This window comes from Mytilus galloprovincialis, chromosome 12 (genome assembly GCF_965363235.1).
Source record: "Mytilus galloprovincialis chromosome 12, xbMytGall1.hap1.1, whole genome shotgun sequence".
Classification (NCBI taxonomy): domain Eukaryota; kingdom Metazoa; phylum Mollusca; class Bivalvia; order Mytilida; family Mytilidae; genus Mytilus; species Mytilus galloprovincialis.
Window position 1 is genome coordinate 43,395,362 of NC_134849.1, and position 72,089 is coordinate 43,467,450.

General features: G+C 32.2%; 1 long non-coding RNA gene across 1 annotated transcript; it reads right to left on the reverse strand.

Annotated features, from left to right (window-relative positions):
* Nucleotides 1–29,842: 29,842 nt before the first annotated feature.
* Nucleotides 29,843–56,381, reverse strand: LOC143053831 (uncharacterized). Its single transcript, XR_012971469.1, has 8 exons — nucleotides 56,256–56,381; nucleotides 50,511–50,623; nucleotides 49,600–49,631; nucleotides 48,606–48,899; nucleotides 42,173–42,493; nucleotides 39,980–40,021; nucleotides 32,545–32,595; nucleotides 29,843–31,683 (listed from the first exon to the last, which is right to left on the reverse strand). It is a non-coding gene; the product is annotated as an uncharacterized LOC143053831 (long non-coding RNA).
* Nucleotides 56,382–72,089: the final 15,708 nt, after the last annotated feature.

Consider the following 72,089-nt stretch of genomic DNA (forward strand, 5'->3'; position numbering starts at 1 on the left):
GAAATTCATGGTGAACACTCACCAAAAACTTAAAGAGGATACAATTTAGAGAAAGGACTGGACAGATGAATGCACAAACACTATAAAAACAGAGCATAAAACTTACCGAAAACAAGATGTTTTACATTTATCCTTCAGAAGCAGGAAAAATGAAAAGTTTTTTTTTCTTTCTCTGCCTTCCATGATATAAACTTTAAATTTATTCATGCAAAATATGAACATCTGCAAAAGGTAGGACCTTGAACCTCAGCTTATCCACATTTTGACTTTTGAACTGCATGTTTGTTCTTTTCATCTTGCTGACAACCTAAACATTAACAAATGATAAAACATAATTAACTTTGTGTTTTTATTTTTGTTGGTACAAACAATTTTTTCCCCAACTTAAAACGAAAACATCATCAAAAAAAAGGAGGTGATACTAACCTCCTAAATATTTAAACAAACCAAAATTATTACAAATGTACATGATTAAGATCTTGTCATAAATTTATAGCATGGATACTCTTATTTTTGAAGACCATATATCTATTGAGTTTATTTGCATACTTATATTCCTTTGTACAAGAGTATACATATTAAGATTGATTCCGAGGACTTTAATGTTAAATTAGCATGATTAATTTTACAGTTTCTCAGCTCCATGTGTACGTTTTGAGAGAATCTTGCAATACTGTATAATCGGATATTCAAAACATATTGTGAGGTTTTTATTAATGCAACTGAGAGCTGTATCTCTTTCTCAGTTCTGATACATGTACATATTTATGAGCTGAAGACCAGTGCCAAAATTTTCTCACTGCATTGAAGACCCATATTCATTTGATTTGTTTTATTGTCTCATACAAGAATATATATGGTTTAGGGGTGGGGATCTTGACCGTTTACAAGTTTTCAAATAAGAGGGGGTGGGGTGACCCCCTTAGGACTTCCCTTTTATTTCATTTTATTTCATTTATTTCATTGTCCCCTACAAGAATATATATGGTTAAGGGGTAGGGATCTGGATCGTTCACTAGATAATAACCCCCCCCCCCCCCCTTCCCCCCTTTTTCCTCATTTCAATCACCCTAATATAAATTTAGTTTTATCACTTACAATAGGAAAGGTTTAAATTCCCCAATAATTCTAGTCGGTCAAATATATGAATAAATTGATTTAACCTTTATACCATTAATATCATGAATATCAACATATTTCATTTTTGATAAAAGAAGGGCAAAAGTTTCCTATGGGTAGAAATCGATTCAATTCAATTCAATATTTTATTGGAAAGAGCACAATAGAGGCGTGATCCAAATACAGACATTTATATTTTTAATATTTAGTATTAAAACAACATACAAATGAAATAAAGATGCATGTAACAACAAGTGAGGGTGGTAAAGAGTTATTTTCGTGCAAAGTGTTTTGCCATTTTTATTTCACGTGCAGCCGTGAAGAAGGTTCGTTTATCACTGTGTTTCGTGAAATCGGTAAAAAGATCAACGTGCAAGGCATTTTTAATTGTTCGTTCATCGTGAAATGGCAATTTCATTTCGCGTTCTTCCCTGCAGATACCCCCCCCCCTTTACGCCCCTCAACAAGTCATAAGCCAATTATATGTATACCATTACATTATAAACTGATATTGATACCATGTATTTTATTTCGTTTGAAATGGTGTTTTTCCCATTTGCTAATTGTAGTAATTATTTATAGATGGGAACTAGTATTTATATATAGGCTCTGATCCTGTTCATAACGTTAAAGTATGTATTAGTTTTCTGTTTTGCTTTTTCCAATCATATTGTGTTGTAAAATGATGCCCTTTATGGGTTCTTGATTAGATTAATAAAATTCTTATCTTATCTTATCTTATCTTATATATAACTAGTTTGGATACTTGTTTTGTAACAGTATGTACTATTTATAAATTTGATGTTAGGTGCATAAGGCACGAGGAAAGTTTTGGCGGTTTTTACGGGTGGGGTTTAATGGTACTATATAAAGTTTGGCATTTAAATTGAAGTTGGTCACATTGGTATATGCAGTTGCTGCTATGTTTATTGTACGTACAGGCTTTGGGGGTATTAGTCGAGGAAAAAAAAACGATGCGAAAGAGGAACTATGTTAAATTTCATGTAATTATATGTTGTTTCAATAGAAGAAATATGTACAATAAAGTAAAATAAAATATTGTATCGCAAGAGAAAACTAGAGGCTCTAAAGAGCCTGTGTCGCTCACCTTGGTCTATGTGAATACTAAACAAAGGACACAGATGGATTCAAGACAAAATTGTGGTTTGGTGATGGTGATGTGTTTGTAGATCTTACTTTACTGAACATTCTTGCTGCTTACAATTATCTCTATCTATAATGAACTTGACCCAGTAGTTACAGTGAAAAATGTTAGTAAAATTTTACAAATTTTGTGAAAATTGTTAAAAAAAATGACTATATAAAGGGCAATAACTCCTTAGGGGTCAATTGACCATTTTGGTCATGTTGACTTCTTTTTAGGTCTTACTTTGCTGTACATTATTGCTGTTTACAGTTTATCTCTATCTATAATAATATTCAAGATAATAACCAAAAACAGCAAAATTTCCTTAAAATTACCATTTCAGGGGCAGCAACCCAACAACAGGTTGTCTGATTCATTTGAAAATTTCAGGGCAGATAGATCTTGACCCGATAAATTTTTTAACCCATGTCAGATTTGCTCTAAATGCTTTGATTTTAGAGTTATAAGCCAAAAACTGCATTTTACCCCTATGTTCTATTTTTAGGCGTGGCGGCCATCTTGGTTAGTTGGCCGGGTCATCGGACACATTTTTTAAACTAGATACCCCAATGATGATTGTGGCCAAGTCTGGATTAATTTGGCCCCGTAATTTCAGAGGAGAAGATTTTTGTAAAAGATAACTAAAAATTTACGAAAAATGGTTAAAAATTGACTATAAAGGGCAATAACTCCTAAAGGGGTCAACTGACCATGTCGGTCATGGTGACTTATTTGTAAATCTTACTTTGCTGAACATTATTGCTGTTCACAGTTTATCTCTATCTATAATAATATTCAAGATAATAACCAAAAACAGTAAAATTTCCTTAAAATTACCAATTCAGGGGCAGCAACCCAACAGCAGGTTGTCCGATTCATCTGCAAATTTCAGGGCAGATAGATCTTGACCTGATGAACAATTTTACCCCATGTCAGATTTGCTCTAAATGCTTTGGTTTTTGAGTTATAAGCCAAAAACTGCATTCTACCCCCATGTTCTATTTTTAGCCATGGCGGCCATCTTGGTTGGTTGACCGGGTCACCGGACACATTTTTTAAACTAGATACCCCAATGATGATTGTGGCCAAGTTTGGTTAAATTTGGCCCAGTAGTTTCAGAGGAGAAGATTTTTGTAAAAGTTAACGCAGGACGACGACGACGGACGCCGGACGCCAAGTGATGAGAAAAGCTCACTTGGCCTTTCGGCCAGGTGAGCTAATAAGATCTTACTGTAAGCAACTAATCCTATATCTTTGTTTGTCTTGTTTATAGCCTATTGAATTAAGAGATAAAATACTTTAAATTCGGACGAGCAGGGCAAGGGAGAATTTAAATAAACTTAAACATCAGTAAAATTCTAAATTTTCATAAATTTACTTAAACTTTAAAACACACAATCACCTATATGTGTATATGCACGAACTACTGTAAAAGATTATTATCTGATGAAACGGTATGGTGGTCTTGCAAATCAAGAGCTTCTTCAATATACCGGTACATACAAATATATTTAAATTCTTTTTCAGACATAGGATTTAACATTGTGGTAAAATTTTCATCCAAATTATTTGAATTAATTTTATATTTAGATCTAATTTTGTTATATTGAGGACATTCAATCAAGAAATGTATCTCATTTTTAATTTTACTCCTGTGCAAAATTTACAAAATCTCTCACTAGAGGGTATTCTTGGTCTTGCATACCTACCAGTTTCCATTGCTAATGAGTGTGCACTTATTCTTAATTTAGTGAGTTTTTTTCTCAGTTATTTAGGAACATTAAAGTTCAAATATTCCTGTTGTTTAAATTTAGTATAAATTTTACTAAAAAATAAAAGTTTCCCACAGTTTCCATCTTTTATCTTAGATAGTTCAAATATACATGATTTTATTTTTGTAGAAATCTTCTAGTTTCTGTTTGAAATTACTATTACAATGCTTGTTTAAGGGTATCCCAATATATTTCATTAATTCAGATAGTTTATTAGACAATGAATTTTCTCTATTTGTGAGAGTTTTGTCCACTTCAAAAGCAGCCTTGAGAATTTCATGTGGACCACCAGACCGTTCACCTATATCACTGAGACGCACATAGTATTTATACATAATATAAAAAAGAAGATGTGGTATGATTGCCAATGAGACAACTATCCACAAAAGACCAAAACGACACAGACATTAACAACTATAGGTCACCGTACGGCCTTCAACAATGAGCAAAGCCCATACCACATAGTCAGCTATAATAGGCCGCGATAAGACAATGTAAAACAATTCAAACGAGAAAATTAACGGCCTTATTTATGTAAAAAAATGAACGAAAAACAAATATGTAACACATAAACAAACGACATCCACAGTTTTACAGGCTCCTGACTTGGGACAGGCACATACATAAATAATGTGACGGGGTTAAACATGTTAGTTGATAACATAAGTTGATAACATGTAATGCTAATGGGTAATGTGCCAAATTCACACTGCACTGCTAGATTGGAAGACTTTCCATGAACCCCAAGTATGTTTTTAAATATGGTTTTTGTGTTTTTTCTAATTTACTTTTGTCTAATGCTTCAAAATTTGGTTAGAATTCTGATATATCCATACTTGAATACTTCTGATCCACGCTTCATACAAAATGTACTTCAAGCAACGCTTTTACACCCCAATGAAATTACCAAAAGAAGTTTTCAATTCTTAATTGTTTTTAAAATAAAGACATGATCTACAGTTCTGTAATTTTTTCTAAAACCACCTTGATTTGAAGATAATAAATTATGTGTTTCAAGAAAATCACTAAGTTGTTTTTGTAAAATGGAGTTTAAGACTTTACCAAGAACAGCTTGTTATGCAGGGTCGGATCCAGCCATTTTGAGAAGGGGGGGGTCCCCAACCCAGAGTAAAAGGGGGGTGAGAGTAAAAAGGGGGGGGGGGGTCCAGCTATATGCTCCCATTCCAAATTCAAATGCATTCAGAGTTTTGATCGTCCAAAAAGTGGGGTTCCAACCCCCGGAATCCCTCCCCCCCCCCCCCGAAATCCGCCAATTGATGTCAATAGACATGATAGAGAAAGGTTCCAAATTTTGGGAATTTTTTTAGTCAAGTATCTTATTAAAAAGTTTTGTCAGAAGTAAAATTAGAGTGTTTGACCCCACCTTGTCGATAGTTACAAATTTGGGAAGCTTTCAAATTCACAACTAGTCCAAATAATTATGACGTCTTGAAAGGCTATTATAATTTTTTTCTTTGACGCCTTACATCGACGTCAAAGAAAAAAATTATAATAGACTTTCAAGACGTCATAATTATTTGGACTAATTCACAAAATGCCGGTGGCTGTGTTCCAAGTGCTGGGTTTTTCATCCCCCTCGTTGTTTGCGGACTGACGATTTAGGCCTGTGGTGGATAATAGTGTGCGTGCATTAATTTTTTATACCTTCTTAATCAATATTTTAAAATACTGACGGCAACTTGCCAAGTGTTGTAATGTATCAATATCTTATTTGAAACCAACGTGCAATTTACATGTGCGCTCGAGAATGCAGGGGAAGGAAACTTGTCAATTATGTTTATTTTGAAGCCTGGGTAATCCTCAAATTGACGCAAGAGGCTTTGTGGCGTGCTTTGTGGTACGGGCTTACTACTACTAGTAATACATGTCTGTGTCTCAAAATAACTCGGAAGCGTCAAATAACACATGGGATCGTCTCGGGAGGGGGGGGGGTCTTCTTTTTCTGTCTTTTTTTTTAAACTATATTTTTAATAGCGTACACTTTTTTTCATTATTCTCTTTCTTTCACTATTCTTTATTCCTTTTTTTCTTTGACCCTTATTTTCTATTCTGTTAATTCAAATCCATACCTTCTTATGTGGACTTTCGGTGGTTTATTTTTTAGTTCAGGTATTATGTGATAAGTCAATTTCATGCAGTTTCATAAAATAATGGTTTTATGCATTTCAGCCAAGATTGTGCATGAAATTTTAATAAACAATTCAACACTACACGTTATGTGAATTTGACAGCTCGTGCCCCTTTAACAGGTAAAATTCAATTTATAAATTCTGATTTACTGTCATTCAACACCAAATTACTAATTTGCTGTATATTGATACATGTGATTGTATATTGTCAATACCTCAACATCGTGAATACGCCATGTGAGGTGTTGGCTATATTTGATCATGTTTGATACGGGGTCACCAGTTGCGACTTCGAAACAGAGAAAAAAAATCTAGGTAAAAAAGTGTAGAATTTTGTTGTTTAAAATTTATAAAAGTTGTACATTCCTAAAAAAAAAAGTAGTTAATTCCGTTCAACTGCTAGCATGTTGGTTCGATACGAAAATAGGAGAAAAATCATCCGGAAAAATTGTGATCAGTAATTATCATTCGAATATATATGAAGAGCAATGGGTATAAAAAAAACCTTTTTTTTTTTACTTTTGACAGCATAAACCCCAGTTATTAGCAAACACAAATTAAGAAACAAAATCGTTTACAATTAAATTTAATTGAAGGAAAAAAGGGGGGGGGGGTATTAACAAATTTTACTATACGCTCACATTCTTCTTAAAAGATTACCATATGTAAGCTGTCTATAGAAACAAAATATGTATTATATATGAATTGTTATTTTCTCTGTAGCTATGTACTAGTTTATGAGAATAAAATCATTCATTCATTCATTCGATAATGTTATAATTATTTCAGGAGTTTTTTTATATAGATTTGGTACTTCAGTTTCGACTCAAAATTACTTTTTGAACTGTTAGATGGCAAACTATTTAGGAGAAGATTCGTAAATCTTCAACTTTAATACCAATTTAACTTAATACATATTTTTTGAAATATTGTTACAACAACAAAATATTAAGAATAATAAATGACGTTTTTTATCATTAATATCATATAAAAACTATTTAAAAATTCACATACATGTATTATATCTATGCATTTTAATAGTCTCTTATAATTCTGTATAGAATGGCTCTCATTTTATCTAGTGTTATTTTACAATGTATAAAGATTGATTGTACTTGTTGAGAGATGAGACTTTAATAAAACATTGAATTGATTGAATTTAATTGAGCTATCACATAGCCCGGATATATAAAGTCGGTCCCAAACCGATACCGGTGATAACACCAAATCGTCCATCATAAAAATCGCAATTATTATTATACTGCACTCAGGATATGTACCAAAGGTTAAATATGCACCAAGATCATTAATCAAGATAAATTCTTATTTTAAAAAAATATGTTAAAAGTTGGTTCGATGATATAAAGAGATTTAAAAGTTATTAACATTTTTAACGTGACACGCGCACTACTTGTGTAATGTCTAATCACCTTGTTAATTGATCCAATCAATTCTGAGGGATTATCTTTTAACTAGTAAATTATTTTCTTTGTTCCTAATTAGAAATGATAAAAGGGCTGTTGATTTTTCTTTGATGCCTTGTTAGAAAAAAAATATTTTGAAAAAGTGTTTATTTGCGCTTTTCGAAATAAAAGATTTGCGGAAATAATAGTAAAAACAATAGAAATTGGCTTTTACTCAAAGCGGACTATATTGTAGTCTATTTCTTTCTTTTTATTCTTCCCCTTTTACTGTTTCAATTACTTTCACGAATAGATACAAATTATAATACAGACTTATTTCAAATATAAGAGTTAAAATGCGGCGTCCTTGGGGTTCAGTGCAACCCATTTTCAACAAGTATGACAGACCGCTTGAAATTCTGATAGAGCTAATTATTATTAAATTTATATTTCATATAAATAGATAGTTATGGTATGATTACCAATGAGACAACTATCCACCACTGTCACGAGATGGAATGACGAAGATAAAAGCAAATAAAGGTCGCGTAATACCACGGGGGGGGGGGGTAACTTCCTATTATTGGGTATACGGGGATGTGCCAAAAATATGGGTCATAATTTTGCGAGATTTTATATAAAAATGACCCTCCTTTTTAACGACATCCTATATTAAAATGCATTTACGTTTGATAACTGTATATTGATTTGGGGTATGATCTACATATCATATATAAATATGCTATTGATATGCACCAAACGATGTCAATTCATATATAAAAACTTAAGGGTAGCTGGTATATTTATGAATTATGAGTGATGATGAGTTATATATATAGTGCTTATATAAGCATGGGTCATATTTTAAATATTGTGTATAAGTATAGGTCATTCTTTCTTAAATATTTATATAACTATCGGTACTGAATTTCAGTGAATGTTATATTAAAATGGGTACGTTTTTGAGGCAAAAATGGCACACCCCTACCAAAAAAATATCGAAGTTACCCCCCGTGCGTAATACAACCTTAAACGATGAGAAAACGCAAACCGTTAAGTCAACTTTATTTTTCAGATTTAGCCAAAAAGTTTAAATCAAAATTAAATAGTAGAAGAAATAGTTTTTTATATGCTTGATTAATAGTTATGTTTTTACAGAACTGAAATATTTAAGGTTATGTAGTTATATGGTTGTACAGAACGGAAATGTTTTAGAGACATGATAAATATATATAGTAATAATTTAGTTTAATTTCTACAGTCTCTCATAATTCTTTGTAGGATGGCACTTGTATTTTAATTTATAAAATTGCTGTTTTATTCAATGTTTATATTATAATGATTATATTACAAGTGGAGAGACTTTAATAAAATATTTATGTGTATCTTTTAAAGAGATATTGTCATAAAATGCTCTAGGTAATTTCTGTATATGTAGGTATAGTTAAAACATCATTGTTTGACACCACCGTCTCGTTCTGTCGTATAATAAAAGACAGCTTAAAAACTGGACAGATGTGATGTCACACGATTTCCCCCATTCGGTACTTCTTACTTGGACAGTGCACAATACTTATTTAAAAGTCAAAATAACCTATCAAAAAATACACACAAAAACAGAAAGAAATACAAAGTCTTGTTTTAAATCCTACAAAAACAAAATGCACGCATAAACAAAATATATAACACGATAAACAAATAGGTGTAATATAAGCCGTGTAATTGTTATGTTTCTTTATTTCTTCATGGATCAGTGATTTTAATACCTGGTTAATTACTGGCACGTGCCGTCGGACAAAACCTTTGATGACAGAAAAAATCAAATTACGACGTAACTACAATTTTTAATGACTAAAAAATTCAGATACATTATCTTCACGAAAAACTACGTCCGATGGTATGTTTTATTCATTCATAGCACCATCCAATCATGCGCTTAGTGCAGTTTCATGAGCTTTGGGCACCAAGGCGGCCTAGGTGGTGTTTAGACGCTCCCGTTTTAATGATATTACTTGAATTGAAAATTTTCCAACTATGGGAAGATTTTTTATATTTCAAAACGTCTTCATTTATTACATACGAAAGAGAATTTTTTTTTAACATATTCATATATTTTTATAATTTTTTCATGAAGCATGACTGGAAGGGGTCCCCACTTATGAAAATTCTGGATCAACCACTGCTTAGTTATAGTTATCTAAGGTCCTAGTGTGAAATAAAGCAAATGGGAATTGGTCTTTTCAAACACATCTACATACATGTATACGTTTTCTCATGGGTTGGTTCGTACCCGTAGCCAGGGTGGGTTCGGACGAACCGAAACCCCTTGAAAACAAATAAGCACTGTTAAAGTCAACGTTCTGTTCGAATTGTGACTGTTAAAGTCGAGTTCGTGAGTCCAAATAACACCCCCCTCCCTTGAAAATTTCTGGGTACGGGCCTGTGGTTCATGCAATATTGAAATTATGTTTACTCAATGTGCAGTTACTGAAGTTTATCTTTGCCACTATTCTTTTTTATTTCATATAAATGATATTTTATTTTTTTCTTCGAAAAATTTGTGGTGTTGAAATAGGGAATGGACACAGATACCAAGGATTTGTATAGTAAATCTACTATACATATCCTTGCAGATACCTAAGCAATTTAACAAAAGAAATTTTGTGTAATGTCATCAATCTGTATTACACGTAGACAGGATGTTCTCTAGAAAACTATACGTTATACACACCCGAGAATACACGCACTGTCGTAATGGAAAATTACTGTAAGTTATATAATTACCTGTAATCAGCTTTGCAACAAATCAGTTGACCGACCATGTCATTAGAGTTCAAACAGATTTTCCTCAAATTAAAATGGAATGTTGATTTTATCTTTAAAATTTTAAACTTTAAAAAGTACACTTTGACAAAATTATGAAATAGAAATGAAATCGTATTTTAACAAAGATTAAGATATAATTTTACAACGATCCTAACAAACGTCGAATCAAAGTCATCAAACAATATGAACCTACGCAGTTTTATATTATAAGACTGGCATACGCCAGTTTGCTAACTCAGTGTGCTGGGCCAGGGTGTGGGTGAGGTGCTGGAACTTGATATGTACATGTATCATTAAGTTACAGTTCTGTTAGGATTTGATTGCATTTTTACAGGGACTTTCTATTCTTACTGTGAATAGTTAGTATAGACTGTTCCTGGCTTAGAATGGTTCTCTGCTCAGCAACTGGCGCGTATTTAGCATTTGATTCAAATATCTTGTAGTGCTAGTAAAAAAAAAACACAAATTAATGTACCTAGCAGCTTTATTCAGGAGCACAGTCTGTATTAATCGCCCGGGATTAATCGTTAATAACTCCACGATTTATGTGTAAGTTTACTCTGCTAATCGATTTTCAAGTATTTCAGATATATATTTATTCGTGAGGCCCTCTTTATTTATATTCACTCAAAGCACAGTCGACTGAAGATTTAATAATTATAGCGAAAAATATAGCGACAAATGGGGGAAATAAAATTATTAGTATTATTATGATTAAATCTACAGGAGACTGTGGTCAAATTAAGAGGTTCTCTGTTTCTTGAAAATCTTATCTGATTCAGGATCAATTCATCGGTTACACTCCCCTATCACGAGTGATTCTTTGTTTTGCTGACATTCTAAAAAAGGTATGGTGTAAGTGTTGACTCTCAATTTTCATGATTAATAACAGATATCGACTCGTTACCCGGACTACTGCAAAAACAATAATTCATTTCACTGATTTAGATGGAAGGTAAACGGACAGAAAGTCACAGGACAAAAAGTCACAGGACATAAAGTCACAAATTTGATAGGTCTAGCTAGGACAAAAAGTCACAGGACAAAAAGTCAGAAACAATTTTTGACAATTGTTTGAATATAAATGAAAAAGATTTTGAAATATTTTCTTTTAACTACATATATTCTTTTTTAATTTAAGGAATTATTGCTCATAAACTTTGATAAATGAAAATGTATAAGATTTTAATGAATGCAAAGGATATATTTATTGGCAAATTGAAGCCATTTAAGTACCTCTTTGACATTTTGTTTTCAAAACAATTATTTGATCGATATTGATATTTATTGAATACATTTTAATTACAAAGTTGCTTCATGTAAAAAACTTCAAGAAAACTACAAAAAAAAAGAGTGTTTTCTTGTTCAAAGAAAAATAATCCCAAAACTGAATTGTGACTTTTGGTCTTTAACTTTTTGACTGTGACTTTTTGTCCTGTGACTTTCTGTCCTACATTCAGATTGAATAGGGGTTTGGTTGCCCAGTCTCCCGAGACTAGTATCTGAGACTACTATCTCAGTGATGAGCTTTATGTATTATGTATTGTGCTTGTCATATATGTATGTCGGATAAAAGCTCTACAGAGCTTATGTTGTATTGTTATATATGAATAACTGACTTTAAATAAATCTATTTTGCTAGCCCCTAACACATAACAAGTATGAATTGGGTTACTTATTTTTGTAATACAAACAATTATGACGTCTTGCATGGCTTTTTTTTACCATGACAGCGTCCCAGAAAAAAGTTGAAATAGCCATGCAAGACGTCATTATCATTTGGACTAATATTATGGCACATATTGTCATACCACAGGGATTTGTGTCAATTTATCTGGTTTTCTATCCTCACGAACCCCAAAAAACTAGTGATAAAGTGTTAATTTACTTCTTAATTAAAGCCTGATATTTAGAAGGCAGAACTGACCTGGACCATTCATACTTTTAATATATATATACATGCCTTAAGTTATGAAGTTTACATCTGTTATAAGTTCATTGACCTTGAGTGGACTCATTTCATGGCTAAGTGATAGCATCGAAAAAAAAGTTAAGGTTTTTTAGTATCCTTAATTTCTATTATCAGTGGCGGATCCAAAGGGGGGGGGGGTCCAGGGGTTGGAACCAGCCTTTTTTTGGGACTATCAATGCATTTGAATGGGGACATGTGGTTGGAACCCCCCCCCTTTTTAAAATGGCTGGATCCACCCCTGATTGTCATGATTATAATGCATGGTAATAGGATTCCTCAGAGACTATAAACAATTTGTCTACTATATTTACTTTTAATTATTGTATGGAATGATTGTAAGTTATGCATGTCCAACTGGCAAGTTTTATTTGACCTTGACCTCATTTTCATGGTTCAGTGGTTATTATTAAGTTTTTGTGTTTTGGTCGGGTTTTCTAATATATTGTATGCAACATGTCAAGTATATTTGTAGTATACAAATTATTAGGGATGTACATGTTAGTCTGGCATGTTTTAGTCAATCGTGACCTCATTTTTATGGTTCATTGCTTAATGTTACCTTTTTGTTATTTTGGCCAGTTTTTCTATTTTCTTATTTTCAAATTAACAAAAGGTCAACTAGGTGCATAAGTCTGACTGAGAAGTTTCATCTTATTTTATTTTCATAGTACATTGGACAATATAAAAAAAGAAGATGGGGTATGATTCGACAACTCTCCACAAGAGACCAAATGAAACAGAAATTAACAACTCAAGGTCACCGTACAGCCTTCAACAATGAACAAGGCTATACTGCATAGTCAGCTATAAAAAGTTCAGAAATGACAATGTGAAACAATTCAAACGAGAAAACTAACAACCTAATTTATGTAAAAAAAATATGGAAAAACATATATGTTACATATAAACAAACGACAATCACTGAATTATAGGCTCCTGACTTGGTACATATATATATTTATACATAACGAATGTGGCAGGGTATAAGGAACTATGAAAATGTTTAGTTTTTGTGGTTTGGTATATTTCCCGGATACTGTACGTAGTAAGGCCCCTTTATTTAGTGAATGGAATGATTGTAAAATGTACAAATTGTACATGTCTCTCTGCCATATTTTATATGACCTTGACCTCATTTTCATGGTTCATTTTTATGAAACACTGCATTGTTTTGTCAGTTTATCATATGCTTAAAGTTACAGGTAGATTATATTTGGTAGATATGTAACAATTGTAAGGTGTACATGTCTGTCTGGCAGATTCATATAACCATGACCCCATTTTATGGTTCTTTGTTCAATGCTAAGTTTTCTTGGTTTTGTCATTTTATCAGATATTATTAAGCATAGGTCTACTTGTTGTTGTACGAAATAATTGCAAGGTGTCATATATAAATAAGAAGATGTCTGTCTGCCAAGGTTAATTTTACTGTGACCTCATTTTCATAGAATAATGATAATATTAAACAGCAAGAATGATGAGCAAGTCGACGTTATACAAATTAAGCAAAATTTTCAGTTACCCACTAATTATGTAATAGTAGTTATTTTTGTCATTAAATGATAATGTTTACCCTTTTATGTGTAGGGCAAGAATATTAAAGATAAAGGGAAACTATCAACAGAAGAAATTATCAACAAAAATAGATTTATAGAGGTCAACAAAACCTAAATGGTAAGTCTACTGTTATAAAAAGTTTTTGCCCTTGAATACTATTAAATATTTATTAAAATAAGATGTGGTATGATAAATGAGAAAACTATCCATCTGAGTTCAATTCAGTGGATGTAAGAATTGTAATTACTTATTAGAGGCCAATATAAATGACCTGTAAGTAATGAGAAAACCCATACCCTATACATGATATAGTAATCTATAAAAGACAACACTAACAAAATTTGAAACAAAGCATCAATTCAAACTTCAAATATACCAGACTAATTTATAAAAACAAAAAAATATGAAAAACAAAAATGACGGATATGAACCAACATAAACCACTGAACTATGTACAAGCTCCTGATATTGGACAGGCATAATATGGCTGGGTTGATATAAAAATAAGAAGCAGTCTGATTTCCAATCAGACTTTTCTCCAATAGAGATGAAATGACATTTAGGGGGGCTTAAGGGTATAAAAATTTCAAAAAAATATTACATATTTTTGTTTTTCATAACTAATTTAATTTATAACTTCATTAGTTGTTACTTTATCATATGGTACAAAAATCATTCAAAACAATCAATTTGTTTTGGCCAAGATGACTTTAAAAATGTATGTATCATTGAAAAAGCTCCAAATTATCTCCCTTTGGTGCAAAAATGCCATTTTTTGGCATTAGAATTGTTATATCTTTTTTAACTCATCAGTGATCTATATTTTTTATTATCATTTTCAAATAAGCTGTACTTATTATTAAACTATTGTAAAATTTAAGCGATTTCTGTAATTAAGTTCTTTTTTTATTTCAATATTACATCTATTTCTCCTATTAGCATGATTAGTTCAACAGAAAAAAGGTACCTTTACAAAAATGTATGCTTCTTTTGAAAGCGGATTGTGAGCATAAATGAATGGTGACCCCATTTTTTAAATTTTATTTTTCTATTAAGTATAAGATAAAGTTCATTTATAGAAAAATATAGTGAAATCCTATATTAAGAAAAAATTTTGATTTAGACCTGTGAGCCCCTTTAATTTAACAAAAATGGTTCACTGTACAGCCTTTGACAATGAACAAACCCTTTTCCCGAAAGTGGTTTAAATAACAGCACAACATTTGAACGAATTGTAAACATTTGTTGCAATAGGCTTAACTCAAAAGACTGCAACAAGGAACCAAACATCAACCGGTAATATGTAAATCATAGACACAAAGCACTGAAATAAGAGTACTAACAATGAATATTCAAATGAAAGTTTATCAAAATGTTCATAAACATGATAAAATAGCCATTTTATTGCTGTATTTCTTTTCATTGATAATTTTTGAGTTTTGTGTATTTGTAGGTCAGACATCTCAGTTTTCAAGGTCATCATTCAACAGATCAATAATGAACAGAAAACTTAAAGTTGATATTTTTCTCCATAGTGCGACTTTTTTTTATTAATTTGAAATGGAATGTGTTTTTTCCTACAGTTATTAGAAAAAGGAAATTTCAACATAACGACTATAAACAAAAAGGCGTCATATCATCACGATCATCGATGCACAAGAACTTGATCATGTAAATGCAACAATGTAATTATCAATTGAAAGGAGGAACGATGAAAAAATTATTAGTATGTTGTTGTCCAAATAAAATTGCTTTGTCTTCTCATTTGAATAGTTCCATCCAATAAAGATGTACAGAGGAAGATCTTTGGAGAACAGATTAAAAAAATGTTTTGTCTAAGATTGCAGGAATATTCTAGTGGATGAAATAATTTATTGACTTGACTCTTATATAGTGGACTGAATAGTTGTATATAGCAAGCAGTGAAAAAAGAAAACTAAAACTTTAACAGAAAAAGTGTTTATATTATTAATTTACAAATATAAGCATAATATTATGTACACCACAAAGGTATATAATTCAAATTGTTTGCATATTCATGAATTGCAATGAAACTATAACAAAGAAAACCTTACCTCATGAAAAGAGTAAACTATTCAGTCAGAATATGAAATATATTTTTCAGTTCTATTTTCATAATAAAATAAACCAAACAAAGATTTCAAAACAATATTTTTTCTTTTATTTAGACATGTCATCACTTTGTTTCAGTTAAGGACTTTACTCTTTGACCGTAAATATTATTATACATTCCAAAATAAGAATAACCTTTATTATCATATAAACAAAATGAATAAAAAACATGTTTGTGACAAATGAAATAAAAAATTAAATTTATATATAAATATATATAAAAAATATAAAAAACTTGTATACATTTAAAACTTTTTACTACCAAACAGCATTCATTGTAACATACACATAACTGTATATTTATATCTATATATTTATAATTTGAATCCCATAGGATTTTATTTTGTCCCATGGGATATTAAAAATCCCATGGGATAATTATAGTCCCATGGGATTTTTTCTGTCCCATGGGACAACAAATATCCCATGGGACTACAATTATCCCATGGGACCAAAAAAAATCCCATGGGATTTAACCAAAATCCCATGGGATAATGGTCAATCCCATGGGATTTTGCCCTGTCCCATGGGATATTGAAAATCCCATGTTTTTATAAATCAAATAGCAAAATAAATATAATAGTCACAGTAGAAAACCAATGAAATTATTGAATCCCATGTAATTCCGCACATTTTGGTTATATACATGACTCTGTAGCTCTTATTTGAGGCGGCGGCGGATTTGCAAATGAGTGTTTTGCAAATTTAAAGTATCCAGTGTTATAAGCATGATTAGTGGCATAGAAGAAAGGTTCTGGTCACTGGTGACCTTTAAGACTATAGGACTTATCATTATTTGTATTGCTAGATTGCTGTCTCAGAGACGCATACTCCACATCTCCTTTTATTCATATTAAGAGAACGGTTGGTACAATGGAAAAGGTTGTTATCTACAAATGATACTTTGCATGATATTTGCCAATATCCAAGCGTACATTCTCATAGTGCATTACTCTTTAATTACTGCAACACATATTGCTAAAATACGTGTTGATTTGGCTACAAATGGTAAAAAACTTAAATAAGACACACACTTCAATTGTCAACAAAGCAAGTTGCAGTGCTATTTGTTTAACCGTCTTTCGATATCCATAACTACATGTATAAAAGACATTTATTTACATTGATCAACACTCGATTTTTTGTGAAAAATATTTGATTAACTTTTTTTAAATTATTCATTTATAATGTGAGACTGATAGTCGTATCTGAATCATAAAGGAATATTTTACGAAGTAAAGAAAAAATGAAAACTTGTCAACATTCCGTAAAGTGCCACTGCCTGGGGGTAGAAATATGATCATTTTGGTCTTCTTCCGACCGGCAGTAGAACCCCTGCCAAAGTTAGGCATCATTCTGGCTGTGAAGGATGCATAAGTACACAGCCACGTCCGGTCAGAATGGAGTCGGGCAATCCCATGACCTGTGTAGAAAGAGTGTCTCGCTCTCTGCACTTTACGATTCATAACATCACCCCTTGAAAGACCCCTATATAATATAGTCTATTATAATACCCTCATTTTCTGGTGGAATTCAAAATCTCTGATTTTCATCCCAGACGGATAAAAAAAATGTTCTCAAACAACAAAATAAAAGCTTTTAACAGAAAAGAAAACACATGTAACATTGCATTTGACTACTTTTTCTGTAAAATATTTGACTTATTTTAATTTTTCTTATTTTTTAAGACAGGTAGGTTGTTGCTGATGGAATTAGATCTTCGTGTATGCCGGGTAATTCCAATCGATTATGTCAAATAGCGCTTTGCTCATTGTTACGCGTGTTTTTATTTCACAATTTGATTATTAGGACTTCATATTGAGAGTCATTAATGGGATAGGCAATGCATCTAGATCTCGCTGTTAGGTTCATATCTTGATTTGATTATTTATGTTAATAAATAGTATTTGTATATATTAATTTTGTTCATGCATTGACTTGTAGACTGACTGACAGAGTTCACAGTATGACGGTACTTTGGTTTTCTATTCACTAAGGTATTTACATCCTGGGCTTTCTATTTCTTTATTTCGATTGATTACTCTGTGAACTCCTTTGATATTGAGGCACACTTTTCAAATTCTACACAGAGATATAGAACACTGAGACTTTATTGTGATTTATATGATTTATAATTCTTCTTATTCTGGAAACCATTCTTTATATTAAGGTCAGTGATATTCTTTACATTAGTATTTTGTGCATGTATTTCTATATCTTTATCTTGGTATGAAAGATATGAATGTGTTATAAAAATGTGTATGAAAGTCCATTTTGATTCCCATGAGTATGAAAGATTTCATATTTTTAATTTAAGTTAGTATTTACACAAATGTTGCAAGACAGAAAGAACAGTTATTATATTATTTTTCATATTTTACTGCTATTAGATTCCAGCATAGAATATTGTCTTGCATTAAGTTTCACTAGATTATACTTGTCACTGAGACTTATGAAGTCATATTTCTTTATATTCAGACCCAGTATGCAAGTATAAGAGTAACGCATATATACACGATAAGCTGTGTCTGTGTTTACATGTTTATTTATTAACGTGTTGTCTATTTGTACTTATGTGTTCTAACTAATGCGAGTCTTTTCTGTGTTTGTAATGTGTTTTTGTTTAGTTTACGAGTATCTCCGAATCATGTGAGAATAGTGTATTAGAGTTTTTTTTTACTTTTAATGATGATCGTTGACACAAGGTGTTATTGATATATGTAGTATTGCATATTGAACAGTAACCGGAAATAGACTTCGGTACGAATGCTTATGATTTGTAATCCATGGTATAATAAAGTATGGTATATTTCGAACTAAAGTTAACTACTTGGATAGACTGGATAATTTATATTTGATTTTATTGATATGGAGATAATTAGAGTTATCGTTCTTTGAACGTGAGTATTGTGTCTTATTGTGTGTTTTGTATGTTACAGGGTGTTTATTTGAGATTGCCTATAATAAACCACCAGAACCCTACTCAGAGTTATTTACGCCCAAATTGATGAGTCTACATCAACATGTATATGCATATGAATGCAGCTGTGTCTTCTTTGTATTTGGTAATGATTGCCGCCGGGTACCAGTGTAATATTATATTTGTAATTTTAGCATTTTTTCTCTTAACACTGCTTTTAACGTACAAACTTTTGTGATACTTTAAATTATAGTTCTGCTAATCGGACTAACCTCAATTTTAAGCAAGGATCTCAAAGGATGAAAATTTAACGATGGATGATTTTTCACCAGGACAAACCCCGTGTGTTGTGATTAAAAGTATCCATTCCATCATTTTTGTGTAAGGAATAGTGAACAGACCGGCAGTAGAACCCCTGCCAAAGTTAGGCATCATTCTGGCTGTGAAGGATGCATAAGTACACAGCCACGTCCGGTCAGAATGGAGTCGGGCAATGCCATGACCTGTGTAGAAAGAGTGTCTCGCTCTCTGCACTTTACGAATCATAACATCACCCCTTGAAAGACCCCTATATAATATAGTCTGTTATAATACCCTCATTTTCTGGTGGAATTCAAAATCTCTGATTTTCATCCCAGACGGATAAAAAAAATGTTCTCAAACAACAAAATAAAAGCTTTTAACAGAAAAGAAAACACATGTAACATTGCATTTGACTACTTTTTCTGTAAAATATTTGACTTATTTTAATTTTTCTTATTTTTTAAGACAGGTAGGTTGTTGCTGATGGAATTAGATCTTCGTGTATGCCGGGTAATTCCAATCGATTATGTCAAATAGCGCTTTGCTCATTGTTACGCGTGTTTTTATTTCACAATTTGATTATTAGGACTTCATATTGAGAGTCATTAATGGGATAGGCAATGCATCTAGATCTCGCTGTTAGGTTTATATCTTGATTTGATTATTTATGTTAATAAATAGTACTTGTATATATTTGTTCATGCATTGACTTGTAGACTGACTGACAGAGTTCACAGTATGACGGTACTTTGGTTTTCTATTCACTAAGGTATTTACATCCTGGGTTTTCTATTTCTTTATTTCGATTGATTACTCTGTGAACTCCTTTGATATTGAGGCACACTTTTCAAATTCTACACAGAGATATAGAACACTGAGACTTTATTGTGATTTATATGATTTATAATTCTTCTTATTCTGGAAACCATTCTTTATATTAAGGTCAGTGATATTCTTTACATTAGTATTTGGTGCATGTATTTCTATATCTGCATGATATTCTATATGAATGTGTTATAAAAATGTGTATGAAAGTCCACTTTGATTCCCATGAGTATGAAAGATTTCATATTTTTAATTTAAGTTAGTATTTACACAAATGTTGCAAGACAGAAAGAACAGTTATTATATTATTTTTCATATTTTACTGCTATTAGATTCCAGCATAGAATATTGTCTTGCATTAAGTTTCACTAGATTATACTTGTCATTGAGACTTATGAAGTCATATTTCTTTATATTCAGACCCAGTATGCAAGTATAAGAGTAACGCATATATACACGATAAGCTGTGTCTGTGTTTACATGTTTATTTATTAACGTGTTGTCTATTTGTACTTATGTGTTCTAATTAATGCGAGTCTTTTCTGTGTTTGTAATGTGTTTTTGTTTAGTTTACGAGTATCTCCGAATCATGTGAGAATAGTGTATTAGAGTTTTTTTTACTTTTAATGATGATCGTTGACACAAGGTGTTATTGATATATGTAGTATTGCATATTGAACAGTAACCGGAAATAGACTTCGGTACGAATGCTTATGATTTGTAATCCATGGTATAATAAAGTATGGTATATTTCGAACTAAAGTTAACTACTTGGATAGACTGGATAATTTATATTTGATTTTATTGATATGGAGATAATTAGAGTTATCGTTCTTTGAACGTGAGTATTGTGTCTTATTGTGTGTTTTGTATGTTACAGGGTGTTTATTTGAGATTGCCTATAATAAACCACCAGAACCCTACTCAGAGTTATTTACGCCCAAATTGATGAGTCTGCATCCACATGTATATGCATATGAATGCAGCTGTGTCTTCTTTGTATTTGGTAATGATTGCCGCCGGGTACCAGTGTAATATTATATTTGTAATTTTAGCATTTTTTCTCTTAACACTGCTTTTAACGTACAAACTTTTGTGATACTTTAAATTATAGTTCTGCTAATCGGACTAACCTCAATTTTAAGCAAGGATCTCAAAGGATGAAAATTTAACGATGGATGATTTTTCACCAGGACAAACCCCGTGTGTTGTGATTAAAAGTATCCATTCCATCATTTTTGTGTAAGGAATAGTGAACAGACCTGTAGAAAGAACCCCTGCCAAAGTAAGGTGTCATTCTGACTGTGAGGGATGCATAAGTACACAGCCACGTCAGGTCAGAATGGAGACGGGCAATCCCATGAACTGTGTAGAAAGAGTGTCACGCTCTCTGCACTTTACGAATCATTATATCAACTCCTTAAAAGATCCTTATCTAATATAGTCTATTGTACTCTCATTTTCTAATGGAATTCAAAATTCTCCGACCTTCATCCCAGACGGAATTTTGGATAAATGTCAACAAAAAAGCTGACAACAAAATAATACTATTCTACAGAAAAGTATGGTCCGACCGTACGCGTATGGTCGGACCATATGAGTATGATACTCGTTTGGTTATTAACGGGCCCGACCATATGAGTATTTGGACCATACAGGTATTTGTTTTTCAATAATATGCATTAGCAAACTTTATATAAAACAATGATTTCTACATGCAATTGTATTATTTACAATTCAAATAGCATTAAATAGTTATGCCAAAGCTGCTTTTCATCGCTAATGGTATTCTTGCTTGTATGCGTAGGGTGACATTTACTTCCATACGGTACCATAGCTTTCCTTGGGTCCTTGGTCATTCCAATTTGTCTACGATGTTTTTTAAAAAGCTCTAGATCTTCAATATATAACAAGGCTTAAGTGCATCATATCACCAGACAACTTAGAAAATTAAACTCGGGTCCTTGCCGGTTACATCATTCATTTTTAACAACCAAGCACGTATTAGTATAAAAATTCGGAATATTGCACTGCTAAATACATGCTAATTATATAAAGTTTCAAAAATAAGCAAATTATTAGACTCTTTATCCTGTCGACTTTTTTGTCAGTTTATAGTAAAACAATTGATTTCTTGTGTATCAGAGTTCATTAAGATATTTTTGGAAGTCATCTTCCCAGGTTGACGTTTTGCCATTCACTCGTAATAACATATCGAAAAATGGAAAAAAAAATGTTTTTACTGTAGTTTTGACTAGTGATGAAATTTACTGTGTGAAACTGCTTATTTCATTTTGTTAATCTTGTTATATTTTATTTTTTTATAGATCTATAATAAAGTTACCTTTGGTAGTGTCTTTTTAATGACGCGACAACTAGAAGTAAACCTGTTAATTACCCCGACCATACGCGTACGGTTGGACCATATGAGTATATACCCATATGGTCATGACCATACGCGTATGGTCCGGAACATATACATTTCCCATATAGGGTCCTATGTTAAACTGAGTCCCCCCACTGGCGGCCATCTTGGATGTTGAATCAGCTACAAAGTAACAACACTTTGTCAGCACCTCATAAGAAACATTCATGCTATGTTTGATTTCATTCCATTCAGTGGTTCTCTAAAAGAAGACATTTGTATGTATTTCCCATAGGGTCCTATGTTGAACTAAGTCCCCCTCCCCCACTGGCGGCCATCTTGGATGATAGACCGGCTACAAAGTAACAACACTTGGTCAGCACCTCAAAAGGGACATTCATGCTATGTTTGGTTTCATTCCATTCAGTAGTTCTCTAAAAGAAGTCATTTGTGTGCATTTCCCATAGAGTCCTGTTAAACTAAGTCCCCCGATGGCGGCCATTTTGGATGATGGATCGGCTACAAAGTAACAACACTTGGTCAACACCTCATAAGAAATCATTTGTATGCATTTCCCATAGGGTTCTATGCTAAACTAAGTCCCCCGCTGGCAGACATCTTGGATGATGGATCGGCTACAAAGTAACAACACTTGGTCAGCACCTTATAAGGAACATTCATGTCATGTATGGTTTCATTCCATTCAGTGGTTCTCTAGAAGAAGTTCAAAATGTAAAATGTTAACGACGACGACGGACGACGGACGACAGACGACGGACACCAAGTGATGAGAAAATCTCACTTGGCCCTTCGGGCCAGGTGAGCTAAAAATAAGAAAAATTAAAATAGGTCAAATATTTTATCAGAAAAGTGGTCAAATGCAATGTCTCGTTATGGTCCAAATACTCATATGGTCCGGAACATATACAAATGACTTCTTTTAGAGAACCACTGAATGGAATGAAACCAAACATAGCATGAATGTTCCTTATGAGATGCTGACCAAGTGGTGTTTCTTTGTGGCCAATCCAACATCCAAGATGGGGGTCAGTTGGGGGACTTAGTTCAACATAGGACCCTACGGGAAATTCATACAAATTTCTTCTTTTAGAGAACCACTGAATGGAATGAAACCAAGCATAGCATGAATGTTCCTTATGAGATGCTGACCAAGTGTTGTTACTTTGTAGCTGATCTATCATCCAAGATGGCCGACAGCGGGGGGCTTAGTTTAATATAGGACCCTATTGGAAATGCATACAAAAGTCTTATTCTAGAGAACAACTCAATTGAATGAAACCAAACATAGTATGAAAGTTCCTTTCCTTTATGATGTGCTGGCCAAGTGTTGTTACTTTGTAGCCAAATTTTATCTTTATTTATATGATTTCAAAAACCCAAACAGAGTCAGGTGAGCGATACAGGCTCTTGAGAGCCTCTAGTTTATATGTTGCTGGTGAAATTAGTCCTTCTTGCATGCCGGGTAATTCCAATCGATTATGTCAAATAGCGCTTTGCTCATTGTTTCACGTGTTTTTATTCCAAATTTTATTAGGACTTCATATTTTAGTGTCATTAATGGGATAGGCGATACAGATATTTCGCTAGTTTAACATCGACATGTATGCGCAGATATATGAATGCAGTTGTGTCTTTCTTGTATATGGAAATGCTTGTCTCGGGTACCAATGCACTCCAGGCCCGTAGCCAGGAATTTCCTAGGGGGGGGGGGTTCGTTGGACTAACAAACTCGACTTTAACAGTCACAATTCGAATAGAACATTGACTGTTACAGTGCTTATTTGTTTTCAAGGGGGTTCGTCCGAACCCCCCGACCCCCCTGGCTACGGGTATGCACTCTGTTACAGTCTTTTTTCCTTTAATATTGCTTTAACGTTCTACTAGGTACTTTTGTGATTCTTCAATACTCCCGCTAATTGGACTAATCTCAATGTTAAGCAGGGATCTCCAAGGGTGAAAATTGAACTATGGAGGAATTTTCACCAGGACAATCCTGTGTGTTGTGATTATAAGTATATCATTCAATCGTTGTATTGTTAGGAAAAATGAATAGACTGATATATTGTTTATTACATTTATTTCATTATTGAATAACCAATATTTTCATTTATAAATTACCTTAGTCGTATTGGCACAACTTCTTGAAATTTTGGGTCCTTAATGCTCTCCAACTTTGTACTTGTTTGGCTTTATAATTATTTTGATCGGAGCGTCACTTATGAGTCTTATGTAGACGAAATTCGCGTCTGGCGTATTAAATTATAATCCTGGTACCTTTGATAACTTTTTATAGACACTTGTAATAATTCCTACATTGTAAGTCAAGCCTGTCTTCGTTTAGTCAATGATTTTCACAGTTCACTGTGCTGTTTATTTCAAGACCTATTCCTGTCAATAACGTGGGTTAATTTCACGTGAAATGTTAACGTGAAATTCACGTGAGCAAAATTTGGCTGTGTAAAAGTGCAAATGTCAAAGTAATTGACCATGCAACATGCATCTTTCGATTTTGAATGTAAGTCAGATGTAAAGATTATGATAAATTTGTAAACTTCAAAATATTTTCATATCTTCAGATCATCAAGTTACAGTATAATGGTGTATTTACTTTAAAATTACACTTTTAATTACTTAATGCGATCAAAGTTGGTTATACTCGTATAATTTGTCATCTGTTTTACGACTAAGAGCCTAATCTTGTACTCGTGCTGTTTATTTTGGTTGTTGGTTGCTTTATATAAAAAAGAAGATGTGGTATGATTGCAAATGAGACAACTATCCACAAAAGAACAACATGACACAGACATTAACAACTTATGCATGTATAGTGGCAAATACTTCATGCATGTTCAGAGCATAGATTTAACGAATTCTCCTCAGTTGTTGATAATGTTTGGATTTAGCATTACACTAATTTGAAATAGATGTGAACGCAGAATGTTTTTGAATGTGAATTGCATGGTAGGTGATATTTGCATAGCAGGATATGCTTACCCTATCAACTCACTCGGTCTAGTTCCTACTAGAATGAATGCGAATTCCCCGTGTTTTATGTGTTACTTTGGTTAGTCTCCCCTAATTAGATTTACGTGATATCAACATCTGTTAATTAATGCCATGTCGCCTTGATTTATTTCATTTATTATCTAGTTTTAAATACAATGTTCAGTGAAAGTATATATATATCCCGCAAAACAGACGTCTTTCGTAAGACCAAACATGTGTTTCGCTGACACATTGGTGAAGTTACTAAATTCATATATCGCATCCGATTGCAATAATTTTTTTATGTGTCTGTAACACCAATTGCGTGTTAATGGTTTTATTTTTCATCCGCTGAAAAGCTCCCTTATTCGTTAATACACGTTCGTTATTTCCATGTCATTATGATTATCAATGTTGTCTATAATTCGGTTTCGAGATACATACCGCTATTGGAAAAAATATTACTTTAGAACATCCTTAAAATTAATTTGTGTTCAATATTGTCTACCCATGCTTTGTAGGGTTGTGTATAGGTAGGTAGGTAGGCATTGTATTGTTTTGGCCGACAACATAAGTTACATGTTTTCGACAAGAAATCGACGTGAGAGTAGAAAAAAAAACGACGTAAAGCAAGCATCGACCTACGAACCAATGTATATTTTTTGTTATGCCCCATTTATTGGCATTATGTTTTCTGGTCTGTGCGTCTGTTTGACCGTCCGTCTGTTCGTCCGTCTGTCCCGCTTCATGTTTAAGTTTTTGGTCCAGGCAGTTTTGGATGAAGTTGAAGTTCTATCAATTTGAAACATAATACACATATTCCTTATGATATGATCTTTCTACTCTAATGCCAAATTATAGTTTTGATCCCAAATTGTACGGTCCACTGAACATATAAAATGATAGTGCGATTAGGGGATCCGTGTACTATAGACACATTCTTGTATAAATTAAAAAAAAAGATCTTTAATAACAATATTTAGGTGAAAGTTGTTTTTGAATCATGTTCCCTGCACCCGAATGACCCTGGTCATTTCAACATAGCAATACCACGACTTTGTTAATGTATTCATTGTTGATTGGTTTATTCTCGCTTGCTTAAAATTCAGTGGCAAATATTCAAGACATTTTCCACGCTAGAACAACTTGTTTAATTCCAGTTATGTCGATCCGGATAAAGAGCTGGAAATTTGAAAATAAAGCTAAAAAAAGGTATATCGAATAGAGGTAACATATTACATGTAGGTTGTTCTGGAAAGGGAGCTTGCCATTGACCGAGCAGAACTCTTGATTGTAGGTCCTCATTCCTAATTGTGTATTTAAAAAAACGTATCTATACATCACGCACACCCACACAGTTGCCACATGTCAACAAGGATACATGTACCTGCTGTCTAGCTCAATACAAACACAAATTCGGAATGTTTTACATATTCTACAAGTGAGTGTAGTGTTTGTTGACTAATTTCCCAACCGTATTACCCTTTTCGTCGATTATGTTATCACATACAGTTGAATAATTGACTGATTTGGTTACTTAATGTCCAGTGGCAAGCATTTCATGCATATTCTGGACATTATATTTAATACGTTATTTTCATTATTGATTTGTTTAACTCCTTGATTTACCCAGTATTCCTTGTTTTACCATGTTTGGCTTAGGAGTCACAATAAAATAAAAGAAAATGAAATGAGAGCATGTTTTTGCATCGACTGATGTATGAACAGCAAAATGTGCTTACCATTTCATCTCATCCGGCCGCGTTTCCATTGGAGTTAATGCGATTCCCTCGTGTTTAATCTATAAACTTGAATAGACCCCTAATTAGATTTACGAGAAATAAACATCGGTAAACGAATGTCGCCTTAATTCACTTCAATCATCATTTGTTTGACTATATTTGGCTAAAGAGTAACATTAAAATGAAATCCAATAGCGCAGACTTTATATAGATATAGGAAGATGTGGTATGAGTGCCAATGGAACAACTCTTCATCCAAGTCACAATTTATAAAAGTAAACCATTATAGGTCAAGGTACGGTCTTCAACACGGAACCTATAGGACTCACACCGAACAACACTATCGTACAAAGGGTCCAAAAATTACAAGTGTAAGCCATTCAAACGGGAAAACCAAAAGTCTTATCTATAAGACAAAAATGAGAAACACTTATGAACCACTTAAACAGACGACAACCCTTGAACATCAGATTCTTCACTTAGTACAGGTGCAAACAATTGCAGCGGGATTAAACGTTTTAATGGTACCAAAACTTCTTCCTTTTTCTGTACGTTTTCGCTTGATCGTACTGTGCATTTTGAAAATCAATTTCTTCTCATAGGGCATCGGATATTTAGTTCTATAGGATATTGCTGCGTATACATACACCACGCACGGCAAAACTGACGTCTTTCATTAGACTAAGCATGGATTTTGCTGACGGATTGGTGATTCCAGGGTACCACATTTACAACCAATTGCAGATTTATTTGTGTGTGTCTGTTATATTTTTTGTATGTTCTATTTTCATATTTTTCTTAATCAGGCGAAATACTCTGTAAGGCTAATAGACAGGTTCATAATATCTTATCATACTGACGTTTGACCTCAATTTGGTGTCAAAATACCCCTCTGCTACTTGAAAACGTATTATGTTATAAAGACAGCATACCTTTCAATTGAATCTGATGATAAATTTGTTTCCAAATTTGAAAGAAAAAAGTAAAATCACAAAAATACTGAACTCCGAGAAAAATGCAATCCGAAAGTCCATAATCACATGGCAAAATCAAATGACAAAACACATCAAAACACACAGATATTAATAGAACAACAACACAAGAAATGAATACAAAATCCCACGTATGTGTTTGCATTTTATTTACTTCATATTTCAATATATAAACTATCATCCGTTATTTCTCGAATGAATTGTTTTACATTTGTCATTCAGGGTCTTACAAGGTTGGCTATGCGGTATGGGTGTGTTCATTGTTGGGGGCCGTGTGGTGACATGTAGGTATTAATGAAGTAAACGAAAACACAAGATATATAAATTAAAAACCATACGAACAAACAAAGTAAAAAGACAAAAAAAAAAAAAAAACAACATAAATAAGCAAATCAGGAAAAAAGCCAAAACAAAAGAATGAAAATAAACTAAACCCCTTTTTTCCTAAATGAGTACACAGGAAAATTCGTTTGAAATAAGAACATTATCTCTCAAAAGAAACAAAAACATCGGGTACTGTGAGAGTACTTTTATTCATGGGTACGAAATTTCGTCGTTTGACCCAAAAAATCCATGTTCGTTGGTTCTTAAACTCGGAGATTTTGCCTTTCTGAAAAAATAGATAAAATAATTTGAAACGAAGACTATCGTAACTATGTTGTTTTATGCTGGTTTGTTTTTCTTTCATTTTTTTACATAAATAAGGCCGTTAGTTTTCTCGTTTGAATTGTTTTACATTGTCTAACGGGGCCTTTAATAGCTGATTATGCAGTATGGGCTTTGCTCATTGTTCAAGGCCGTACAGTGACCTATAGTTGTTAATGTCTATGTCATTTTGGTCTTTTGTGGATAGTTCTTTCTTTGGCAATCATACCACATCTTCTTTTTTATATTGTAACTTTTGGGATTAATTACACCATTCATCCAATTTTTAATAAAACAATAGCTTCTTAGTAGAAATAAAAGATTTGTCTATGGTAACAGAGGTTCTCTATTGAAAAAAATTACAAAATAAGATTTCTGTTGTTCCTCGCGTGTAATAAGAAGTGCTGACACTCATATTAACAAAAAACGAATGGTCAACAGGTTAACGATTATTGTTTTATAAGGCCACATGTCACGTACAGAAAACGGTTACTTTAGAAAATGCGATAAACATACTTCTAATTGTAGAAGTAATTCACATTGTTAGTTTCTGCTTACATCCATCTTCCCAAAAATGGCGTTTGATCATTGCATTCATGCTTCTTTAAAACACTCACTACGTCTGAATGATTGTTTCTTTCAGCAATTTCCATTGGTGTAACGTTGTTATTCATGCATAAATTGACATCTGCATTGCTCTCTAACAACTTAGAAACTATATCTAGATGACCGTTTTGACAAGCTTTGAAAAGAGCTGTTTTCCCGTCCGAGTCTGATGTATTTAATTGAGCCCCCCATTCGATAAGTTTACAAACAACATCGAAATGGCCGTTTTGTGACGCTAGATAAAGAGGCGATATGCCATCATTGCCTCTGCACTTATTTTTCAATAGTTTCTCAACGATTTTCAAATCGCCATTTTGGCTAGCAATGGAAAGTGGCGATGCACCATTTGTACGATGTAAATTTGGGTCTGCATCTGAGTTTAAGAGTAAACATACAGTATCATAATGTCTATTTTGGCAGGCTATATAAAGAGGTGAGACCCCATCGTGGAAGCATAAATTAACATCTGCTTTAAATTCTATCAATTTTTCGGACATATTCGTGTTACCGTTTTCGCATGTCATACTGAGAGGTGGCCTTCCATAATCGACTTCGGCATTGTGTTTTAGTAGTATTTCCATAACTTCAAAATGGGGTTTCGGGCACTGACATGCTGCATACAAAGGCGAAATATTTCTCTTATCGAGTACGTTAACAGATGTGCTGTCGTTCTCCAATAACAAACGCACAACTTCTAGGTGGTTTTTGTAGCATGCTGCATGTAAGGGCACTTGACCAGCAGTGTTTTTCAAATTAGTATCAGCTCCATTTTTTAAAAGCATTTTCACAAGTTCAAGATGACCATTTTCGCAAGCAATGTATAGTGAGGTTGTACCATTTTTTCTTTTCAAATTTATTTTTGGATGAATATGCTTTTTATTCCTGGCAGACATTTTCGTGTTCTCTAGCACCCATTCCGCGAGTGAAACATTTCCAATAAAACTACTAAGCAACAACGGACTATCATGGCTTTCAATGTCTGTTTTTAGCGCCAGTGTTTGTTTTTTACCGGGTGTATCTTCTTTGTTTAAGCATTTTATTAAATTGTCAACAAATTTAAGGTTTTTCATATTGATATTGCCAAAAACACTGGCAATTAAACCGTCAGACCAATCTTGTATCAACCGATCTATATATATCTCAAGATGCTCGTTTGACAATGTAATTGAGAGATTTGTGTCATTTTGAGAGGTATTAGCCTGTTTCCAAATGAATCGTTCACGTATAAAGTCGCTACTACAATATCTAATACATAAATATATATTTTTACGTACAATAATTTGGGCAAGAAAATCAAAGAGTTTGTCGTGAATTGTTCTGAACATTCCATCTACTTTTGTAAGTAATGTATCTTCAAGAGTTTGAAATGATTCCGTCAAACATTCAACTGATGTGCCTTTGTTTAATTTACACTCAATGAAAGTTTTTTCAATACGTTCCTGCATTGGGGGAATTTTCAGTTCATTTTCATCGATTCTGTTATTGAATAACACACACAGTACAAGGCAACAATATTTAAGCTTGCCCCCTTCTCCTTCTATTTGCAAGCGTTCAATTTCTTTTTTGTAAAATTTGAAAGGGTTTTGAAAAAAATGAGTTATATCATCACACTTGCTGATCTGATATAACTTGCATAATAAGGGGAAAAAGTCAAACTGATCAGAAAGACCTTTTACTTCATCAGCATGGTCTTTGAAGTACATAACGGCTAATCTGGATCGTTCCTCTTTTGTGAGCTTCATCGTCTCCGAATTAAGATTACATTCGCTTGAATTAAAAAGGGACAGGGTTTTGAATTTTGGATCTTTAAACACCTGCAATCTACACGTAGCAATGATCTTGCAGGGATTTTGTTCCAGAAACGGTTGTATATGCGTTAATATTTCTTCCCACCTATCTACCTGATGGTCTTTCAGAGTAAAATGGCCACATAAGTCATCAATAACAAAAAGTGTCTTGACTTCTGTTTGTGAAAAACTTCTTAAATCTTCTGGATTACTTGTAGGAATAATACGATATCCTTCATTCTTCAACAACAGAGCTACGTGTCTCATAGTAGCTGTCTTACCTACGCCTGAATTACCGGATACGATAACGCTGATACTTTTCCTAATACGTTTCAAAACTTCGTCCGCTGCTCTTGTTGAAACAAATGTCTCGTCATCATTTCTCCACTGATCTATAAGGATGTTGTGTTGGTCTGAAAGATTAAATAAATGAAATATTATGCACGGTTATTCACAAAATGTTATCCTGATCATGAGCTTACCCCTATTCTGTATTATTTCGGTTTATTCAATGTAAGCCACTATTTTAAGTTTTTTTTAACTACATGTATAATTACACATTTGTTTTTGCTATATACAGTAACTGACAAGAGGGGTTACATGTATACATTCGAATTTTGAAAATTGCTTTTAGAAGAATAAGTCCAAAACAGATATGTTACGATGTGAAAAATAAAATATTGTTAACATGTTAAAATCTATTTTTTTATGATGGCAAACAGATTTCTACATTATGTATGTTCCTGACCAAAGTCAACAGACATGTGGTGCAATGGTTGTCGTCGGTTCATGTCTGTTTTTCATACTTGTTTTTTTTTTTGGTAAATTGTTTAATGACAAATTGTATTGTTAGTTTTCTCATTTGAAATAAGTTTTCTCATTTGAAATTATTTTTCACATTTGAAATGTTTCGTTTTTTCTATATCAGGGACTTAAGTAGCCGAATGTAAGGTTTATTTGGTGTCTCATTGTTGAAGACCATATGGTATCTTCTTTTGACTACATCCACTATATTTGTACTGTAGTGAATAGTTACCTTATTGGCACTCATACTACATTTCTTTTTTAGCATATAGACTCAATGTCTCAATTGTAACACAAACTTAGACCACAGTTGTACAGTAAGATCAATATAATGTGACCATTGTCTCTACTCAGGAACAATTTATGTTTTATTATGTAATACATTATAACGAAAGATATATCAACACTATTCACAACCATAACATGTAAAAGTTAAGTTTGATCAAATAAACAATAATGTTATTGAATACCTTGTATGTGACTTGGAATTATATTTTCAGTTTGCTCGCATTTCTGTTTTTCTACAAATGAAACAAATAGGTCTTTTAGAAACAAATGTCTTCAGGAAAATGATATGTACAATCCCCTAGTAATGCATCAATAGTTTGTATATCGTATCCAATAATGAATCATGATACACAATATAATTAAATAATAATTGCCCAAGTAGTCTAGTGTTTCCTAGACTTATTAGAAGTCCATATACACATATACTTGTAAACACTTTGAATCTCAGTTGAGAGGTTTTCTTTATGGTGCAACAGTAGTTTCACCTGTGGATGATAATTATTGTATTGACATCTTATCATAAATCTCCATAGACGAAAATGCAATAGTACGAAAGGAAATGAACATCTTGGCCATCAACATACATCTCAAAGAAGATAATTGATTTTATTTTACCTCCTATACATTTTTAGGAATATGGTTGGTTAAAAGTGTCCGCCGTTTATTTCATATTAGGTTAGTAGGGATTTTATATATTTTTTATATTTTATATTATAAGAACAGAATCAAGAACATAACACTAACATATTTACATATTCTAAACAACATCAAAGTATATAAACATCAATAAAAAAAGTCTATAGGTAGTTACATAATTACATATGAAATAGAGTCGAAAACAAAACGTCTATAATTCACCAATATCATACAAGAACAACATTAGTTAAGATCAAATATGTGACTATAAAGATCATAATTGAAGACCTGATATAGTTTATACATATAATCTGCTATGTGGCACATCAAGAGGCTCCATACATCAGCATTTATAGTTTGCATGGTATGATTCATACTTCCAAGTAACGACTCGACAATTTCGTCATCATCTTGATTAAAGAAACGAACGGAATCTTCTACGTCAAGAATATCAACAATTTTGTAGAACATTTCTGTCCGCATTTGTTAAAGAGATGTACAGCAAAGTATATAATGCATAAGTATATCCGTATTATATAAGTTACACAAGGAGCATTTGCCTGTTTGTATAGCTATGGATCCTAATTTCACAAGCGTCATAAATTTTGAATTAAGAGATGGATAAGTTACCGCTAGTCGTAACAAACGATGCTCCGTCAAACATGTATGTATTTTATGGTACCGCTTAAGTTCTGGTCGCCGTTCAACTGAGTGTTTCCATTTGTTTTCTTCGTATATGTCTAAAGTCTGTTTTACAATTTTGCTCCACAGTAGCTTGTCTGGAAAAAAAATTTCAGCCACAAAGTTTTCAACAAAAACATCAAATTCATATTTCATCAAAATTTTGATATAATCGTAAGTCAATGATATTTGACTGGTCTCACCGGTTATTATTTGTCCCATACGAAAATTAAACATCTGTTTATGTATTGTTGTCGATTTTGCACGACACAGTCTCCCAAAAAACAAAAGTTTCATTTTATCAATATATCCTTCGACAGACCACAAACCAACATTACTAATACAAGAGTCAGTCGGACTACGTTTATCATTCATAAGAATAAATCTGACGAAATATCTTTGAGTTATTTCCAACATTTCAGTTTCACGGTAGGGTAGCTGACCCCAAGTTTCACATCCATAAAGTGCAGTTGTAAGGATAACTCTTTTCCATATCAAGTTATTAGTTAAGGCACTCATCCCTCGCGGATTAACACCAACAGTATATAGTGAGTGAAGTTTCTGTTTTAACTTTTTACTGGATTTATCTGATCTATCGAAAGTTTTTCCATCTGAGTTAATAAGTGTTCCAGCGTAAGTACATGTACGTTTTCTTTCGAGTACAATATTACCTAGGTTAAGACATGCTGCAGAGTCATAATTGTTGCGAGTCTTTTTTGGTGGTGTAAAAGTCAAAACACTACTTTTCGATGCATTATATTTTAACCACCATTTGAGCGCATAGCTGTTAACAACGTTTAATAATGTCTGAGCACCATTTACAGTTGCGCTTAATAAAGTTGTGTCATCAGCTAACAAGATTGTTGGTATGCTTATCGAGCCTACTAGTAGTCCACAATGTGTCGATAAGAGTTCACAAATCAAGTCATTGATAAATACGGAATAATAACCAGGCAGACAACACACGGCCTTGACCTACTCCTTGTTCAATCCGAAACACTTGACTTGTTAGTCCACTATGCTGCACATGTGCTGTTGCAGTTTTATACGACATATATATCAGATTCCACAATTTACCTTGAATTCCAATTTGGTTCAGTTTGTAAAGTAGGCCATCTTGCCATACTCGGTCAAAGTCCTTTTCGTTGTCAAGAAAAATGGCATAAACAATCGAATTACGTTCAAGATAATAATGAATTGCTTCTTTCAAGGTGTAAATAGCTGGTATCGCACCATGTTCTTTTACAAATCCAAACTGGAGTGGATGCGGCATCACACTATTGATATCAACAAGGAGTTTATGAATACGATTCAAAATTATTTTATCAAACAGTTTTCCTAATGAAGAAGTTGAAGTAACTGCACGATAACTATTTGGATTAGTTTTGTCTTTATTATTTCCTTTATAAAGAGGTATAATTATTCCATGTCTAAATGATAACGGTAAGTATTCTTGTTCGAGAATTAAATTGTATAATACACTCAGATGTTTTAATAATTTTTCACCACCATATAGTATGTGTTCATTTGATATATAATCTTGTCCGGGCGATTTACCGGCTTTCAATGTTCGTACCTGATCCTTGATTTCATTTACAGTAATCGGTTTGTCGAGAGTATTAATATAACCTTTGTATTTATTGTTGAAAAGATCATGGACTTTTTTGGAAATTTCCCCGTAAAATTGTTTGTCAAAGCAGTTCTCTTCTTTTATAGAGTATAATTTTTCAAAATATTTCCCCCATAACATACATATATCTCCAGGTGTCTTTGCTTCGGTATCGTCATAAACAAGTTTACCTGTTGTCGGTCCCTGTTTCCTCATTTTACGCGCAGTTCTGAAGAATTCTCCGATGTCAACTTCTGCCGCATTTTTAATGTCCTCATACTTTTCTTTTCGCCATAGTTTTTCGGCCTGACGTTTACGTTTCCTAAAAATTCTTTTTTATCTTTATATTCTTTGTAAAGGCGGTTAGATTTGTTACGAGGCTTGTTGTCATTTTTCCATTCACGACGTGTTTTGCGCTGTTCGTAATGAACTGTATTCAAATCATTAGATTTCCAGTATGGTTTGAGGTAGTGACAAAACTTTCCACACGGAATATATGCATTCGCCGACATGTGTAGTGCATTAGTTAAAACTGTATTATAATGTTCCAGATCATTAATGGTACAATTATCGATTTTAGGTTTGATAATGTCCAAAATTTTATCAATTTCTGTTTGATACATCTTTATTTCAAATTCATCAGCTTTCGTCCATTTTAAAACATGACGGCCTAATTTGGAGCTACCTGACGACCCACATAGCAGATCAATGTTCAGAGACATATATATAGGGTAATGATCAGAATAATCATATGGACAGTCATCTTTTACCCCTAAGTTTGAAACATCATGTTCTAAAATTTCTGGTATACATATATAGTCTATTAACGATTTTTGACTTTTATCTTTATTTCTGAAAGTATAATTAGGCCCAGTTACTGCATTCAACAAGTGGGGAACTTTGATATTACGACTATCAAAAAAACATTTCAAAGCATTACTTTTTGTGCTATCATTTTCACAAGATATGTCAACATTAAAATCACCACCTATAATTGTAATATAGTCTTCACTCATTCTATCATAATAACACGATAAAACATCTAATTAATCTAGATATACATCTTGAGAATAATTAGTAGACGGTAATAGAGTGCAAATTACACATATATCTTGAAAACCATCGATTGTCAATATCGCACCACATATTCTGTCATTTTGAATTTCTACGGGCTTAATTTTAAAACCTGATGATTTTCTAATCAATATTGCTGTCCCACCCGAGCCCCTTGAACTATTCATACAAGAGCTACTAATAATATAAACAACATTAAATTCGTCAGCAATATTATGAAGAAAACATACATTAGTTTCATTCAACCAATGTTCAGTAAAAAAACATATATCTGATTGCTTAAGTAAAGTTTGAAAGTACGGCACACCGTACATTGCACCCCTCATGTTCCAACATAATAACCTTATCATGACAAAAAAATATAAAATATACTAAATATAATATAGGTTTTACTTCCATGATTGTTCTGTTTGGTTTTTATTGTTAAAGTTATTATTGTAGGGTACGTATTCTCTCCAGTATACACCAGCTGGCCAGAAGTTTTCGTTTAACTCTACGATCTCAAAGTCACTCTCAACAATGTTTACACGCATTATATATGTAGAATATCCTCTTCCTTCACGCTTCTTAAGTAGTTTTGAAAAAGTTATTTGACACCTTTTTTTTTCCGCAAACGATTTTACGGCTCCATTTACAAGTTCATATGGTTTGTCAGCTCGAACATTATAAAGTACAATACGTTTAGTCCTTTTTCGAACTACTCCCCTAAATACTGAAGTATCGCTGTCTGAAACTAATGGTTCAATTGGCTGTCCTTTGTTCCCTTTTGGTATTTGGTCATTACCTGATAATACAACTAGGTTTGACAGTACGTGATTAGGTTTTAGAGTTTGATTAAAACGGTCGTTTGTGATTTCAATATCATTATCCGTGTACGTTGGGTAATGTCGTTGTTCAGGAGTCACCATGCTCACGCTTTCAATTTGTGCTTCATTTTCAAGCTGGTTTGTATCATTTTCTCGTGTTATAAATTCGATATTAGGTTTTGATAATTTTGAATCTTTAACAACGTCAGAAAATTGTTTTTTCGACACCATAGACATCTGTTTACATTTTCCATCGATTGCTTCTAAACGATTAAAAATCTTTAAATTTGTTTCTTTTTGTTCTTCGTTTTGTCTATTTTCATCTTCTGATTGAATTGTTGTGATTTCAGTTTTAATTCAGACTGTAACTTCGTATTTTTATCACGTAATTCAGCTAGTTGCGATTTTTGGTTTATAAGTTCAATGTCTTTTACGTCAATTTTATTTCGTAAATTCTTAATTTCTGCGTCAAACTTCGTTACCATTTTGTCCATTTTCCCTTCCGTAGTTTTTACATGTTCATCGAAACTTTGTTTGAGTTCTAAAATCAACGCTATAATATTAACTGCGTTATCTGTTTGTTTAGTTTTTGTTCTGTTTGTTAGTTTTACACATAACTGTAATTTTCGAGTCACTATCATCGCCTCCCGTAGTCATACGTCGCGGACTTTTAGATATACATTGCTTTAATTCTGAAATATTATTAGCTCCTTCGAGAAACTGGAAAATAATATAAATGTCATCTGCAAGTTTTTCACTGATATTGTCTCGCTTTCAACAAGCTTTGCATCTTTCAAAGTCAGTTCTCTCTTACGTAAAAGGTCGAAAAGGGAGTTTCGAATGGGTCGCATATCTTGTGTAGTTGTATGTTTTATTAACTCATCTTTAAATGTTTTTCTATCAAGTTGCCCGAAATTAGACTGCATCAAGTGATACATATCTTCATCATTGAATTGACTATCAGATATTTCTTCTTGGGAATTACTTTGTGTTTCTTCACTGTTATTGTTGTCGGTAAACGGATCAAAATCATTATCATCATACACATATTCACTATTTACCGTTACGTTATGACAATGTTCATTAGTTGTGTCACCCATAGTGTGTTGAAAATAGCTCACACGATAGCAAAACAAATGTATAACGACAATGTAAATGTATATATAAGTTTCACATTTTCAGTTTTTCTGGATGAATCACAAATATAGTTAGTTTTTAAATACTTGAATGCAAAAAATAATCATCTAATACTGCGATTTAAGGAGATATTCGCATATAACTTACTCTGGCATTTTCACCAACTTCTTATTTCGAGCATGCGCAATATAGTCGGTAAGATAAATTCGTTACATAGTGTGCTAGTGACGTAATACGGTATATGGGGCCAGTAAATTCCATATGGGGATTCGAGCTTCGCTCTCACCGCATATGGAATTTACTGACATCATTCATACCGCATTAGGTCACTAGCACGTTATCCAACTAATAACATCATCTTGAGTAAAGGTTTTAGAAATTGAATTGTATATTGAAAGTTTTTCTCTGATTATGTGCAATATCAATACCGAAACCAATTGATTGGTAAGAAGGGAGTCGTAAAAAAAACAGAAATTGAAAATGATCACCCTAAATCCAAAGGCTTTCTATAGCTTGGTCTTGTCAAGGACATGTTGTCAGTATTTGTTTAATTGGGGTAATATTAATGAGATTATACACTATCAAATGTATTAGTAAAACTTTTCAGACTTTTTGCGTTATCAAACATTTTTTTAAATTTCCCTCTAGGTGGTAACACGAACACAGTATTTGTAATCTTTGGCGTTACTTTTTTAGCTATCAGTCAGCATTCATTAAACCGTCAACCATTTGACATGTTTGTCAAACTTATAATTTTGGATTCTCTGATTTGTGTGATTTGACTGATGTGACTGTTTGACTGATTTGACTGATTTGACTGATTTAACGGATTGGACAGTTACGACAGTTGACCTCTGTACTGAATCGTAGTTTTGTTTCATTCAAAATTTTCTTTTCTGCCAATTGGTAAAAATAGGGTTAAAATAAGCAAATAAAACACATTTTATAAAAAAATATTGATGCAATTCTTTTGCTTAACCAAATGTGAGTAAAAAGGAAAACAATACAAAAACGGTACCGCAAAATCTAAGGTAATTTAGACACCTACATCCTCTTGAAACGCAAATGTACCAAAGGAAGAGATCAACCATACTTTGTATAAAATTGGATTTGCAAAATAAATAATAAACTTCTAAGATGTCTGTTGTTTTTGACTAACTTAATTCCTCTGAATATGTTATGCAAGAGTTTAAATACTTGGCGTTTCGTCATAAGCAGTATACCAATTGTAGGCGCCCGAGCTTACAACGAACCTCAGCATAATTTCTAAAAGTACAAATCAGCCATACGATACATTAATCAATGTACATAACATCATTGGAAACATTTAAAATGCATCATATATTGCTAAACATGCCAGATGCTCCAGTGAAAAGTACAATAACAAAGATATCTAGAAATTTAAAATGGAAAGCTCCTGATCAAATGGCAAAAGCAAAAGCAAAAGCTCAAACATATAAAAAAAACAAGTGTCATTTTCCTGACTTGGTATAGTCATTTCTTTATGTAGAAAATGTTTATGAAACCTAAAATTCATCGTTTGCGTGACCTCTCTCTTGTAAACATAAGACAGTTGTATGTATAATATATGTCGCTTTTCCGGATATCTCTTATAAACAAATCCTTCTAAAGCAACCGTGAACTAATTTAATTTCTTGTTAAGTAAACTATTACCTCTTGTATATTTTTCTTTTTTTTCTTTTGCGGCTGTTCTCCCTGTAAATACATAATGAATGAACTTTTGTGTTACATAGTAATACATTTGGATTTGTTTTTATGGTTGAGACTATTACATCAAGTTGCTCTGAACAAAACATATTATTAAATATTAAATGTAGTGCTTGTGTTTGTACTTTTCTTGCTAATGGTGTATACCTTAACATTAGACAGTGATGGTGTTTAACTAAAAATTGAAGTCATCTTTTTATACAATTGATTGATATATATATAATTTCATTATATAACAGGTTAATGTTGGCGTATACTATTTCATCCCTATTATGGCTTTACCACAAAAAATATATTATGTTTTCTATACTGGCCGTTTGTTTTTATATTTATTCTTTTTTACGTTGTACTCATTTATAATTACAGTTTTCATTAAAGTTCTTCGATTAAATATTGTTTAAAACAAGTCGTAGTTCTAAATCTGTTTTACCTTTTAGATCGATTGTAATATGTTGAAACGTGAAGGTGTCACACTACCAATTACTCCCTCAAATTTAGAACGTATGTGAAAGTAGGCCTACTCGGACAAAAATAGTGCATTTGATGTCATTGTTTACCTAAACTAACCAACAAATTGGCAGAAATGAAACTTTTGGTGAAAGAGAAATATATTAAGATCATTTTGAGCTAAAATTTACTTGTTTATGAGTTTGCATTCAAAATTGAGGATTTATGCACTCCATGGTATACTAATTTAAGATTTCCAGAAAACCAGTTATTTTTAGTGGTACCTCTATTTGGAAGACCTTTTCTTTTTTTATATGCCTTTAAACATCTGTTGAAAATTAGTATGTAGTAAGCTGATACATGTATGATTCAGGATATACCTGGTTTCTATGAAGTTAAACTTAAGGTAAACTATTTAGAAAGCTGTGAAAATGGCAAAATTTGGTTGAACAGATAGGGACTTTTAATTGGTGGTATGACACCTGAAGGCTACAAAAACGTCTTCTCTTATCAAATATTAACATGCTTGACCACTAGTTTACACATTTGTTTCAAAGGACAAAACCATTGAGAACAAACCATGAAAATCTCTGAAAAACTTTGCGAGCTGTCTTTGATTGATCGAGGCCAAAAAGACTTTTATATAACATTGTTTTAATGAAACACTTTATGATTTCGTATCTATAGTGGTAGACTGCAATTGTTATACACACTTTGTCAAATATCAATTTATACATTACTTAATATTTTCACCAGGAGCTATACAATTGTATTTGTTCAGTCCACCATATAAATGTACACCTTTTTAATAACCATAAAATGTTTCCATATCTTAGTCAACCTGATTATCATAAAATATTTTTTTCATATCACATAGTATTTAAGAGTCACTAATAACCCTATTTCTACAACTCGAAACATATTAAAAGTAGTCGCAAAGCGAATTGTACTTGCATCTGCATACAATGCAGCCAAATGTGTGAAGTACAATGACGTAGAAACTAAATAGAAGTTCTTTTTGCAGATAAACTTCTAGATCATTTAACTATTTATAGTACTTACTAAGTGATAACTTATTTACTTTTGTAAAAAGGCATATGATTTTCAGATAAAATACCTTTTAAATTCTTACGATAGATTACGTGCGTTTGATTGGCCTTTCAATTGTTTCCTGGTATCTATGATGAGTTTAATTATTAAGTCAAGAATTTCTCGTTACCACAAACCCCGCAACATTTTGTTTTCCCAGTACCAAATCAAGAGCCTGTAATTCAAAGGATGTCGTTGATTAATCTGATGTCTTTTGTTTTTTTCTTTTCTTTTATTGCTTATCATGTTTATCATATACAACTTATAAACAAGGCTGTTGGATTTTTTAGTTCGAATTGATCTTCATTTTGTCATTCCGGGGCCTTTTATATTTTACCATACGATACATATTTGGTTCATTGCTATATGCCATGCTGTGCACCATGCATAGTTGTTTAAATCCTCTTTCCTTTATCTCTGGTTGAAAGTTATCTCATTGACTATCATATCTCCTATTTACATACTGCAAGTTTAACTTCAATTTTCATGACTTTTTGCTCTTTTACAAAAACAGATGGATTTCAAAGCTATTGTGAAATCGAGCCAAATATACTCCCCCCCCCCCCCCCCCCTAAAAAAATAGAATAAAATAATTAGAATTACCAATGTGAAGCATTAACTTCTCCTCGTCTGTAACGTTAGTGTGCTCTATGCGTCTAGCAAGTGTTTCATCACATGTATCCTCTTTTAAAGCTGATAGGAAACATTTACAAGCACCAGCGTTTTTATACATCAGCTTAGTTAAAAGTAGTCTATTGCTTTGTTCCTTTGTGATGTCTGATGCACAGATCTCAGCCTGGTCTTCTAGGCACATGACTTCTTCACTTATTAGATGATCTACTATTGTGCTTGTAGTGGCTAATTCATTAACCAACATTTTAAAATTCTTTTGCAGTTGGATTGTATGACTGCTTATATCCATTACTGGAAATGCAAAACAAATAAATTGAAACTACAAATTTTACAGTTTACAATTAGCATTAACAATAGGGAAACGTGACATAATTGCCTATGATACAACTACATGGATTATTTTAAGTAGATGTTAGCATTAACTGTTCATCGTACGGATTTCACCAATGAGCAAAACCCATATTGCAAAGCATGCGGTACGAGGCTCCTACATGACAAATTAAAAGAAAAAAGTTCAAAGGAGAAATCTACGCCGTAATTTGTATATAAATCAATCAACCGAAAACAAATATGATGCACGGCATTTAACGCCAACAACAGAACCATGCCCCTGACTTTGGTCAGATTCATACATTTGTACATAATATGAGGTGAATAAACATGTTTAAGAAAAAACTGTAAACAATCGTTAATAGGGGCTTAATTTACAACATCGAAAATGAGCACACAATATTAAAAAAAGAATTTAAGACTCTGATCTTTCACACAACTGTATAATGTCTCAACTATTAAATGTCCCAATTGAGGATACCAACAACTCAAAATGTCTTTCTGACGGAACTTAGTTCTTGTGAGCATAAAGATTTTTTGCAATAATTCTTAATGACATCTTGGAAATTTTATTATGTTCATTACGTATTTATGTACCTGCTGTCCACATAGATCAATGTGGAGCAAAACGAAAACGGCTACATGCAAAAATCGATGCGAATTCTATACAAGATGGATATATGTGAATGATTTAGAGGTTATTTTTATACCTAAAGAAATGTTTTATAAAAATCATATCTGACCAAACACGATGTATATTTCGATATTAAAAGGTTTCACAAATAAGTAACGTTTAAATGACATTTATTTTAAGAAACTTCGACTTCTTGAGTGGATGTCGCAATGAACCTGTATCCGAGAAACAACACCTTATTAAGTTACTGCGTTCGAAGCACTATCCTGGATTTATCTTCATCAGGAACGCATAAAGCCGAAATTTGAAAGCAAAAGACTTTTTTTTTTAACCGAAACAGTCGAAAAACTATATAATTAAAAATGACCAAATGGCCTAATCCTTCTTCTGCCAAATCTGCCTGAGCTGAAACCTAAGTTTATTTATAATTTTGAAATGTATAAACGGGCAAATTTGGATAGGTTTGTTATCAATCATGTCATTACTGATCTGACGATACGCTCGGGGACTGAAAGTCTACTAGCAGCATCAATCCACAAGTAACACATGTTAAATACATGCATTTTTTTATTCACTAAGTTTACAAATATGTGTTAACCTTTGCCATCGTTCGATTAAGCCTTTCTGATTGAAAACAAAAAAGGAATTTAATGTTCTAACCTTCTCATTTTATAGCAGTCTTGCTTCATGGAATTTGAATTTTGACTTTCAAAACATCATTAACATAAAACAACCTCTCCCCTAACCGAACCCCAACTTACCCCGTAAAAATCAAATGACTCAATAATATCAAAAACAAACAATCAAACGAAAGTATTACTGAAATGAAGGACTCGCCTTTGTTTGTTTAATGCGATGTCTTGTTAAACCATAAAAGTTATACAAAGAATAATTATACCCCCGCTTTAAAAAAGGGGGGGTATACTGTTTTACCTCTGCCTGTCCTTCCGTCAGTCAGTCCGTCCGTCCCATGAATATTTTTCGTTGCATTTTTCTCAAGAACTACAATACAAGGATTTCTGAAATTTGGTTTCAGGGTTTATCTAAGTCAGCTTTACCGTGTGATGCGTTTTCAGATTGATCACTCGACAACTTCCTGTTTACCGAACACTTGTATGATTTTACACATGATAGCCAAGTTGAAAATTTTCGTCACATTTTTCTCAGGAACTACAATACAACACTGGTGGTAAGCGGATGGTCGTAACTAAAAGTTACGACCATCTGAATATGGGAGACAACTCTAGGGATAAGTTTTTCTTTTCCGATTTTCGTGCAGTAAAAGGTTCATTTGAGTCAAACCGCTTGTCTCATATACACATATCGTGAGTGCGTTGTTATTGAAACTAAATTTGACAAATAAAATCATTCCAATTTTCGTAAAATAGTCATTCAAAAATTCGAGCATGATGGTCGTAACTTTAACTTGTGATGGTCGTAATGTCAACTGTAGTATTTTGGATGATGGTCGTAACCGACACAAGATGGTCGTAACTTTGAAAGATGACCGTAACTCAAGTATTTAGACGAACTTTTATCAAACTATTTTAAAAATACTGTGCACATAACCATGTTAATAAACTCAGTTGCTATATAAAGTTTACTACAACAAATATTATTTCATTTGTTACTCTGATAATGGTATGCAGAAATTAAGTTAAAGAATTATCAAACATACATTTTTGATATATTCCAAACGACCATCATTTAGGAGAAACAGTGAAAACTAATCAACTCGCATTAAGCCAAATAGTATGTAAGGGTTGAGTGTTAATATATTTTTTACTGTACGTTAAGGCATGAAATTGTTGAATATTTGCTTTCAGATTTTTTTTTTTTTACGACTTTTTATTACCTGCAATCATGTCGGCAGATGAAATTATTGAATGTACAGTTTTGAACAATCATCTTTAATCTTTAATCAGCTATTGCAGTTTTTATAAACCATTGGGCTTTCAAATATTCGGCTTTTGGTAATTCATGATTAATGAAAATCCACAAATGCCTGGTGTTTTTAACGTGTTGTCTATATTTTTATCTGACGATCTTGACGATCTTGCGGTATATCATTGATATGTGTTCTAAGTATTAGTTTGGAATAAAAACTTAATCCATGGTGACGCAATGAACATTGTGTTAACCTAGAAAGTATGAATAAGGTTGATATATATTTTACAATGCTACACGCGTTGAATTTAAGAGTAAGATCAAATATTAGTAGATTGTAGACTGGCTTGTAGCCAGGATAATATTACAAGGTAGAACTAAATGTACTGCGGCAAATATTACATATATATGCAGGTATATATTTTACAATGCTACACGCTTTGAATTTAAGAGTAAGATCAAATATTAGTAGTTAATAGCCAGCCTTGTAGCTAGGATAATATTACAAGGTAGAACTAAATGTACTGCGGCAACTATCACATACATATGCAGGTTGAAAATAATGTTTATGTTATATGTTTATATTGTATGAATGTACTCAGATTTAAAAGACCAGCACGCTGAGTTGAAGCATAAAGTTCTATCTTTTAAATATTATCCAGGCTACAAGCTATGTATGAATACTGTTTGCTGAAGTCCTTTTGCTGTAATTCAAAAAAATACATTATCATCAGCATATAGTAAACAATGTAAATTGCTAACCCCTTTAATATTCTTTAGAAAGAAGTTTAAGGATCCATACTGTGAAGGAATTTTTTTACTCGTGTAGTAATTTTTACTCTAAATATGCCTCCTCTAGTAGTGGAAAGATGATCCCAAATTGTCAAGCCTGTGCCAGTATCTGATCATAGACTTTGCAATGTCAAAATACAGAGTGAATCTACCAAGTTAAGAAAGGTTGGCAAAATGTGTTGCTCTTTTGGTAACACCAAGTAAATGTTTACAAAATGCAATGCGTAGTCTTTCTGAAAGAATCTTAGGATAAGCCTGATCTACATTTGTAGTCATAGATTTTTTTTTTGAAAGGGTTGAAATATCCCCAAATTTTAGTACTATATAAGAGAATATGTGTTATTGTATGCTCAAATACATGAAGGCTGTTTTTTAAACTTGAATTCAGTGACAGAAAGTCCTTGCGTAGCTTATGGTAGGCTTTTAACGCCTTATTATACAATTCTCTCTGAGCAAAGGAAAAAAATCTAGGTGCACTAAAAGTTATTCCTTAATATTTACAATGTTGAGCACAATCAATAAGTCTGTTATTAAAATAAAAATCATGTTTGATATGTCTGCTTGTCTTGTTAAATACAAGCACCTTGGTTTTAATGGGATTAATTTTCAAACACCGATCTTAATCCATCAAGTTTACTTTGAAGTCCTTTTGCTGAAGTTGAAAAAATGGCAATTTCATCAGCATATATATTGTAAAGAATAGACTGGTCGTGAATTAACAACAGCTGGATCAGGGGAACTTTTAACACAATCAGGAAGTTCATTTATGAAAATTTTAAACAAATTTGGACTCAAATTGTTTCCCTGTTTTACTCCAACTTTAGTTTTAAAGAGATTTCTTACCATACTCTTTAACTATATTCAATAGCTTAAGTTTTATCCCTGGGAAAATTACAGTATCAAAAGCCTTCTGGAAATCAACAAAGCAGGCAAACACTCTACCTTCTTTTGTATTACAATACTTATCAATAATAGTTTTTAGAATGAACATATGGTCAGATGGTCGTGGTTTTTTTTTGGTAAACCCAATTTGGCTATCATCAATGATATGATATTTATCTAAGAATTTACAAAGACGTGTATCAAGTATCTTATTAAAAAAGCTTCCCCAATAAATCAGTTATTGTAATTCCTCGATAGTTATTAAGATCAGATGCATCATTCCCTTTATGAATTGAGAATAAAAAACCTGTGGTCCAGGGTTCATGGTATTTTCCATAAGAAAGACAAAGATGTATAGTGGATAGCATGATACCAATAGGCGTATTCAGAATTTTCTAAAACCACGGGTAATAATTATACCTGAACTTCGAAATTGCACCTTATAATCAGCTTGACTATATACCAAATGACAATACGACTTCTCAAAATCCAGGCTAAGAATAAGACGTATGTTTTTTAATTCGATTACGGACCTGCGAATTCGCGGATATGGTCTTGTCTCGATAACGACCCCCATAACATTATTTTGATTCCTTACTTATGCTCTTTCGACTTAAAGTATTAATTTTAAATTGTAGATTTTTCTTTTAAATTCCACCTAGTAGGTACATACTAGTTTTTAAAAAGTTTATCTTTTCAATACATGCAAAATATAAAGAAAATAAATCAGGATACTGTTATTTCATGTGATGTCAAATTTGTTAAAAACGCCTTTTCTTAATTCGTAACTAAGAATGATCATAACCAGAGCTGTGTTTTAAAATGAATTCTCCACTTTTGAGAAATTTATATTGTTATTAAACTTAACCGCTTGGTCATTTCATTTTGTATTGGTTTTTTTTTCGATTCGTTCCAATTTTCTTTCCTTTCGCACTTTACAGGTATCCCTCTCTTTACCCCTTTACGTTTTTATCATTTGGTGAAATCAACTTCACAAATATATCATATAATATATTCATATAACAAAAGACACCTTTAAAACTCTTGACTTGTCTTATTCGGTCCTATTTAATAAAGAGTTACGACCATCACAATTTTAAGTTATGACCATCCTGAACATTTTTGTTTTTTTAGTTACGACCATCATGCTCGAATTATTGAATGATCATTCTACGAAAATTGGAATGTTTTTATGTATCAAATTTTGTTTCAATATCAACGCACTGACGATTAGTATGTATGAGACAAGCGGTTTGACTGAAACATTTTTTTTACTGCACGAAAATCGGAAAAGAAAAATTTATCCCTAGAGTTGTCTCCCATCTTCGGATGGTCGTAACTTTAAGTTACGACCATCCGCTTACCACCTGTGAATACAAGGATTTCTGAAATTTGGTTTCAGGATTTATATAAGTCAGCTATACCGTGTGATGCGTTTTCAGATTGATCACTCGACAACTTCCTGTTTACCGAACACTTGTATGATTTTACACATGATAGCCAAGTTGAAAATTTTCGTCACATTTTTCTCAGGAACTACAATACAAGGATTTCTGAAATTTGGTTATATAAGTCAGCTATACCGTGTGATGCGTTTTCAGATTCATCACTCGACAACTTCCTGTTTACCGAACACTTGCATATTTTTACACTATTAATATTATCCACTTGCGGCGGGGGTATCATCAGTGAGCAGTAGCTCGCAGTTTCACTTGTTTCAACCTGGAAATCCCACAGGAGTTTGAAATCCTATCAATAAGGGGGTAAAAATATACCAAAGTCGACTATCATTGTAGAGCTTCAAACTCCTGTGGAAATCCTAGAAACTAAAAAAGTTTTTAATAGACTGACTTTTTAAATTATTGATATTGACCTTACTTTTTAAGAAAGGTTGCCTATCATCGCCATCACAGTCAAAGTTCTTCATTTTAGACACCAGATCCATCTTACTTTGGTCAAATTCTATAATTTCTTCTGTTAAGGTTTTAAATGTTCTGTATGGTCTGGCCATTAGGATGTCCAGGATCATCTTATTTCGTTCTGACTGGCGTCGTTGACTCATTATCTCTTCTCTGTCTTCAATCGTCAGGTAGCACTTAGAGATAAGTCCATCCAGAACAGTTGTATCAAGCGTGACATTGTGTACAAACTCGTCATAGTTTGGACTTGTGTCTTGTGAATAGAAATATAAAGATTATTAACATTATACAAAAAAAATAAAATACTTGCATGAACCAATTAATCGTTTACGCAAAAAAGCAAATATTTACGCTAATTGCAATTGTGTCACTAAATAACACATGTAGGTCTAAATAAGGCGTGTAATTTGCAATTAAGTTTTAAAAATGAAACAAAATGTAAACAAGTGAAAAATGACTAAAAGCCACATTTAGTGTGGTTTTTGGCCTATATTAACCAAAATAAAACGTCTTAGTAATTATTGCAATTATCACCCAATTCGGTATTAAAGTATTCACACACATCTCATGATGCTCGTGATTCATATTTTACCAAATTTAACCAAGCATAGTTTTGTGATTAGTATTAGTTATTGTCAAATACAGGCTACCATCATACCCGACTACCTCAGCTGATAACGCTGCCAACATTATGGTTTTGAAAGTTGTTTAAATATAAAAACGTGACAATTCGAAATGCTTCCAAAAAGAACCTAGAATTGATAATACATATGGAAATTAAAATTACACATATACATATCAATGATGATTAAATGACCCGACAACATTACTTGGATTTGCATAGTAAGATGGTTTTTATATCACTTAAAAAAAATTGCAAATTGGGGAAAATATATATTTCCAGTTTGTTACATTCTCTATTAAAGCTGATCTGATTATAATGAAAAGCTTACCTAAAACTGCAGTCTTCCTTGTTTCAGTTGTTCTAAAATTTACAAATAAAAAACTCTAATATATATTGACTGTTTTGTCATATTGATTACAACATTTAATCTGATAACGTTCTCCGTTCAACACAATTAACAGTTATTGACAGGGTTATGGAACAATGTTGTTAGATGTAGTAATGTAACTTATGGCAGTCATGAAACGACAACTGCGAGTATACGCATACCAACAAGATAATGTTTTAAAAGGAAGCAAAAATTAAAACAAAATACAATATATATAATTTAATCAATCACATAGTTTAAAACTCTACACACCGATCTTAATTGAAAAGATCTACGAAACATAGGGAGCTGAACTTGGAATCAAACGTCAACAAACAAAACAAAAATTTATTGATCAAATGCAAAAATATAGAAAATAAAGGTTTTTATAATTCTGACATTCCAGAAATGCAAATACGACATTACCTTGAATTTCAAAAAAAAAAATATTACAAAATGTGTCCATTATACACAGCCACTGAAATATATTCGACCTTTCTTCGAATAATCATTTTAATAGAAATTACAACTGATTTTCATCAGCTACTTATAAATAGTGTGGCGATACTTTTTTAGAATTTCAAAATATAATATCACCGCGATATAGCCATTTTGTGCTGCTGAGGCGTAAACCAATCACAAATTAATCAATCAGAGTACATTGTTTATAAAAAAAATGTACATAAGTTACCTTTTAAATTCTGTAAAAGCATTATGTTAAAGGTTTTATCCATATTTTGTTTGTATCCTGTTGTAAGTAGTATGACAACCAAAAACAAATAAAATTGACCGAACACAAAACAAAAGAAGGACTAAAAAAGTTTGAATACTGGAACGCATACAAATGATGATTTGATACATTATTTACTTACTCTTGTAGATCAACCATCTCGATAGTCGTATCTGAACAAACTTCGTTTTCCATATTAATCGACACAATCAATCCTTTTCTTTGGGACTCCATACTATAAGGATTAACTGCGTGCTGAAAAATAAAATCCCCGCAACCTTTTAATTTTGCTCATTTGAACTGTCGTTGAGGAGGCAAGAAATGCTGAACAATAATTTCTATGATCATCCTAACAAATTGAAATTTTTTTTTTGTGTTATACTGTTATTATTTGAATTTTATTGATATAGTCTGCAAATGGATATATTCACACACGGCAGATAACGCATACTATATTTGACGATGTACACGAACGTTAAAATAAACATTATCATAATAAGAAATGAACATGCAAGTTAGACATATCCTATTAAAAAACAAGCACGTTAATGTAGTGATTTATGACACAGCTTCTTGGAATATTGATTTCATTCCCCCTTTTTCCCCATCATTATTTTCGTAGTAATACAGTAGATGCACTTAATTACACCAAGGGGAAAAGAACATCATACAGAACAGATAGCCGGACTCCGAAATAAAATTGATCAAAGGTTTAATTTGAACCTCTGATTTCATTGCATAAGATCTCACAAGTGCCCATAGATTGGAAATTCCCATATAACCTACCTGGACAATAAGTTGTTAGATTATTACACACGCTAAAAAGGTTAGATTGAAAATGAGACACATATCAATTGATGACAGAAGGACATTGATATGGTTCATATCAGGTCGTCAATATTAATGAACTGATGCTAAATAGTTGGATTGTTCAGGCGGATAACTGGTATATTCATCCCAAAGCGATCAAATGAAATATTACTGGAGTTGTTGCCCTTTAAACCTTCAAATTTAGCGTAAATCAAATATAACTTCATGCTGGTACACGATAACAACTTGATTACGTTTTAAAAGGTTGGTGACAAATGACTTTGAAAAATATCAGCCAGAAGTGGTCCTGTGTAAGCAGTAAGTAACTATTATTACCTTCATTAATTCGAAAATATCTAGGAAACTATCATTTTTTTTAGAATGGGCACTTACTTTAAATAAAGCTAATACTAACAATGACCACTGCCCTTTCCTCGATCTTGATATCTATATCACTAACGGAAAGCTGAATACTAAAATTTATGATAAAAGGGATGATTTTTCATTTCCTATCGTTAATTATCCGTTTTTAGATGGTGACGTTCCCTTGTCACCATCTTACGGTGTTTATATATCTCAACTTGTACGATTCGCTCGTGTATGTAACAATGTTTTAGATTTTAACGAGAGAAATTTATGTATTACTGAAAAATTATTACACCAGGGTTTTCGATATCACAAACTAGTCAAAACATTTACTAAATTTTATCATCGGTATAAAGACATCATTCGTAAATATAGCGCAACATGCAGACTTCTTATACGTTCAGATATTTCACATCCAATTTTTTATGGAAATATTCTTTATAAAGCACAAAGGTGTCAGTATTCACCTCAGAAACTTACAAAACCTTTGAATAGACTTATTAAGAAGGGATATAATTACGATACTGTTGTCAAGTCATTAAAGATTGCATATTTTGGCGTTAATATTGAGTCACTGGTAAGGTCTTTGCATCAGAACTAAACACATTTATTCTAAAAACAGTTGTTGGCATGACACGGGTTATGTTCTTCTCATATATGTTATGATGGTATGATACTAAACTCCTAACGGGAAGGATTGTGCCTGATGTTCATATGATGAAATCATAATCTTTCAGTCAGTTTAATTGAAGTCTGGAGCTGGCATGTCAGTTAACGGCTAGTAGTCTGTTGTTATTTATGTATTATTGTCATTTTGTTTATTTTCTTTGGTTACAACTTCTGACATCAGACTCGGACTTCTCTTGAACTGAATTTTAATGTGCGTATTGTTATGCGTTTACTTTTCTACATTGGTTAGAGGTATAGGGGGAGGGTTGAGATCTCACAAACATGTTTAACCCCGCCGCATTTTTGCGCCTGTCCCAAGTCAGGAGCCTCTGGCCTTTGTTAGTCTTGTATTATTTTAATTTTAGTTTCTTGTGTACAATTTGGAAATTAGTATGGCGTTCATTATCACTGAACTAGTATATATTTGTTTAGGGGCCAACTGAAGGACGCCTCCGGGTGCGGGAATATCTCGCTACATTGATGACCTGTTGGTGACCTTCTGCTGTTGTTTTTTTTTATTTGGTCGGGTTGCTGTCTCTTTGACACATTCCCCATTTCCATTCTCAATTTTATACAGTAACCAGTTTAAATGACAACAAAATTCAACTTCTGTAAACAAGAAGATGCTGATAGAAGGCACCAGTAGTATATACCGCTGTTCAAAATTCATAAATAGATAGAGATAAAACAAATCCGGGTTACAAATCTGGTTTAAGGGCAACAGTAGTATACCGCTGTTCAAAATTCATCAATCGATAGAGAAAAATCAAATCCGGGTCGAACCGTTAATCATTATAATCAAAGATTTGGCAGACCCAGATTATAAAAATTCCTCTTACCTAGTTCAGAAAAAAATCCACCTAATTCAATAATATTTGCAAGTTTCAACGATTTCAAATTGTGCTATCACTACAAACCATTAAAAGTCTGATATGGCCTATATCTGTACTCGACTGTACTGATTTTTACTCGACCAGTCTGAATTAGTCTGAGATTTACTTGATAATACTCGACTGTAGTCTGAACTATACTTAACACACTTAACTAAACACATTTATTTCTAAAAAAACAGTTGTTGGCATGACACGGGTTATGTTCTTCTCATATATTTTATGATAGTATGATACTAAACCCCCAACGGGAGGGATTGTACCTGATATTCATATGATGAAGACATAATCTTTTAATCAGTTTAATTGAGGTCTGGAGCTGGCATGTCAGTTAACTGCTAGTAGTCTGTTGTTATTTATGTATTATTGTCATTTTATTTATTTTCTTTTGTTACATCTTTTGACATCAGACTCGGACTTCTCTTGAACTGAATTTTAATGTGCGTATTGTTATTCTTTTACTTTTCTACATTGGCTAGAGGTATAGGGGGAGGGTTGAGATCTCATAAACATGTTTAACCCCGCCGCAATTTTGCGCCTGTCCCAAGTCAGGAGCCTCTGGCCTTTGTTAGTCTTGTATGATTTTAAATTTTAGTTTCTTGTGTATAATTCGGAGTTTAGTATGACGTCCATTATCACTGTACTATTATGCATATTTTAGGGGCCAGCTGAAGGACACCTACGGGTGCGGGAATTCTCGCTACATTGAAGACCCATTGGTTGCCTTCGGCTGTTGTTTGCTCTATGGTCGGGTGGTTGTCGCTTTGACATATTCACCATTTCCTTTCTCAATTTTAACAGTCTGAATGTGTACTTGACCAGTACTTAACCGTTTTATACGAGTCTGAACTGTACTCGACCTAGTCTGAACCGTACTCGACCTAGTCTGAACCATACTCGACCTAGTCTGAACCATACTCGACCAAGTCTTAACCAAACTAGACCTATTCTTTGTATCTATTAACTGAATTTTATCAATTTAGGATTTTTTTTAATAAAAATAAAATTTAAACAACAACTTAAAATTTAAAAATGTATTCAATACAGTATTGAAATTAAAATTTCACAATAATCAATCATAATATAACTTCAACTCAATATTAATCAACACTTACATAATAATATATCAACTTTTAAAATATAAATAAAACAAGCTGATAAATAATCTAAAGAAATAAATTGTGACTAAATTATGTTTTAAATATTATTCAAATTTTATGAATATTTCGGAAGTATTTTATGGTAATTGGACTATTTTCACCATAAACTTAAGCCAAGGATTTGTATTTACTATACAAATCCTTGATAACCTTTTTAAAAAAGGAAATGTATTCCAAAGTAACAGTAAAAAAAAATTTAAATTAATTTAAGTATTTTTTTGTCAAATTAACATGGCATACATAAAGCACTTTAATATGTTCTAATTAACTCAGTACATGTGTGTTTAACAGATAAAAAGAAAGCCCTATTTTCTTAACTTCGTGTATTACTTATCTAGTACATGCATGTATATTCGAAAGGCCTTGTTATTTAATTTAAACAGGATGTTGCAATTTTGAATCAATGTTATTTAGAATTTAATACCTCTGACCAGGTGTGATCTTATTTATGAGTTTGCCCCAAGCAGAGGTTATACTTTATATTTCACCACTAATCAGAAAATAATTTTATTCATTTATTTAATTTTATCCCTTTTTGATATAAGTTATATATAATATATTTTTTTATCCTAAATATAATCAGAGATATATTTCTTTTATAAGGTTAAAATCTTTTATAAATTTTGTTGGCTGTTGTTATATATGTCAGTTAAAAAGAAATTTATTTAAACAGTTAAAAAAGTAGAGGGTTTTTAGTCTAGTATGGTTCAGACTGGTCGAGTATTGTTCAGACCTTTGGTTAAGTATGGTTTAGACTGGAAAAATAGGTCGAGTACATGTCAAGAATGGGTTAAGACTGTTTCAGACTGGTCGAGTAATAGTTCAGACTATTTTTAACGGCAAAGATAAGGGTAAAGTACGATTCAGTACAGTCAAGTATGGTTCAGACTGGCGTCGAGTAATGTCAAGTAAAAGTCAGACCAATTCAGACTGGTCGAGTAAAAATCAGTACAGTCGAGTACAGATATAGGCCATTTCAGACTTTAATGGTTTGTAGTGTATATATGTACAAAAATCACACGTAATTATTTTAAGTTGAATCATCAAATACTTCTATAACTGGTATGCAATCGCAAATAAATTCATTTCAGACAATGGTCTAGTTGCAAAAGACGACAATGCTTCTTTAAACTGAAAATTACCCAGACAGCCTAAGGAGAACATACAAGGTTATATAATACCAAAAGTTTTCCCTTACGGATCTAATCATCACATCCTTACTTTTAAATGCATATTATGGATTCTTTCTTTATGTCTACATGAGAGATTATAGGTATATTGATCCAATTTCCACCTGTTTATAGTATGGATCACATTTCCGACCTTATTAATCTAGCATTTTGAAATATTTTAAGGTGTGTAGTTGGCCGATTGAAATACGTGTATCTGAAACCAAAACGTTTGTCTCATTACAAAACAATGTTTTCAGCATTCGCCTCTGCATTTAGTTTAACAATATACACAGCTACTTTTGCATAGGTGCTATGTCTGTACCAAAAATATGTAGTACTGGAAATCTACTTCTAATATTCAGTACTATTTTGTTACTCTAAAATTATTGTAATATTAAGGTACCTGTATTTTACAGTACTTGATTTGTACTTGAAAATTTAAGTACTATATTTTTTTGGTTACAACATTACATTCTCAGCATTTTGATAGTATGTCTATTTCAAATCTCTTAAAATTATGATTTTCAAACATGGAATATTGTTATCGCTTTTGGTAGTATTTCTGTACCAAAATCTTTAGTACAAATCAAGTACTGTAAAAAACAGGTACATAAATAGTACAATAATTTTAAAGTAAAAAAATAGTACTTAATATCATAAGTATATTTTCAGTACTACAGATTTTAAGTACAAAAATAGTACCTATGCAAAATTGGCTGTGTAACATATTATCTTTAAATATAAACACGACACTGTTAAATGTGTGGTATGTAACGTTAGAGACAAGTATTTAACGAAGATAGAAAGAAAATATCATTACCTCTAGCTCTCTATAACGTCTTTCAACTATGAATATCTGAGTTCTACATTCTATAGCCTGTCAATTACACTTCCATTTTAAATTTCAAGTCTAATATAAAAAAAACATCATTCACGAAGTAATCAGATGCGCATGTGCCATATTTGTCTTTTTATCTTGATACGCCTAGTTTGAATAAGAATACAAGTTATATTAATCCTTATGTGTCCAAAAAAAAATAGATCAAGTAACGGTACAAGTGTTAAAACACTTTACACATGTTAAATTTCTTCATTCAAAATATACACATTTGTATCTTATTAATTCGCATTTCTTAGTTGCATGCTCGCGACTTGACAATGATTAATTTGGTAATCAGACTTTTGTCTGTTCGATGAAATGTCTACATGATACCTACGTTCAATGCTGTTCCAATGTGTTATTTTTCTTAGGAAGCTATCAACCTAAGACTCATTTAACTTCTTTTAAATTATTCATGTAATCATGATCTGAAATATGAATACCATTATATATCGGGTATATGTACTAATGCAGAAATTAAACTAACCACTAGAAGTAACAAACAAATGACTACATAATTCATAGACAGTCTTTAACATTACACACGCTTTTACACGATATTTCGAACTTCAAATCGACCCAAAACTATACAGAACCTTTGACCAAATAAACCTAACACATGTGAAATATATATTTAGATAATCTTTTCCAAAGAGTTATATGTCCAGTGTTCTCTCTTATAATTTATATTCATTTCAAAACTTAACCTTGATGTGCTCGATTCGTAACATAAATGAAAACGAAGTTTAATAAAACGTAACCTGCTACTAGTAATTAGTAAGTGTTGATTCAGACCATATTTTTTTTCAAACAATCAAGCTTACAACATAAAATTCTGCTAAACTTTTGTAAAAAAAGGGGACAGTTTATCATGTATTGTGATAAGTTTTTCGATCGAAAATATGGAAATTTAAAACAATTATTATAGTGTTTTATCAATGAGAACTGCTTCTCTAGAATTATGAGTAAGAAACACTGAAATCCACTCTGCACAGGTTTTACAATCACAATGACGAATCGGATGACAGTTACGCGTTGGGTGTGTCTCAGCTAACTGTTTTGGTTGTCTTAAATCTTTAACTTCATTTTAATTTGTATTCTTGTCCCTATTGTGTTGACATGTGATATCATTTATATGTATACTATCTGTGGTTATTTTGTTTATAAATGTTGAATCATTTGAACAAAATGGCATTGATTACCTTTGTGCTAGTTCGCCAAATATGTCTGTATAATGACTATTTGTATGCTCTTCAACATTTTATTTAATGATTCAACTATTTTGAATCTTGTGCCTTTAACATGTATAATAAGTTAACGTACACAAAAAATGATTTGAATATCGTCTTAAATGTGTAACATATTCATATCAAATTAGTTAGTGCTATCAATTAAAGAAAAAATAGCCATTGAATCGGTTTAAGAAAAAACAAAACGCGATGATTAGGTTTGCATAGTTTTATATATGTTTGAGTACCAGCAAATTGCAGACATTGACAAAATTAATAATCTGACATGATTAGGGCAAATGATGAATCAACAGCTCGACCTTTAAATTTGAATTTGAACCAAGCCCAGAGGTGTTTAGCCTTAAATCAGGTAAAACGTCAGTTCAATTGGACCAATAACCATTCATAATTGTATTTCTTTTAAATTTTTTTACGGACTTAACATAGTTTTGGTTTAGCTGGTTAGTTATTATCAGAAATGAACTGAAAAAAGTGCCCTTTAAACACTAGTTGAAAGCCGAATATTGGTTCCTGTGTTGGTCTTAAACATCTATGACATTGCATTTTGTGATATACATAAAATCTATCCAACAAAAACAATTTGAAATATCTTAAAATTAAAACTCCCCATAGGGGTATGGAAAACAGTACAATACTATACATGATATATATGTAGTAAAATAATTTGACTGGATGAATTATTATCTCATTTGCACTCAGACCACATCTACACATTTATATTGTTTATATCGTTGCAACGAGTAATGCAACATATGTTAAATGTATTAAATGTATTAAATTAAAACATGTCACAATATCAAAAATACCAAGGAATAACGAAAAAAAGAAAAATTATATATTAACGCAAATCAATTAAACCATAACCAAACTCCTTCCAATATTTCTTTATAAGTTGCTCTCAATTACAGAATACATGATATGAAGGCTCATGAAGAAACTCAACTTATGTCGAAGAACATACGATTGGAAAATCCAATACTAGTAATCTTATTTCACTAACTGTTTAAAACAACTGATCATATTAGAACAATAATTCTTATATTTACATTAATTTACAATGTTTCTTGAAAGAGGGACGAAATATAACAGAGGGACAGTCAAACTCATAAATCGAAAATAAACTGACAACGCCATGGCTAAATAGCGACAGTCAAATTTTTGAGATTCAAACTTCATTTCGGTATTGTTCAAGATAGATGTCGGATAAAATCAATTTGAAGTGGATTGAGTCTGTAAGGGACGACATCAAAAGTTCAATGTAGGATACACAAGTTATTTCGCTGACCCCACCCCCCTTCCTATTTAACATAATGTGGGAAAAATTGATTTACCTATATGGATATATGTAAAATCGATTTTAGATTAACAAAACTTGCAGCAATGTTGACCCCCCCCCCCACCCCCCACCCCAAACTATACGATTTAAGTTTTTATATCCTACATCAATCTTTTGATGTCGTCCCTAAGAATGCTGTTTAATTGAAGACAGTTTATAGTTTATGAGCTATCTTACAAAGACAATTATATAAGATATCTGATAAATTATATGAGTTATCTTATAAACTATATAAGATATCTTATAAACTATATAAGATATCTTATAAACTATATAAGATATCTTATAAACTATATAAGATTTCTTATAAACTATATAAGATGTCTTATAATCTATATGAGATATCTTGAAGTAAGAATATATAGCAAAACGGCTTGACATACAGAAAGGTCATTGTAACAAATCTGGTCTTCTTGTAAATCCTGATGTTGGTGTTTTCTTACAATCGCCCTGGTAACAACACAATATGAATACAGTTCAGCAGGATTTTCATGAAATTTAATATATAGCACAAGTTCAATGGTAACAATTAGTTCAGCAATTATGTTGTTCATAGCTGGATCGCTTCCTACCAAAAAATAGAAAACATCATCAACAGGGAGATTAGGGCGAACAACTTCAACAACTTGTCAAGTTATCAAGTCTGTGGATAAATATGATCGACGACAACATCCATCAATCTAACTCTAATTCTTGTAACGAAACGGAGGCACTATCAAATGTCTCCATAGAAAAAGACACATACCTTTTTTAAAACAATTAAGTATGAGAAGCTACATTGTCCCGTAAAATCGAAATAGCAAAAAGTCCTTTAAAAAAGTTCTTAGCATAAGTCAAATCTTGTTGACAAAATTGGCTATCACAATGGATATTGTTTTTAAATTCTTTTGGTCTTCAGTTCATTTTTTGTTAGTTTGTGGTTAGTATTTCGTGCCAATCTGAAAGCTAAAGCTTTTTTTGTTTGAATATTCAAATGTGCTTCGTGTTGTACTTTTACACCATTATTCAAGACAAAAAGAGGATTTAGCTCTTTTTAACATACTTAGTCTTCCCCCCAAAATCCTTCAATTGCATGTTAGACGTGGAACCTGAGATTATGTGGTAGCAATTGGTTGTAATCTCTGATAATTATTCTTAAGTTTATTGTTTTGGTAACAACTAGCCATGGCATTTCTCATTTAAGTTGATTAAAATATTTGTTCCTTTCGTGGCAGTTTATAGCTTTCTTTATTGTATTGGGTTTGCTCAGTTTTGATAATGGTATGATCAGCAACTATTTCTAACATCTTCTTGATTTGGTATTTGGTTGTTTTACCGAAAATTATGGCACAACTTCTTTTCAAGTTCACCTGGCACTAAACAAGTCTAGTATAACACTTCAGTCGAGACCGAAATCGATGATCGACTCCTTCATTTTGTTCTACTCCCATGACGATTGATTGATTTTATCAATTATATGTCCTTTAAAAATGAATTATACATACAATTTTTTTTTAATAGAACAACTTGATCAACAAATTGAAAGAATACAGTCGAACCTCGTTGTGTCGAATATAAAAAAGAAGATATGGTATGATTGCCAATGAGACAACTATCCACAAAAGACCAAAATGACACAAACATTAACAACTATATTGAAGTTCGAATGGACCGGACCAAAGTATTCGACTCATCCGAGGTTCGACTCATCCGAGGTCGAGTGTGTCGTCATAAATTTTGAATGCATGAAATACGGTATGAGATGTGTATAAACTAGATACCATGAACAGTGCGACTTTTTTCTCGATATTTAATAGTTATCCCACGATGACGTGGTGTGTCAGTGTAAGATCACCCCGATGGCCGGAGGCCAGAGGGTGATCTAACACTGACACACCAAGTCCGAGTGGGATAACTATTTTACATCCCAGCTGTTAAAGATTAGACGAAGAACCATTTACAATTCATAAAATCTAGTTTAGAACGCCACACAACCATTATAATATACTTTATATATTACTTTATGATTTATACCCTTAATGACCCCTGAACACGATGAGTAGATATCAAACAATGTCAACTCGCCCCACTGGCCAATCGGCCCACACTATATTGCCACTTTATAAAAAAATCGTCCCACTCTTGTTTACCGACTCGCCCCACTTTTGAAATAGTGTAAAATCAAATTGAACATCAGTCTGACAACTCAATTATTACCGAAAAGGGTTTAAACCCCACTGAATAAAGGTTTGCTAACTCGCCACACTTATAAAAATATCTTGCTTCCTTTAAGTATGCTAAATTACTGTTAGTTCGTATCCAGTCGGCTTGGTGTAGTGGTATGTGTCATGGCTTGACATGCTAAAGGTCTTGAGTTCGAATCCCACCATATACACTGGTTTTTTTTTCTACGTGAATATATCATAGATAGTCTTTTTTGTTTATTTAATTATAAGTTTTATAGTGGATTTGACATTCCCGCCAAAATGTTACAGAACAAAGAAAAGCATGCATAACAAAGAAACTTAAACTGGGGTGATCTGGTAGGGGTGATCCGGCTCAGATCACCCCTGTTAGAACAAAGGAGCTGGGATAATTGTGTATTCAATCACTATTTTTGGTCCTTCGTAATAATTAAAGACACAAGTTTCAAAATCATGCACAAATAAAATCACTAGTCTACACAATTATTCACAAAGGTCAGCCGCTATGAATTATGAAATCACTCGCGGTACGAAATAAGTTCTGTACGGTCTCTGATGAGGGCGTCTGCTTTACATTAAATTATCATGATTTTATTATAATTGTCCGAATCCTTTTATCTATTGTAATAAATGAATTTTAAATCTAACGATTCATTTAATCTCGGCTTGGGTCATTTAAATTCGTTTCGTTTATATTTCAGGTTAAAAATGTTCAACACACTAACATTCCGCTTGAACAATTAACAAAGGTGTTAATTAGCGGTCACCATAAACATGTCATTGTAACTGTTTTACAAACAAGTATGTTTACTCAGCTTTAATCTCTTTTGAAAATAATTAGTTGACATAAGAAATACATCCGACTTAAATTCTATTCATTAGGTCTGCATTTTTCGAAAATTCTTACTTTTGAAGCTCGACACATCGGGGTCAATTTACATTAATTTTACCTCGACGGGACTATTAAATTTACTCGACTTAACCGAGTATTCGAATCAACCGAGTTCGACTCATCAGAGGTAATTATGCGTTGATCAAACGGGAATTTTACCGGGACCAAGAAATTACTTCGACTCATCAGAGTTTTCGACACAACCGAGTTCAACACATCGAGGTTCGACTGTATCTACTAAATGATCAGAAAGACAATATCTACGAATAGCTCAACAAAGCCAAAATTGAAATTCAACTTTTTATCGACGTTATTGTTTTGGAATGATAATTTTAAAAAAAATCTTGTAAGCTGTATTTCTTCCTATAATACTTATGGGGAAACTAAAAATGGCAGCAAGTAATTACAAACAGAAATGCATAACTCGACTAAAGTGTTATACTATACTTGTTTAGTGCCGGGTGAGCTTGAAAAGAAGTTGAGGAAAAAAGGTTTGAAGACACATATTTGTAGACTGGCGTACTGTGATGTGTAAGACCTGTGATATATGTTTATTATTCTAAACGTTTAAGTGATAGCACCTTTTTATTTTTAATTTAATTAAATTTTGAGTTTTAAAGATTTTATTTAAGAGACAGTTTTATTTATTTTTTTTTCTGTGTTTTACTGGTTAAATTTCTGCCTTATATTTTCTCTTAGCCAAGTGAATAAATCCTTTAATGCAAATTTTTATAGATTTACTTGTGTATATATCGCCGGGAATGTAAATACTTATAATTTTCATCATTATTTTATTTAATTGTTGATTGACTTTTATATTTAATATGTTTTTATGGTATTCATTGTGATATATAATTCCCCTTTAAATGCTCTTAATTTACATCATTATTCTATTTAATTTCTGTTTTATTCTTATGTTCATATGTATATATAATTGCTATTATTGTATGCATTGTGATAAATTTTATATGTTAAGCGCTTAGAGTATTATTTTTATTAGATAGGCGCTATATAAAAGCTATGTTAATAATAAAAAAAAATACGCTCTTTGTGCAATTTGAAGATAAGCAGGATTTTGAAAATAAAAAACCACGACTTGTGAGAACTGGACATATCTGAGACAAATAGTAAAAAGTGTCCCACCTTCTATTTAATTTTTCCAATGTGTCTACTTATGGATAGCTTGTTATACATTTTTTTGTACATAGAACCATGATAACTTTAGTTCACTATGGTACCGAATCATGCGACGTTCGTATGACCACTTAAATTGCTTTGATAGGAGTGTAGAGGTGGTTTTGAAGAAGAAATAAAAACCGACTTGCGCTGGATAAAGCTGAAAATTAACACTTTCAACAAGACTGAAAGGAAATGAATAGGCTAAATTTCATTAATTTTTGTTAACTATGTCATTCAAAAAGGCATTAAACACCAATTATATAAAATAAACATTTTTTTTTTTGTGAATTTCCATTCAAGGCTCATTGTTTCGTTGCATGGCCTGTTACTTGATTCATTTTAAAAAAAGTTTAAACCTTGACAAAATTTATCAAAAACAATTTAAGTTTTCAAAAGTTTATCTTAACCTGTCTATTCAATGAATGATTTATAGTCCTTAAACAGGAAACATTAAGATAAAGTAAGCTGTCCGTGAGGTTACTTTGTATTGACTATCAGTTTTACCTGTCAGGTAATGGCCTATTCAAACATTGACAAATTTCCTAAGATCATTGCATAGCTAACATGTGAAGGATTCAAAATCTTTGTTCAACAGGAGTGCATAATCATCATAGCATTAGGAAGTACTTCACTACTAAAGGAAGGAGATACTAAAATTAAATGAACTATTAAGTGGCAGTTGATATTCGTTTACTTACCACTTTATTTAGTATTGAATTGACCTCCGTTTCACGGTACGGGAGATACAGAGTGTGGTCATTAAGAGCAAGTGTTTGACTGCAACTTGTTTTCGTCGTATTTTGATTTACAATTTTATTCTAATCTCAATAAGAATTTTCTGAAAATAATTATTTGTTTAAGTTAATCGTTGATCACTGTTTCTTCCTGCCATGCTTGTCTACCATAATATGTTTTATGTATTCATTCATTCATTCATTCATTTATTCAGAATAACTGTTTTCTCTGTTTCATTTGGTATAACAATTTGTTCTTCTAAAATTACGTGCCTGTACCCCTATAAAAAATAAAAATGTCATATTCTTATTTTTAAGACAGCGATAATCAACAGAATATTCATAATTTTGTCACCTTATGACAATTTATTTTAGCAATAGAAAGTAAAATAATAAAAAAACGAACTTCAAGTAAAATTAGATTAAATATAAATTGAATTAATAAAAAAATATATCTTCAGTTTGATTAATTTCTGTTAATTAACAGACTTGGTGCAGTGCTTACATGCAACTACCGGACAACCAACACAAAAGATCCTGGTTCGATCCCCGTTCTGGGAACAAAATTTTAGGGACTGAATGTATGGCTCTCCCATGACAGCGAGTATGGCCCTGAGAAACGATTAGAGTCCAGTGGAAGGCGACGATAAATGAATGACCCGTGTTAAGAGATAGCAATATGTTTTGTACATCAATAAACTCTTAATAAAAACAAGGATTGACATTTTTATATCTACGCTAGACGCGCGTATTGTCTACAAAAAAAGCTCATCAGTGAGGCTCGCATTAACAAAAGTAAACAAAAACCAGATAAAGTACGAAATAGCCTTCAAGACCAGGCATTGAAGGCATAAAACTTTGCTCAGTGCTCTGAACAAAAAAATCGTGCTCGAAACATGAAATCCAGCAATTTGATTGGTTGATTTTCGAGTCTGAGTACAAAAAGTCATGCTCGAAGGTTTAATGACCGTGAGGCCAGAACCAAAATTCCATACTCATCTTGTAGATTTCGAAAAAGAACAAGTGGCGCTACAAGGCAGAAGTCCCACCAGCAAAGTGAAATGGGATTAAAATTAGTTGTAATAACTTTTTTTCAAACCACAATAGATAGATATGTGTAAACAAATAGCAAAATTTTCACTTTGAATTGTAACATTTTTCTTGACTTATCAATCATTTTTTTCTGTGTATTTAATTATTCTCGTTTGTTATCAATATTGTTCTGATTCCAAACTATGTATCAACTTGTCTCCTCCTTGCCAAAAGCTTTCCTGATATGTGTTCTAATAATAAAATACAATAGGGGATGATGTCTTTAGTCAAATTATCTATTGGATTATAAAATATTATGTATTTTTTTATTTTGTTTTACAGTTTCTGGTGTTTTTTTTCACAATTTTTATATAATTGTATACTTTAAAATCGATGTTAAAAAAATCCTGATTGAAAGGGTTATTGAGTATAAATTATTTGTTTTCTTTTACTCAATTATATGCTTAGAGAAATATGAACAGAGGAAGACGTTAGTACCTAAATTGAGAATGTTGAATAAACAGAAGAAAAAAAAACGCTTCTCTTTCCTATCTTTTACTTCCCCTTTCCTTAATATTAATATTTTCCAATTCAACTAAGTCTGATTGATATGCAGCCAATCCCTCCTGTTTTGATACAAACTTAAATATGCTCATCTGCTGCATGATTTTATATTATTATTTGTTTTTTGGCTTTTAACTAGCTGTCAGTAACTACGAGTACTCTCAAATCGTATTTTCTTGTTAATTCAACGTTTTGATACTGTTGATAATGGTTTTTTTTCTATTTTATTTAAATACGAATCTTGTCTATATACCAGATTTGATTATTTGGAATATCTACTAACTTTTACTTCTGCGCACTACATTTGTATGAACATCAAGATTATTCTCCTTAAATTTGTACAGGGAAGTTTTAGCTAGCTCTAATTGTATAGGTTGATTGTTGATGTTGACCCCAATTTGTATCTAGTGTTAAATTATGTATATATATGACAGAACTTACTTGGTATTTCTAATTATTGGAGGAATTTTATACACATAATGTAGTATACCTAAAACGATAAAGTGATTTTGCATTTACCTGTAGATATCACTAAAACCGTTTTTTTCAAAAGTGTATTTTCGAAGGGTTAAATATTTCGCGGTGATGTTTTGCCATGGCTTTGTTTGGACTTGTTTGTCTACTTTTTGGCCCTGAATGTTCGTCCCTAATATTTTATTAACTGTGCATTTGCATGCAGGTATCGAAGATCAAATTTATTCGTTTACAATGTGTTAATTTACGTTTTTTGATTGAGTTAAGCCTTCCAAATGATAGTTTATCGTGTGGTTTTCTATGTTGTGATATTATGCTATTGTTTCAGAAAAATGGTGAAGGTTTGGTACCATTAAAACGTTTAATCTCGTTGCAAATGTTTGCACCTGTCCTGAGTCAGGAATCTGATGTTCAGTAGTTGTCGTTTGTTTATGTAATTTATACGTGTTTCTTGTTTCTCGTTTTTTATATAGACTATACCGTTGGTTATCCCGTTTGAATGTTTTTACACTGGTAATTTTGTGGCCCGTGATGAAGGCCTTACATTGACCTATAATGGTTTACTTTTATATTTTTTTTTTTGGATGAAGAGTTGTCTCATTGGCACTCACACCACATCTTCCTATATCTAACATCATTAAATTCGACCCCAAAATAGTCACTTTATTGGAATGAATATTAAAAAAGTCGTAATTAATTTCATTGAGTATAAAACTAATCCAAGTCAGATTTCATGTATTTGGATATTATGAAAAAACATTTCTTTTTTTGCAGAAATTACCAAAAATCGTTATTAGATATAAGATGAGGTATGATCTGCACTGTTTTTAAACCGTTAGTTTAAGATTTACATTGTACACGAAACATAACAAAATATTGTATGTCCCAGTTTAGATAAAAAAAAAGGGAAATAAACCTATCTTTTTTCCTTTTTTAAAACTACGATGTTTTTTCCAATTGTGTTGATAAATAAACTTCGTCGTACCTTCAATGCAGATAGCCTGATTCGGGAATGTGGGCCTTCGGGTTAGACAACGTATCGAGTTTTAGTACAAAATCGTCAACATTGTTTTTATTCTCGCTACATTCGGTGATAGTGTAGAATACCACCAGTTTCATAATTCAGGAACTGCCCCTAAAGGTAACAATACATTTGAACAATCAGTATATCTCTGGTAGTAATATAGTTAATGCACACATTAAATGTGCATTGTTCAGATTATAGCACAGTTAGAACAAAGAGATGTTACCTATGCCATGTGTTAAGAAATTACAAACAGTCGTAAATCAAATTCTTAATTTTGAAAATATAAGTCTTTCACCTTAACATGTTAAAGAAGTATATATTATTTAGTTTTTACACATTCAAATCATAAAACATCAACCGCGACTTCACATTATGCGCTCCGCTGATATTTCACGATATCTATAAAAACAAAATCAATGGTCTGTTTATCGCTCTATTACTGGTCTTTTCACCATCCCTCAATAAAGGCAACAGTAGTATACCACTATTTGAAATTCATCAATCAATTGAGAATAAAAAACCAAATCCGGGTTACAAACTTAAACTGAGGGAAACACATCAAATATATGATTGGAACTACGACACAACAAAAACACAACATTAAAATGTAACACACAGAAACGAACTATATATAATATAACAATGGCCATTTTCCTGACTTGGTACAGGACAATTTAATAAAAAAAAAAACAATTGTGGGTTGAACCGGGTTTTGTAGCACGCCAAACCCCCCGCTTTCATGGCAATGTTAAATAGAACATTAAAATGACAACATTACATGATAGGACTACAATATAAATATATGGGAGAACATATAAGAAAGAGAAACACACGAATAATAGCTTACAATAGGTGCCAGCTTTAAAATTTAATACGACAGACAGACTAACTAGTGACGCTCGAAAGAGAAGTTCGAACCCCCCCCCCCCCAAAAAAAAAAAAAAGTTGAAGAGCATTGAGTACCAAACAGTTGTGCCCAATACGGCTAAGGTTTTCGGCCTGGGATAAGAACATCCTTATTATTTAGGATAATTCATACTTTTGCAAACAGTAAATTTTTATAAAATGACTATATAATAGATATGAATGATAGAACCGGTGACCTACTACAAAATAAGCACGGATAGATAAATAACCTTAACCAGCATATACAAATTCACAACCGCGTTAGCCAAATCGATTAACGCACAATATTTAAGACAGTTTTACGCTCGACGAAAGAAAGCTAGACAACTTTTCTTCACACATTGTGACGTCGCTGATAACTTTTCCTAAGTCATTATGACGTCGCTTACAATGCCTATTCTTGTTTCAAATCCGTGATGGGAGAACCACGGAGCAACTGATAAAAGTGACATAGGCGTAGGAAAGGACTGTATGCAATTGTATTGACAAAATTTTTGGACTTGCATGATACATATTCTTTTTAAACATTTAGATAATGTTAATTTAAACTTTCGATTGAAATTGTATTTTAGTAGAGAGGTGGTGACCATAACTTAGAAATATAAAAGGTTGTTTTTCGTTTCTCAAAAAATACATCAATTTAATTTACATACTTATTAGAAAGGTAAAACAATAAAACAAACAGTCATGGCAGTATAAGCAATTACTTTATACATATAGAAACTGGGGTTTTTGACAATCTTTTTTAATAATGTTTTATGTCATTATCTCAGTAATCAAATTTGACAAATACATATATTTTATATCATTTACCGGAGACACATTACCTTTAAGAAATTAGATTTGAACACTTATATTCAACTTCTTTTATTAACACTTTGTATATTTATAAAGCAATATGGGTATAATGTTGGCCATTATGTAAGACATAGTGTTTATGGTCACCAATAATCAAAGTAGGTGATATGTATTACTTCCTCTTCACATGGACATTTTATTTGCTCAATTTTAAAAACTGCAAAATAATAAAAGGAAAAAAAAGGATGACATCCCTAATATGACATATGCAGATGCTCGTTTAATAACTCGAGTGGATAGCGTTTGGACGTTAAGTGACCATTTTGCATCTATCTTCCAATATAAAAAAGAAGATGTGGTATGATTGCCAATGAGACAACTATACACAAAAGACCAAAAATGACACAGACATTAACATCTATAGGTCACCCTACGGCCTTCAACAATGAGCAAAGCCCACATCGCATAGTCAGCTATAAAAGGCCCCGACAAGACAATGTAAAACAATTCAAACGAGAAAAAGCCTTATTTATGTAAAAAAATGAACGAAGCATGTTTATTGTACAATCGTCGTTATGAAATCCACAATAGATACATGAATGATGCAACATTGTAGATTTATTTTCTTATTATTTCTAAAATATGTATGTAAATGAACAAAACGATCTACATGTATATAACTAGTTAATCTATAATCAAAGATCAAGGACAGATATAGGTGCGAGAGCCACTAGAGAACTGTACTCAACAGACACATTCCTAGCCTCAAATTCTAGATTTGTCCCTGTTCTTTTATATATAATTAAGTGAAACCTAGAGAGGTAGGCGGTGTAATTTTCCAAAAAAATAACCAAGCTTTGTGTATAATTTTAGTGTAAGAGAACGAGCATTTCATTTTATGGGGGTTGTGTTTTTTTTTTTCTAAAACAAGATTCCCAATTTGATGAAAACATATATTGTGTTCCAGCGGATAACAAAAAATATTCTGAATCCAGATTTTCCGAATACCTTATAGTGTTAAGATTTTGAAAAAAAAATAATTTGATTGATAGTGGCTTAAAACTAAATTAAAATTTACTCTGACAAATAAATCATAACCCCCTCCCCTTTTGAAGTTAAATAGTTGCTTTATAACTCGATTGTTTTTTTTTTCTCGTTACTTTTTTAAAACATTATACCATTTTGCAAATCTTGATGATCCACGTTGACTATTTGCTGAGCAATTTAAAGTAACGTATTTCAATAATTTCATTAAGATATTAATCGTCAAACTCATTCTTGAACAAGTCCTGAGCAAAAGTGTGTTCTCGTGGTTAACATACGTAACGTATGGGACGTAACTGTATTTGACACTATTTTATTTTTTTTTCAGCTATTAAAAGCGTGCATTATCTTTGATATGCTAAATTGTGGAAAGATAAATTTTAAGTTTGCTCTTTTACCGGATAAAAAAATACTCTTTTGTTATTGTGGAAATGTAATACGTGCTCCCTTTACGTTTATCCGTACCTGTTGTCTATTATACGTATTACAAATGATATTTTGGGGTAAATAGGAATATTAGATATCATGTCCACATTATATATTTTTTTGAATTAATATCATCAACATATGTAGGATATTTCCACGGATAACAAAATATAAGTCAAATTTATAGTTAACGGATTGACAATTTGTGCGAATCGAATTATTAAATGTTACTGTGACCATCCCTTTCATATTTCTGTTTAGTTCATTCAGGTACAATGTAACACAGAGGTTCAAGTGGGGACTCTACAAATAGTGTGTGTCACCTGCTACTTGATGTCTTAACATTCCGTTAGATGGTTTGGAGTTTAAATTCTAAAATGGTTTGTTATTGAACAGTTTTTAAATGTATTTCTCACATATTCATATTTGAAGGAAGGATACTCTATTAAAATTGAGGTAAGAATAAAATTTTAAAAAAATTACCGAAATATTTTTAGCTTATCAAAACTCTAATTTCTGAACCAGCAGTTGTGAAATAAAGTTCTTTTCATTAATCCAATAAAGTTAAATAACATAAAGTGAATTCAATATAAGTTTTGAAGATATTTAAAGATTCAAAAAGCATTTTTTAGAGCATCTCCTAAACATGAAATAGTATTAGATTCAAAGAGCCGGAATAAAAAATTGGCTGTGTCATACAATTAGTTGTAATTCAAATGCAAAAAAAGGGAGGATAAGTTCACACTAGAATATTACAAATGTACATGATACCAATTCATACTCATACAGATGGGTGCAGTCCTAACTGGTCAAAGTTAACCTGTTTTGTAAATTTGTAATTTGTAAATCTTTATACCCCTATAGTAAATCAGCCATATTTTTTATGTCAGGATTAAATACATAATACAATGGACAAATAATGCAATACAATAAAAAGAAAATTGTTCGCAGAAATTTAGAATGGCAGCATGTCCTCCTTTTATTCAAAATATTGATACGACACAAAATTTCAGTAGTTTTAATACCTCATGCTGACTTGTACAACAAAATTATTTTAACGCATCCACCAAAACTGACCATATGTGCACTTTAATTTGTAAATCTATATACCCGCTTAGTATTTCAGCCATTTTCTATGTCAGGATTCAATGTATAATACAATGGACAACAATATTGCAATATAATAACAACACAATTTTGTTCGCATAAATTTAGGATGCCAGCAGGTCCTCCTTTTTTTCAAAATATTGATACGTAACAAAATTTCAGTGGTATGATACCGCATCATGCATGCTGATTTGAACAACACAATTATTTTACCGAATCCACCAAAACTGACCATATGTGCACTTTAATTTGTAAATCTTTATACCCCCATAGTAAATCAGCCATATTTTTTATGTCAGGATTAAATGTATAATACAATGGACAAATAATGCAATACAATAAAAAGAAAATTGTTCGCAAAAATTTAGGATGCCAGCATGTCCTTCTTTTATTCAAAATATTGATACGTAAGAAAATTTCAGTAGTTTTGATACCTCGTGCTGACTTGTACAACAAAATTATTTTAACGCATCCACCAAAACTGACCATATGTGCACTTTAATTTGTAAATCTATATACCCGCTTAGTATTTCAGCCATTTTCTATGTCAGGATTCAATGTATAATACAATGGACAACAATATTGCAATATAATAACAACACAATTTTGTTCGCATAAATTTAGGATGCCAGCAGGTCCTCCTTTTTTTCAAAATATTGATACGTAACAAAATTTCAGTGGTATGATACCGCATCATGCATGCTGATTTGAACAACACAATTATTTTACCGAATCCACCAAAACTGACCATATGTGCACTTTAATTTGTAAATCTTTATACCCCCATAGTAAATCAGCCATATTTTTTATGTCAGGATTAAA